Below are 72,089 nucleotides of genomic sequence, written 5' to 3'. Positions count from 1 at the left end.
CTCACTCTAAGTCCAAATCCTAATGAACTAATACAACTCATATCAATATTTTGTTCCAATTTATATACTTAGACGCAGTACTACACCAATCCAAAATCCAATACTTCAACTTTGTACTACACCAATCCAAAATCCAAAAAATCTGTTTCGAAAATAATAATAATAAATTGTCTCGGACCCTTGGATCTGGCTCAAACCGTTCCGTTTGATACAGGCAAGGTTAGATCCGGTTTCAAAACTCAAAATTTTTGTACCCTGCCTGCCCAATCCCATTTTAGTTTAAAACAAGTTTGATCCTATACCTCCAAATTTGGGCCCAGCCCGTGCCCACTCCTAATTTGGATAGTGTGCGAGAGAAATCAAACCATTAGATTTTCTAGTATCATTTATTTTTTCCTTCTGAATTTGTTCCCTTTTCCTATTTGTTCCTAGGACAAAATGATATTAAAACTTGTCTAAACTTTTCCTTTGAAGAAAAATGAATTCATTGATAAACGAGGAGACTACATAATCTAGCAAGAGAAGTAGGGTTAATGTGAACAACCTCCAATAAGCTCATGCTAGAAACATTCAACAATTATTATAAATCCTCTATTAAAGCATCAAAAATGAAATCTATAGGTTCCTCAAGCCAAGTTTTTAAACTTGAAATCATACACGTCGAAATTTTGGAACAATTATGAAACGAAAACTAGTAAGTGACTGAAACCAAATGTAGTGGTCATCATAATAATCAGGGTAATGTTAGGGAAACTAAATTTGTAGATAAAATTTAGTAAAATAAATGATATGGAAGTTAATGATTGGATTATTATTTAAGGGTTGATTAATGTGTTTGTTTCTTATTGGTGACAGATCATTTAATTTTTCAAATTTAGTCTACCTAACATTACTTTAATAATTATTAACGATGCATAGTCATTTTAAACTCCAATAGGCTCGGACACTAGTGGAGCCAAGGTGGGTGCAATGGGATTCATTGACCCCAATAAGTTTGTTGGGCCACTCTTTTTCTTTTGGTGCAAAGAAGAGAAAAAAATGGGAAAAGGCATTGCTTTCGTTTTTTGAAGAATAAAGAAAAAGAAAGGCTGATGACTTTGGTTTTATAATAGGAGAAAAGTCAAAGCCTTTTGTTCTAACAGCATCCAATATATATTAAGGCATTTGTAATACCTTTTCGTTTTAAGCAACAACAAAAGAGAGAAGAGTTGTCTGTCGACAGCTCTAATTTGTGAGCAGATGAGAGAAATAAGAGCCACACCAAAGAGACATTCAGTTCTCCCATTTGAAAAAGAGTGTAGTCGGGTCTATCATTTTGAGAGAGAAACAGACGCAGAGAGTGAGAAAAACATGTGGCACTATTTAGAGAAGCCAGTAGTTGCTGCTTTAATGTTCTCGTTGGATTGCTTCATTTTTTGCTCTCCTTTGAGCAATCACTCATATTGGTGCTAGAGAAATTTGTTATGTATTTTTGTATTCTCTACTTGTTCTTTGTTTGAGTGAGAGCTATGGGTGTATGTGAGATTTGGGATTTTAAGTTTGAAATCTATTTTTTAAATGAAAGTATGATTGATTTTTTAAAACTATTTTTTGACCTCATTGCTGTAAATTTCTGGTTTCACCACTGGGCTCAAATGAACACAAGCCCTAAGGAAGTCAAGGTCCAGAGCATCCGAGTGCCCAGTCTTCAGTCATTACAAACACTTCCCCAAGAAATCCCTAAGAGCACTAAAGGGCAAAGTTACCTCTGACAACTTTTAGGCATAAGAACTCGGGCAAAGTTACCTCTGACAACTTTTAGGCATGAGAACCCAAGAACTAAGGAGTCATGCCTATTCAGATGTCCATTATGAGTAGAATGATAGTTAGATAGGAGACAAAAAGTCTACGACGTGATATAAAGGCTGACAGGTGAGCTATCGGGTATAGACCACCAACTACTAGGTTGAGCACTTATTTTCAAAATTTATAAATTCTAGAAGTGGATATCTTATGGGATGAAGCAATTTTTTATCAAGAATAAATTTGTTTTTCAATTTCAAAATAAATGTACGAACATTGTGTTTTATTAATGAAATAATTTTCTTAAGATATTAATAAAAGAAATTAAATATATTTTAAATTTTTTAAATATTAAATACCTTTACCCAATGACAGATATCGTTGAGTAAAAGAATGTTTTTTATTTTTTTTTATGTAAATTTGATTTTTGCACAAGGAAATATTTTTGTTGGTTTGGATTTTTTCATAGGGCCTCATTGGTCAAATCAGGTTTGCCCGACGAAAGTTTGTCGGCATGGTTGTCGGGTCAAGTATGGTTGGCCTACAAAATCAAAATTTTGTCAAGTAACAGTCTAGCGACAACTTTTATGAGACGTACTTTATTTGACGGTTTTTCGTCGTCCAAAATTTTAGGCGACGAAAGCTCTGTTTTATGCAATGAATAAATTTCGTATGGCAAGAGATTTTTCTTTTGTTGTAGTGAAATACAACTATAGTATTTATTTGACTAGTTTGAAAAAAAAAAAAGTAATAGCCGAATAGGGAATAGTAAATTAACGAAAGAATTAACTATTATCAATTAATTTAAAATGTTAAATAAGTAGTAATACAATTAATCACCATTTTTAGCACATAAAATACACATGTTCACAACTGTCTTATATGTCACCTTAGAGAGAGAACTAAGATGAGACCTTATGATGGATGAGGTTGATCTTGGAGTAATTCATGTATATGTTTCTATGACTCCAAGTAGGCTGATTGCAGCTGAATGTGAGTTGTTTCATGTGGGCACCAAGAGAGCACCTATGCTGAGAAACTCACGTCATTCCCTGCCATAACAACTGGACAAAGATTCGTATGACGTACAATGTTTGTTTTAGACAAAGTGACAAGCTAATGTTTGAAGCATAAGAATACATCATAACATACATGTTGGAGACTATAGCCAGACAACTGTATGTGCTTAAGTCGACCAAAATAGTGGGAGCAATGAATGAACCCCTTCCTCATTACTATGTGAGCCAGTTGTTGATAGCTCATGATGTTCATCGTGGATGCAGTTTCACATAACTTGAAACTTCAAGTTGAAGACGATTTCATATTTTATGTGTGGTTTGTATATTCGTTTTTCTTGCCTTTATCATAGTTTGTAATTGCGAATGAGAATAACATCCACTTTTTGAAAAACAATTATGTTCTATGTTTTACTGATGCTATTCAAAAAACCATATGTTGTTGTTTTTTTTTTTTTTACAAGCAACAATATTTTGTATTTCATTAATCAACCCAAAGCAATACATAGGTGTCAATTGGCTACGATCCTCCAGTGACCAAGAAAATGATTTGAAAGTGAATTTGCTCAAATGAGACAATAATAGCAAACCCTTAAGCAGCTACCACATATACTGGAACTTTCTACAACACCCATACAAACATGTCACAAAAACGATATATATCATAGATGTATAGGTGATTTCAAACAGTCGCCGCCAAATAGCATGGCCACATAAAATCATCGCTGGAGCGAGACCACATAAAGTCATCGTTAGTAGACGAGACCACATAATACAACGCTCAAAGCGAAAGCCCAATACAACCATTGTTACGGCGAGGCCATAACAGTCACTAGGTGAGACAATAGAGCTAGACTAAATTAAACTAAACTAGGCTAAAATAAACTAATCCGAGAAAGGAACCACAAAATGACATATCCGATGGAAGGATAAGACCTTCAGGCAAGGACCACAGTCATGCCACGACACAAAACAGGTTCAACCGCCACCCCTCAAATCTAGCGGAGTAGCAATGAATCGCAGACGGTAGAGGTTCCAAATGCAACCACTAACAAAAAGCCCAGATATAGCCACCGCCAGATTTGGATGCCCAAACCAAAGCAGCACCACCAAGGAGGCATCGCTTTAACCCGAGCGTGGATTTCAGCAAGTCCACAGCACTAAAGCATAGTGACAAAGTGTGGCTTCAACCCACTAGTAGCCTCAATCTAAGCCCAAATCATGTGTTATACCCCAAAACAAGGAAGAGGCCTTGAGCAAGGCATAACCTGGATTTGGGAAGGAGGCGTGAAGCTAAGAGTCAAAACGATGAGAGAGAAGACCCAACTGTATCCGTAAACCCATCCCTACATCCATAGCTCAAATGGCATAACAAAGTGAATCTTGAGAGGACAAGGTCTAGAACTGAAGGTTGGGGGAGAAACACAGGAATGGAGAGTAGGGTGGAGGGCTGAGAAGGCTGGGATGAGAGAAGATGGCGTAAGAAAAGAAGAGGGATGTGGATGGCAAGGCGAGAGAAAATCTGGGATGAGAGGGGGAAATAGAGAGGAAAGAAAGGATGGGAATAAGTGAGGGAGGCCAGGAGGTGAAGGAGATGCTGCCATCGGCCCCCAACCTTAGTCAGAGGTCGGCGGCCATTGAGGAAGCTAGGGTTTGACGCAGGGCGAGAGGGTTTCTAGAGAGTTTTTTAGAGCATGGAGCTTTAATCGGTAGGGAAAAATGTTTGTGGTCTAGAAAAAACTTGGAAGGGGAAATGATGAGTCCATATTATACCATATATTTTACTCTATTCTTAGTTATAGTTTATTGGTTATTTTGGTAGAATTTTAGTATTTTGGATTATATTTCCAATGTAGGACATTTGACTTCCTTTTGAACAAAAAGTGATTAAACGGATGAATTTTGGAGTGATTCTAATTGGAGGATGTTCGTGAATCTTTCAAGATGATTGTATCAAAGTTTCAGATTTTTCTGCCAAGCCGTTTGACAATGGTGAAGAAAAGAAGACCCAGCGCACAACTTTCTCAAATTGACGTTTCTAGGCGTTTTGGGTATTTTGAAGACCCAACGCACAGCTTGTTTTGAGGAAGACTCCTTTTGAGGATTTGTTAGGGATGTCTCAAGCTTTAAAAAGAGATATTTTACGACCAAATCGAAGTTGATTTGGTTGGTCAAAAGATGGATTTTCTCTGCAGTCCGAATTCTAGTTTAAATAGGAAACCTTTTATTTCCTAGTTATCTTATTCTATTATGTTTCCTAGTTTTTAGAAGACATTTTCTAGGTAGGATTTATTTGTAGTAGTATAAAGGGAGCTTCATATATAGAGACCAAAGCTTTCACTATATTTCAAGGAATTCCACTAGTTTTTAAATATGTGAAGGAGAGACAAAAACATAAAAATAACTAAAGCTCAGCCCAAAAACATGAAAACAATGTTTTAAAATATCAGTCATACCCCTAAGACTTGAGGATTATTAATAGAACCAACCCTACAACAAAATTAATATATGTCATAAGCTCAACCCATCATCAAGTATTTTTGCAGAATCAATTTTGAAACTATATGCAGAATCAGTTTGTATCATTTATTACTAAAATCATCTCAACTCATCATTGACCATTTTTGTAGAATAAGTTCAATAAGTTCTCGACCATTTTTACAGAATTAGTTCAACCCCTCCTTGACCATTTTTGGAGAATCTAAACCCGTCTTCCACTATTTTTGCAGAATCATTTCAACCTATCCTCAACCATTTTTGTAGAATTAGTTCAATCCGTGTTCGATCATTTTTGCAGAATCAGTTCAACTCACATTCGACCATATTTGCAGAATCAGTTCAACCTATATTTGACCATTTTTGCATAATCATTTCAACCCGTCCTCGACCATTTTTACAGAATCAGTTCAACATGTGTTCGATCATTTTTGCAAAACCAGTTCAACCCGCATTCGACCATATTTGCAGAATCAGTTCAACCCGTCATTGACCATTTTTGCAGAATCATTTCAACTCATCCTCAACTATTTTTGTAGAATAAGTTCAACCCGTCTTCGACCATTCCTCCAACATCAATTCAACCCATCATCGAACATTTTTGCAAAATCAGTTCAACCTGTATTCGACTATATTTGCAGAATCAGTTCAACCCGTTCTCGACCATTTTTGCAGCATCGGTTCAACCTATATTCGACTATTTTTGCAGAATCAGTTCACCCATCCTTAACCATTTTTGCAGCATCAATTCAACCCGTGTTTGACCATTTTTGTAGAATTAGTTCAACTTGTATTCGAACATATTTGTAGAATCAGTTTAACCCATCCTCAACCATCTTTGCAGAATCATTTCAACCCGTTATCGACTATTTTTGCAGAATCAATTTCAAATAACAGCTTGGTAAAAATTATTGAGTTAACACAGCTGCACCAGGCTAGGTAAATAATAAACAAAGAGAGATCCTTAAGTCCTGCCGACCTGATGATGAAAATCTGATTTCTATTCCAAGCCAAAATACTGCTACCACCACCATACTATGTCATTAGACTTTTAGCTTTCTTCACCCTCCATAATACTTTATGCAGTTGAATGGTATTATGTATGACATTGAGAAATAATGATAATATTCAATAATTTAATAGAAAAGAAGATTTGCGACTGGTTTTGTTATTTAAGTCTCCATGCTTTTCTCATACTAACTAAACTACTAAGGTTATAACAAAACTACATACAAATAATCAGTTTAACCCTTCCTCGACCTTTGTGCAAAATCAGCTTGTATAGTTTTAGTAATCAGTTTGTATATTTTCAACAAAACTACATATGTGCCATCAGTCCAATCCGTTCATTTTTGCAAAATTAGTTTCAAAAACATGTAGAAACAGTTTTGTATAGAAATTCATTGTTCTCCTGGAAGCATGAAGTTCATCGTACCCGAGATGAGAAGGGAAAAAGAGTTCCTGATTGAACATTGCTTTGTCCAAAGTCTGCCTCTTTGCTAACTCGGATTCACAGATTCATCCGGAAGAACACTCAAAACATGTTTCGTTTTTGAATACTAAGATGGCAGGGGCATACATTTGATGCAAAAGATCAAACTAGCTTGGACTTGTGATTGTAGACTTCTGAAACTAACTTGGGGCTGGTTTGGTATTGCTGTGCTTTGAAAAAAAAGTTGCTGTGAGAATAAGCGGCTGTGAAATAAATCAGCAGAGTGTTTGGTAAACTTTTTTGTAAAAGTGCTTTTGAAAAAAAAAACAGTTTGATAGTGGATCTTTTCATTAAAGGAGCACTGTAGCTCCGTGTGCTTTGAAAAAAAGCCAGTTTTCTAAAGCTGCAAATAGCAGCCTCAGCTTTTTCCTTTTATTTCAACTTATTCACACAGCAGCTTCCAAAATAAGCCTTTTTTTTTCAGTTTACCAAACACCTAAAACCCTCACAGCTTTTTTTCATGGGTGCTTTTTTTTTAAGCACCTCACTCCCAAACCACCCCTTGGACCGTTCAGATGGATGCAAGTAAGAGAAAAACGAAAAAAATAAGAGGACAAAATGACATTATCCCCCCACATTCACAACATTCACAACATTCACATTGGGTTTTTAAATTATGAACAGGTTATTGGTGGCTACAGATTACTGAGCTTTGAGTTGTCTCATAGATTGAATAAAAGAGAGGTTAATTTGTTGACTTAGACATCGGACTAGGGATTTCAAGAAGTCTTTTTGTTTTTTTTTTTACTCTTAATTAACAATTCAATATATTGTAAGATATAATAAAATAAAAATAAAATGAGAAACGGGTTGATATACATTTGAGCAAAAATGGCAAACTTTGTATACATATAAGAAAACTAGGTGTGTGGAATTTTGGGAACCCTAGAAGTTACGTTTTAGAATTCCTTACTTCCATTGCAGGCTCGACGGGGATCTGGTGAAGGAGGTAGAAGTGTGAAAAGAGAAAGAGAGAGAAGCGAACACAATGTGTAAAGCCTTTACCACTATAAAGGGTATTTTCGTAACTTAAACTCGAGAGAAAAAGAAAATGAAAACTAATGAAAATGGCTTAAAAACTTTGAGTTTTAATGATAAGGACAAAATAAAGAGTAAAGTGAATAGTACCAGGATTGACTTTTTAGTGTAAAAATGTGGTTTTTCGTTAAAATGAACAGTACCGGGTGCTTTTCGTTAAAGTTCCCAAAAAGAAACCAATGATGTCATCTTCCACATGTATTAATTTTGTCTATCTTTGAAAATTTATAAAAGTGTTTTCTTAATATAAAATTGAGTATTAAAAGTATACTCTATATGCAATTTCTCCAAGTATAAATGGGCTATTTAGCCGTTAGAAAGGAGGATGCACGCACTATTTTGGAGAATTTCAGATTTTTTACCTACAAGGTGTTTTCTATCCATATTCTTAATAATATTCTGTTTTATGGTTGTTCGTAACTAATTTCCGTTTGCTATGGCGATACCTTGAGTCTTAGCATAAATATGTAGTCTTCATTTAATTGCTTATGATGTTATGCATACATACTTTGAATTATTAATTACTGTGTTTAAACTGTCTCTATATATTAATGCTTAGTTACCATTAGGATGTTTAGATAAGTAATCGGATGCAATTCAGTCGGAATGCCACCGGAGGATTGAGTATTGCTTCTTGTGATTGATAGTTGTAAGTTCACCTAGTGCGAATGTCAGGTCTTAGGGGTTGCATGGTTTTTTAAAGGGTTTTCACAAAGCATAATGAGTCAAGCATGTTTATATTTGATCTGAATGCCACAAACGAATTGCATGTTTGATATACGTTCTAGCTTGAATATCACAAGTAGAATATGCATAAGGAAAACCTAACCTTCAAAGTTGCATGTGTAATTCATAAATAATTGGTAAAACTACATAAGATTGCTAAAGTGATGGTGAAACCCTAGTGTCCTTTTATCATTATTTTCTAAGATTGTTACCCTTCAAATTGGTTTCTTTAATTGTTTTAATTTAAAATTTGTTTCTAATATTCTAGGTCATAAAATCAACATTTTCGAAACTTTGTTTTAAATAGTTAATTAAGAGTTAGTTTAAACACAAATTATTCAATCAATCCCTGTGAAAAAGACCTTGCTTGAGCTGCTATACTACGATAACTTTGTTCTCTTGCAAATATTTTTAAGTTTTTTTATCTTTGCTTTTGTAGGTGGTAAAAATTCTATCAGGAAAGAAGAAGATGAATATGAATTTGCTGTTTTTTTTTAATGTTAATATAATTTTTAATTTGATTTATTTTTCTATTTATTTATGATAGCTTTTTATTTTTTAAGTAATTAATAGTAAAGGTAAATTTGTCATTAAGGGGGATAAAACTGGATTAAAACCTCGGGCTCAGGGAGTGTCCATGTAATTTTTCAAATTATATTATATTATATTTATATACTAAAAGAGAAAATGAACTGAAACACTGTTCATAATCACAGTGTTCTACCGAATTTGCCCTCCCATGTTTATTCTAATCTCGGTTTTGCCCTTCCTTCCCACACCGTTTAGTATCTCGACCTACCTTTTCTCTCAGATTTCTCGACCTCTTGATATACACCAAATCTCAGATCTCCAACTCAACCTGCAAGCAGCACAACAATGGCGAAAGCTATGGGAAGAGATAGAGAAAAAGAAGAGATATTTTTTCTTGAATATATTCGTATCTTCATTTCTCCCACAATGAGTTACATATATTGTTTTTCCAACACTACTGCCAGCTGGCCTCACTAATAAAAAATACTTATTTGATAACTAAGCTTGTGATTAAGATAATCACAGCTATAACATTGCCCCTTCCTTCAATTAAACCTTGTCCTCAAGGTTGTAGCTAGAACTTGCAGCTAAAACTTGAAGTCTGAAAATCTTGCAGTGAACTCATCATAATCCTCCCAGGTTGATTCTTCAACATCCTTGTCCTTCCAGTGAATAAGCAATTGCACCCCAGCAGCATTGTTATTCTTATACACCCTCCTCTGTAGCACAGCCAAAGGCTCTTGAACTTGTAACCCATCCTCAATGACCAATGGTAATAATGGCACTGGATTAACATCAGGACCAATATGCTTCTTCAAGCAACTGACATGGAAAACTGGATGTATCTTGGAAGTCTCAGGGAGTTTTAACTTGTAGGCTACCTCTCCAATTTTTTCCAACACTTCAAAATGACCATAGAACTTAGGGTGCAGCTTGTGATAGACATGAGTTGCGAGTGACTGCAGCTGGTAGGGAATGAGCTTTAAATAAACCAAGTCTCCCACCTCAAATGTTCTCTCACTTCTGTGTTTATCTGCTTGCACCTTCATCCTATTTTGTGCAATGACCAAATTAGTTTTAAGCACTTTCAACATTCCGTCTCTAGCAATCAAGCCTTGTTCTACACTCTCCAATTTAGCCGAACCAAGTTCATAAGATGCAATGTGTGGAGGAGGGAAACCATATACAATCTCAAATGGAGTGAACTTGGAGGTAGTGTGAAAGGAGGTGTTATAGCTCCATTCAGCCCAAGGAAGCCATTGGAGCCACTTCTTGGGTTGAAAACTAGTAAAGCACCTCAAATAGGTTTCTAGGCACCTATTGACAACTTCTGTTTGGCCATCACTTTGGGGGTGGTACCCGGAGCTCATGCACAATTTCAACCCTTGCAGTTTAAAAAACTCCTTCCAAAAGGCACTGAGGAAGATAGTAACCCGGTCACTTACAATGGTCTGAGGCATGCCATGTAGCTTAAAGATATTTTCTACAAACTCTTGGGCTACCATGCTAGCAGTGTAAGGATGTCCCAAAGCTATAAAGTGTGCATACTTTGATAGCCTATCCACTACCACCAAGATCACAGATTTCCCCTTGCAAGAGGGTAGGCCACAGATGAAATCCATGCTTATGTCTGTCCATGTTTGTTGAGGTATTGGAAGAGGCTGTAATAATCCAGGTGGTGAGATAGTTTCATACTTGTTTTGTTGACAAGTTCTGCACTTGGCTACCCAAGCTTTGAGATCATTCTTCATTCCTACCCAATTAAAACCCCTTTTTATCCTTTGATAAGTCTTCAACACTCCCTCATGGCCTGCCATAGGAGTGGAGTGATGCTCCTCAAATAATTTCTTTCTCCACACAGAATCCACCCCAAGGACAATTCTTCCTTTGTACTTCAAGAATCCATTGTCAATGTGATACTTAGAGGCAACTACACTCTGTCCAGTACCGTGAGGTTATACTTCAACCTCTTGCTTCTTCACTTTAACCCAAGGATCCAGTTCTAGTTCCCTCCTAAGTTCATCTAGGCACCCAAAATAGGGGTATGTGATAGTTAACACCTCTCCCTTATCCTCCAAAGGTAGCTCCGGGAGGCAATTTGATCCAGGTGCTCTAGAGAGAGCATCTGCCATAATATTCTCTTTACCATGTCGATATTGCACCTCATAATCAAACCCTAACAGCTTGGATACCCATTTTTGTTGAAATGGTGTATTTGCTTTTTGACTCAAGAAATATTTCAACCTGTTGTGGTCAGTTTTGATGATGAAATGGCGCGCTTGGAGATAATTCTGCCATTTTTTAATTGCATATACAATTGCAATAAGTTCCCTCTCATAAGTGGACAAGGCCTGATTTCTGGGACCAAGTGTTTGACTTGCAAAAGCTATAGGTCTGCCCCTTTGTTGCAAAACTGCTCCAATGCCTAAACCAGAAGCATCACACTCAATAACAAATGGTTCTGCAAAGTTGGGTAGGGCTAGGAGTTGGGGTGAAGTCATGGCTTGTTTTAGTTGTTGGAAAGCTTCCTCGGTGGCTTGTGTCCAAAGGAACCCTTCATTACTCGTGAGTTTGTACAAAGGTTGGCAGATTTTGCCATAACCAGGCACAAACTTCCTGTAATAACCGGTTAAACCCAGGAATCCCCTCAACTCTTTCACATTCTTAGGGGTTGGCCATTCTACAATAGCTTTAATTTTGGTAGGGTCTGCAGAAACCCCATCGCTGGACACTATGTGACCCAAATACTCCACTTGTTGCTGCCCAAATGAACATTTCTGTTTCTTGAGGAACAATTGATGCTTGTGTAATAACTCCATTGTTTGTTGCAGGTGAACTAGATGATGTTCCCATGAAGAACTGTAGATTAATATATCATCAAAGAATACCAAGATAAACTTTCTCAAATATGGCTTGAATATGTCATTCATGAGGCTTTGAAATGTTGCAGGGGCATTAGTAAGCCTAAAAGGCATTACTAGAAACTCATAGTGTCCCTCATGAGTTCTAAACGCTGTTTTCTCAATATCATCCTTATGCATCCTAATTTGATGGTACCCGGACCTGAGATCAAGCTTAGAGAAGTACTTTGCCCCATAAAATTCATCAAGTAGATCATCAATCAATGGAATAGGATACTTATCCTTGACTATGATGCTGTTCAATTCTTTATAATCTATGCATAATCTCCATGTTCCTTCCTTTTTCTTCACCAACAACATTGGAAAGGAGAACGGGCTGTGACTAGGCCTTATAAACCCTGACTTAAGAAGCTCTTGGAATGCCTTCTCAATCTCATCTTTCTATGCAGGTCCATAATGGTAGGGTTGAATACTAGGGGGTTTTGAACCAGGGATAAGTGGAATTTTGTGATCATGCGTCCTGTGCGGAGGTAACTGAGTAGGTATTTGAAATAATGTCTCAAATTGCTGCAACACTGCCTGTAACTCCTCCACTTGTTGAGCACCAAGAATTTCAGTACCTTTTGCATTAGACTCCAAAGAATACAATAGTACCCCCAAATTGGACTGAGAAAGCTCTTTGTTAATTTGTTGAAGTGACATTTCTTGCACTGCAAGCTGTGGTGATGTACTGTGAGACAATTTGAACTTGTGCTTGCCCACTTGGAACTCCATTGTAAGCAACTGAAAGTCCCAAAGCACAGGACTCACAGTGGACAGCCACTGCACTCCTAATACCAAGTCACACCCTCCCAATGGAAGTGCAAATAAGTCCGTGTGACAATGATAGCCACCTACTTCCAAGGGTATGCGCCTACAACACCCTTGGCTTTTGATTTTTTCCCCCATCGGCAATCCTAACCTCAAATGGCTTAGTTGCTCGCAAAGACCACCCCACTTTCTTAAGAAACCTAGAATCAATAAAATTGTGTGTACTACTTGAGTCTAGGAGTATTCTCACAGAATGGTTGTTAACAGTGCCTAAAACCTTCATAGTTTGGAAAGGCTGTGTGTGATGCACCCCATAAAATGCACATTCACTCAGTGCCATTCCCTGTAATTCAGCCAGCACTCCCTCTTCTAACTCTTCACAGAGATCATCTTCCTCACTCACATCTAACAGAAGTAGTTGTTTTTTTGCCACATTTATGGCCTGCCACCCACCTTTCAGGGCAAAACCAACATTCCCCTTTATCTTTCTTGCGCTGAACCTCTTCGGGAGTAAGCTTACGATATGGTAACATAGTGGTTTTAGTTTTAGGAGGCAGTATGGGTAGGGGAATGATTTTAGCCGAAGGAAGGGTTCTAGGATTGAGAGCTCTTAGGGCAGAAAACTTAGAGTCAACCTGAATAGCTATCGATATGGCATCATGGACTGTAGCAGGCTGCAACAACTTAACATCATAGATGAATTCCCTTTTTAAACCACCGAGAAAACAACTCTTGAGAAGCACAGGTCCAACATCATGAGCACGATTAGCAAGCCTACGAAATTCAGATACATAATATTTGAGAGTACCTGTTTGGCGCAGTTTGAAAAGTGCCTCAGTACAATCCTCAAATTCAGAGGGCCCAAACTCCTTACAAAGCTTACTGGTAAATTTCGCCCAACTAGGAGTGGTATGAATGCAATTGCGCCATTGGAACCATTGCATCGCTTCATTCTCTAAATAGAAGGAGGCGGTAAGAACCTTCTGATGAGCGGGAGTGTTGTAACAAGCAAAATAGTGCTCGGCCTTATAGATCCAGGTGAGCGGATCATCTCCATCGGAGAAGCGTGGAAAATCCACTCGTTGAGACCATGGAAGTCGCGGGGCACCACCTCCTGGGTCAGGTTGATCATGACGAGGCGGGCGAGGGGTCTCCATAGCAGAGTCGGCAACTATCAGTGCTGGATTTGACGAGCCAGCTCCCCCCACAAAGGACTGCTCACTCCGAAATTGCTCAAAGGAGAAGGCGAGCTTGGCCTCGAACTGAGCGGAGAAAGTAACCGTGAGGTCCTGATTTGCAGCGGCAATGGAGGAGCAAATGAAGTTGGGAAGATCCGCCAACGTTTCCTCGACAGTAGAGAGACGAGCGTCCATGGCTGCTAATCGAGTCGTCGGCGCGTGACGGGGCATACAAGAGGGAATTGAGGACCGAGATGGATGATACCAATTGATATACACCAAATCTCAGATCTCCAACTCAACCTGCAAGCAGCACAACAATGACGAAAGCTATGGGAAGAGATAGAGAAAGAGAAGAGATATTTTTTCTTGAATATATTCGTATCTTCATTTCTCCCACAATGAGTTACATATATTGTTTTTCCAACACTACTGCCAGCTGGCCTCATTAATCAAAAATACTTATTTGATAACTAAGCTTGTGATTAAGATAATCACAGCTATAACACCTCTCTCTCGAAGATTCCGGTAAACCTTTCCGTTTCCTTCATGTTCAGATTTCTCGAGTTCTTTAATATACAATCTCTCTCCATCTGCTTCCTCTTCTCCTCCTCCGCCTGAGCTACCCTCTTCTCCAAAACCCCATTTCTCCATTTTCCTTCCTACCATCAGCGCCGCCTATTCAAAATCCCCACCATGTCCCTCCACCACCACCACCACCAGCACCGCTTCCCCACCCCACAATCCCTCTCCGAGTGGCTCAAGCCTCATAAGAACTAGCTTTGAAAAACAACTTTAAGCTTGGATGATGTGTTCTCATAACCTCCTGCTCTGTAAAAGATCTGTGTAGGTTTTAAAAAGGTTTAGCTTCTTTTTCATGTTTCTAATTTCGTTAGAAATCAAATTTAGCTTCTTTTTCGTGTTTCTAACTTCGCATTACGCCTCAAGTTTTGTGCTTGGTTTTCAACGTCTGGTTCTGCATCAAAATTGAGATTATTTTGTTTGTAAGAATCGGGTGAGAGTGGTAATGGATTGTAGTGAAATTTGAGAGAGTTGGAGTGGATTATAGTGAGATATTTTGGGTTTTGAAGTTAAAAGTTGTGTTCTTTTTGCAGCCACAGACAAAAACTGGTTCGAGCTTCAATCAACTTCTTGGGATTAAAGGAGCTTATCAAGAAACTGTAAGTCATCACTGTTGGTTAAGCTTTAGTACCTTCTCTGTGTGTGTTGGTGTGTTTGCATAAATTTGGTTTTCTTTAGATGATGCTAGAAAGTCCCACACACCAACAATGGTGCCTTAAGTAGAGCTCTATGCACCCTAGCAATCGGATAAAACTATATATATGAATGATGAAGATGTTGTTGGGTCAGGGAAGGAGTGGATGGAAGAATGACTGACCATATAGTGGGCACCAAAGTTCAGTTATACCCAAAAGCATATAGAAGCGATTACTTTCATAAAAGGTTTGTAAATCCAACATTATACTGAGAAATTAGATTAAACTTTTCATTGAAACATGTTATTGCTGGTTGTGTAAATTTTATTTTTCAGGTTTGGATGGAAGGATTATGATGGAGAGTCCCGATCATAATTAATCAATGATGCCACCATCAGGTGCGGCAGCTTTTTTTGAATTTGAGTATATATGTACCTTAAAAAATTAGGGGGAAAAAGTGGGTCTTTCCTTTTTACTACTTCCCTTTGATCTCTGCAAAAGCAGGCTGAAGTTTTGATATTTTATTTATATCCGTGATGATTTTCTGGTGATTTAGTTTGTTACATTCACACTCATTTTTCCTCGGAAGTTGAATCTGCAACCACGATGTCCATGGGAAACAGGGAGTCTGATCGGGAAAGTTTTTGAGTCAATTCAGGGAAATTGAGATCAGTAGAACCACCTTTGAGGTCTATAGTTGCTGCATCTTAAGCTTGATCTGCTATTTCAGTTGTTGGGTATGACTAATTTCTTTCCTTTCTGGAGGATTTTTGACACCCAAAGTTATCTTTCAATTTCCCACATGGCTCTTCTGGTTCCTCGATTCCCTTCACTCCTCATTTCCCCTTTCCTACTCCTCCACTCTCCTCTTTCTTTATTCTTCTTATTTCTTCTCTTTAATTTGTAATATTTTTTTTTCTATAAAGCTTTTGAAAATGTTTTGGCTTAAAATTTTGTTTTGTGTGATTGTACTTGCAGAGCAAGAAGAATGTTACCCCCAATGCTTACCTTTTTTAAAAAAGAAGAGCAATTTGGTTCTGCTTCAAACCTACGAGGAAGTTCCTCTGATCTATTAGGATTTCGAAAAAGGTAATCGGCTAGAAATAGTTTGAGATTTTGGGAGTTAGGTCAAGATTATCTTCATTCTTAGGTTCTTCAAGCATTTAGCTTCTTAGAATATCATTTTTGAAAAAAGCTGGAGTAGTGCATTTTATAGTTTGGCCTAACTTCCTTTTCATTGAAGTGGGATTTTTGAGATGGACTGGTGGATCTCTGAAAAGGAACTTGGTGGAAATTCCTTATAACACTGTTCAGCCTCAGAAGTTGTGAATTATATGCAGGTATGGATGTTGTCTTAGCTAGATCGTTGTTTTAAACAACCAACTCATTTTTTGCTATTACTTTTCAGATTTTACTTATGTAGATACTCTCTCTTCATTTTTCAGATGGTTGACAGATTGGATGATGAAACCATGGCAATAGAACTTGGTCCAGCTGATTTTAAAGAGGCCCTATAAGGTAATATGCTCTGCCTCAATTTTACAGAAATCTTACATTAGTTTTTTCTTGCTCCTTTTTAACTGTTGACATGATTTCAGGATGTTGGAAGAGCCATCTTCCGAGCACATGTTGAGGGTCAACTAAAGGTTAGTAGATTTGTATATTTATTATTTGTGCATTGAATAAGAATCAGATAATGGTTCATGAACACAAATTGATTTTGGCATATATACATAATGAGATAATGTCTAAGCCTGACCTGTTTGTGACGCCTCATCCAGAATTGCCACTAGCGCTTTTGGATGAAATGACGTATGTCTTATAACATCTTATCTTTGCACAGCATGTTGCTATTTTTTAACTCCTAATGGATCTCATTTTTTCAATAATTAGAATTTGGGGAATTTACTTGGACTTATTTTTACTTTAGGCTGGTGAAAGGATTTTTTTGCTCTTTTCAACTCAGATTATCATTACACAAACAAAATGATGCAGCATTGTTCACATATTTCTTCCTGATGTGATGGGTTGGAAGGATTGAGCTGCCAACCACTGATCAGTAGTCAAAGCACTAAAATTTTGAAGTTCATCGGTAAAATAGGATCAACAACTCTTTATATGTATATTGGAGTTGTCAACAACTACTATATATTTTATATAAATACTTTGTGCATGTTTTAGGTTTATAGTTTTTACATATTTATGCACAATGCTTTTACTCCCTTATTCTAACACTTGCTTACATTACTCATAATCCATTTGACATTATTTGGAGCTCATGGTTTTATAGAAAGGATATATATGCTGACTTGAATGCATGCCTATATTATTTCCTCTTCAATTGAAGATAGAAATTCCTCGAATCCTTATGAAAATGAATCCAGAACGAAATCGCGCTAAAGCTAGGGCGTCACCCGTAAGTGGCGCGCTGTGTGGCCTGAGCACAGTGATAAGTGAGCAAGGGTCGCTGTATCTCCATCGGCACCCGGATGCAGTGTTAAATGAGCAAGGGGGCTATAGAAACTTCTTTTCGAACGACTCCACTCAAAGTTGTTTGGGAGCATATGCTCCTATCAACTTTACACGGGACACACAAAAGAAGTACTTTGATCCTATTAGACGGGGAAGGGTGAAGAAGCTAGGACAGAAGGGTAGAGTTCAAGAGAGCAAAATGCGTTTAGGAACGTGGAATATAGGAACCTTGACGGGAAAATCTATGGAAGTAGTAGAAGTTATGGTGAGGAGAAGGATAAATATTATGTGCCTACAAGAAACTAAGTGGGTTGGGTGTAAGGCAAAGGATCTAGAAAACTCAGGGTTTAAACTATGGTATTCGGGCACAAATAGAACGAGAAACGGTGTTGGCATCATCGTGGACAAGACCTTGACACAAGATGTTGTAGATGTCAAGAAGGTAGGAGATAGAATCATGGCAATCAAGATTGTAATAGGACAAGAACTTATCAATGTGATTAGTGCGTACGCACCTCAAGTAGGGTTGGATACGAGTTCGAAGGAGAAATTTTGGGAAGACCTTGGAGACTTCGTGCAAGGAATTGCTCAGACGGAGAAGTTATTTATAGGAGGAGATTTAAATGGACACGTGGGCAGGGAGACAGGCAACTATGGAGGTTTTCATGGTGGCCATGGTTTTGGGGAGAGAAACGAGGATGGGGAAGCTATCTTGGATTTTGCAATGGCATATGATCTCTTCTTAGCCAACACCTTCTTTAAGAAGAGAGAAGAACATGTGATCACCTACAAGAGTGGGTCGTCAAAAACACAAATAGATTTTCTTCTAATGAGGAAAGGGGATCGTATAACTTGTAAGGATTGCAAAGTTATACCAGGAGAGAGCGTGGCTAATCAACATCGCTTGTTGGTGATGGATGTACATATCAAACGAGTGAGAAAAAAGAACAAGACTTGGAAGTGCCCAAGGACTAGATGGTGGAATCTAAAAGAACAAAAACAAGCCATTTTCAAAGAGAAAGTAATCACCCAGTGTGTGTGGGATAGAGAGGGGGAAGCTAACAAAATGTGGGATTCCATGGCTAGTTGTATCCGAAAAGTAGCAAAAGAGGTATTAGGAGAGTCCAAGGGCTTTGCCCCATACCAAAAGGAATCTTGGTGGTGGAATGAGGAGGTACAAACAAAGGTGAAGGCTAAGAAGGAATGTTGTAAAGCCTTATACAAGGATAGGACCGATGAAAATGGTGAAAGGTATAGAAAAGCGAAGCAAGAGGCGAAGAAAGCTGTGAGAGAAGCTAAGTTAGCGGCTTATGACGATATGTATAAGCGACTAGATACCAAAGAAGGAGAGTTGGATATCTATAAACTAGCTAGAGCAAGGGAAAAGAAGACAAGGGACCTAAACCAAGTGAGGTGCATCAAGGATGAGGATGGAAAGGTTCTTGCTACAGAGAACGCGGTTAAAGACAGATGGAAAGGTTATTTTCATAATCTTTTCAATGAAGGACATGAAATGAGTGCTTCTTTAGGGGAGTTGAGTAACTCAGAAGAGTGTAGAAACTACTCTTTTTATCGTAGAATCCGGAAGGAAGAAGTGGTTGTAGCTTTGAAGAAGATGAAGCATAGAAAAGCAGTAGGCCCAGACGATATACCAATCGAAGTGTGGAAAGTTTTGGGAGAGACAGGTATAACATGGCTCACTGACCTTTTCAATAGGATTTTGAAAACGAAGAAGATGCCAAATGAGTGGCGAACGAGCACTTTGGTGCCTATCTACAAGAATAAGGGCGATGTACAAAATTGCATGAACTATAGGGGTATTAAGCTAATGAGTCATACAATGAAGCTCTGGGAGAGAGTCATTGAGCATAGATTGAGGCAAGAGACACAGGTTTCAGACAACCAATTCGGGTTCATGCCAGGGCGCTCAACCATGGAGGCAATCTATCTCTTACGAAGATTGATGGAAAGATATAGAGATGGGAAAAAGGATTTACACATGGTCTTTATAGATTTGGAAAAAGCGTATGATAGGGTCCCAAGAGACATTCTTTGGAGGATTTTAGAGAAGAAAGGAGTACGAGTAGCATATATCCAAGCTATACAGGATATGTATGAAGGAGCAAAGACTGCCGTAAGAACTCATGAAGGACAAACCGAAAGCTTCCCCATAACTGTAGGATTACATCAAGGCTCATCCTTAAGTCCTTACCTTTTTGCGTTGGTAATGGATGAGTTAACAGGACATATTCAAGATGATATTCCTTGGTGTATGCTTTTCGCAGACGATATAGTGTTGATAGATGAAACTCAGGAAGGGGTAAATGCAAAGCTTAACCTTTGGAGAGAAGTGTTGGAATCTAAAGGTCTTCGCCTAAGACGATCAAAGACAGAATATATGGAGTGCAAGTTCAGTGCAAATGGAGGCCAAAACGAGTTAGGGGTGAGGATCAGAGATCAAGAAATACCAAAGAGCGACCGTTTTCGTTACCTAGGATCTATCTTGCAAAAGAACGGAGAATTAGATGGAGATCTCAACCATAGAATACAAGCTGGATGGATGAAGTGGAAGAGTGCATCCGGCGTGTTGTGTGACCGCCGTATGCCACTGAAGCTCAAGGGAAAATTTTATAGGACGGCAATAAGGCCGGCGATGCTGTATGGCACAGAATGTTGGGCGGTGAAGCATCAACACGTACACAAAATGGGTGTAGCGGAGATGAGGATGCTTCGTTGGATGTGTGGGCACACGAGAAAGGATAAGATTAGGAATGAGGATATCCGGGGTAAAGTAGGAGTAGCCGAAATTGAAGGAAAGATGAGAGAAAATCGGTTACGGTGGTTTGGACATGTGCAAAGAAGGCCTACTGACGCTCCGATTAGAAGATGCGACTATGGGACAGAGGTTCAGGGCCGAAGAGGTAGAGGAAGACCTAGGAAAACTTTGGAAGAGACCCTAAGAAAAGACTTAGAGTACTTGGATCTAACGGAGGACATGACACATGACAAAACACAATGGCGTTCTAAGATCCATATAGCCGATCCCACTCCGTGACTTGGATTTTCCAAGTCTCCAACCGAGACGTTTTCCTCACTCGGGAAATTAAGAGAACACTACCTCAACCTATATGCTCCACTCACAAAGCTTCAACATACAAGCTTCAACAAAAGAAAATTCAAAGAACTTAGCGAAGAAGGCTTTGGTGTATTTAACACAATACGTTGAAATGAAGGAAAGCTTATTTATTGATATCCCCGATAAGTTACAAATATGTACATATACTTGAGTCAAAATAAACAAACAAGAGGAAGCCTTCACAAAGGTTGCTTAGGAGAAGTCTCAGCAGTCGGTAGAGCCCCAGAAAGAGAAGGCACCGGAGGGGGATGATTCGGAGCCTCAGTACTGGACAGAACCCTAGAAGGAGGAGGCATTAGAGGTTGATCATTTGGAGCTTCATTAATCGGTACAGCCCCAGAAGACGAAGGCAATAAATGCATTTGGAACAAACCCACAAATCTCTGATGATCAAGTAAAACCTGACCATCAGATTCCTTCATCTGGTCAAGCTTCCTCTTCATGTTTGTAGCATAGTCATGTGCGAGCCGGTGCAACTGTTTATTCTCATGCTTGAGCCCTCTAATCTCCTGTTTGAGACTCATCACTTCAGCCGCCAATGATTCAACTTGGCGGGTTCGAGCAAATAGGCGTTGGGCCATATTAGACACAGAACCTGCACACTAAACACTAAGAGCCAGAGAATCCTTAATAGCCAACTCATCAGACCGTTTGGAAAGTAGTCTGTTATCTTTGGGAGTGAGAAGGTTCCTGGCCACTACCGCAGCGGTCATATCATTCTTCATCACGGAATCCCCAACGGTAAGAGGACCAGTAGGGGAGACGAAGGATGGGCGCCATATGTTGTCTGGAGAAGGCGGGGCTGCCTCTTCAACAAGGTTCAAGTCAAAACGACGGTCGGAGGGGCCAGACATTTTCAAAAGTGTTGAAGAGAGAAGAGGTCGGACAAATCAAGATCTTAGAAGTGCAAGAATGGAGCTTCTACTGGTGGATATTCAAGTGTGCTTTGGAACTTAATGTCTGCCCCTATAAAAATCTGCACTCGATGAAGCTTCAGAAATCGAAGAGGCGCCTGCTCAGAAATCGAAGAGGCGTTTGCTTTCTCAAAAGCTGGGCTGCTCAGAGACCACGAGGGTCGATCTCAGAAATCAAAGAGGCGTTTGCTTTCTCAAAAGCTGGGCTGCTCAAAGACCACGAAGGCCGATCTCAGAAATCGAAGAGGCTTGCTTTCTCAAAAGCTGGGCTGCTCAGAGACCACGAGGGCCGATCTCAGAAATCGAAGAGGCACCTACTTTTCCAGCCCTGTCAGCACCTGTCACACGCACACTCAGCTTTGCGGAAATTATGGGCATTCTGTCGAAGATTTCTGGCGAAGTAGAAAGCACATGAATCGTACTGTTCAATCACCCACTTCCCACACGCAACAGTAGCTCATGGGTACCACATATAACTTTGCCAAAGTTCTCTGACAAAGTTGAGACACGTGAAGCTTGCAGCTCCCACTACATCGCTCTGACCAAGAAGGGTAAAAGATTAGCAAAGAAACAACACTAACAAAGTTTAGACACATAAATTTTGAAGGTCTAGCTACCATATTATTACCCACAAGGGTAAAGGAACAGTACCACTGCTGGATAATTGGAAAGTCCCGGTGTGTCAACCTCTGTGCTTCGTGGCAAGGTAGACTAGCAAACATGCCCAACCTTTACTCACATTCGAGAAAACACTCCCAACAAGATTGCTTGCTCCAAAATCGTAAAGGCACCGCCCTCCGAATCTCGAGAGCCAGACTCCCAACATGATTACTTTCTCAAAAATCGAAGAGAGGGTAAAGGAACAGTACCACGGCTGGATAATCGGAAAGTCCCTGTGTGTCAACCTCTGTGCTTCGTGGCAAGGTAGACTAGCAAACATGCCCAACCTTTACTCACATTCGAGAAAACACTCCCAACAAGATTGCTTGCTCCAAAATCGAAGAGGCACCGCCCTCCGAATCTCGAGAGCCAGACTCCTAACATGATTACTTTCTCAAAAATCGAAGAGAGGGTAAAGGAACAGTACCACTGCTGGATAATTGGAAAGTCCCTGTATGTCAACCTCTGTGCTTCGTGGCAAGGTAGACTAGCAAACATGCCCAACCTTTACTCACATTCGAGAAAACACTCCCAACAAGATTGTTTGCTCCAAAATCGAAGAGGCACCGCCCTCCGAATCTCGAGAGCCAGACTCCCAACATGATTACTTTCTCAAAAATCGAAGACACCGCTCTCCGAATCTCGAGAGCCAGACCCCCAGTAGGATTGCTTTCTCAAAAATCGAAGAGGCATCGTTCTCCGAATCTCAAGAGCCAGACCCCCAGTAGGATTGCTTTCTCAAAAATCGAAGAGGCATCACCGCCCTCCGAATCTCGAGAGCCAGACTCCCAACATGATTACTTTCTCAAAAATCGAAGACACCGCTCTCCGAATCTCGAGAGCCAGACCCCCAGTAGGATTGCTTTCTCAAAAATCGAAGAGGCATCGTTCTCCGAATCTCGAGAGCCAGATCCCCGACAGGATTGCTTGTTCGAAAACCGAAGAGGCACCACTTTCCCAACTTCAAGAGCTGGATCTCCTTGGATAAAGCTTGTCTGTAATCTTCACACGCAACATCAGCTTTCCAGATACCACAGACCACTTTTTCAAAGTGCTCTGACAGAGTTAAAACTTGTGAAGCTGGCAGCTCCCACTACCGTGCTATGACCAAGCAGGGTAAAGGAATAGCATTATTACTTGATGTTAAGGAGACTCCTATATATGTCGACCTCCATCCCCAACGGACAGGCAGACCTGCAAAAATGCTCAACCCTTCCTCTTATCTGAGAGGGCACTCCCAACGAAGCCTTTCGAAATATTCAGCTTTCTTTCCCCCCGATAATACCTCTGTAAACAAGCTATATTAGAGCAAGAATATCTCATATCATCAGGGTTAAAAGCAAGAGTATCCCATATCATGTTTTTTCCCTGTCTTTTCTTTTGGCCTTGTTCTTACCTGCAAGACAAGGAGAAAGAGAGCAATCAGTCAGCACTTGGAATCAAGCTTCCAGCCAGGAACTGACTACCTGGAACCCCTTACCTGATTACTTACCTGGCATTGCTCTCGAGTACTCATCTTCAACACCTTATGCTTTCAGGGAAGATCCCGCATCTGCCTGAGGAACAGATAGGGCAAGTGAGAAGGATACAAGGAAGCATGTGGAGACAAGCGTAACAGCACACGTGCCGATACATCCATTACTCTGTCAAAAGCAAAAGTATCCCATATCAGCAGGGTCGAACGTACTCTAGATTTGATGGACTTGTTTTGACCCTCAAATTCTTCAGTCGGCCTTATCTCTGGAGGAAACCAGAAAACCCTCCAGCCCAGTTCAAGAATAAGCCTGTGGAAAGTTACTTCTTCAAAAGCAAAAGTATCCCATATCATCTCTTCTCATTTTTCTTCTCTTTATCCTTCATGCTGCCTGCAAGATAGGGAGAATGTGAACAATCAGCCGGAGCTCTGATTGCTTACCTTGTCTGTCACCTCTTTCAGCAGATCCCCTAGCTCGGCGACTTGGGGGACTCCTACTACATGGTTTGTATCGCGCTTGACCAAGCCTGAAACTACAAGTAAGCTTCAAGTGACATTGATACATTACCTTGTGCATCTCCATCAGTTACAGATACCACCCCTGGATGGAGGAAGAGTACTTCCAGAGAAGATGCCACATCTACCTATGAGATAGATAAGGAAAGTCAAGACGATACCACACTCCAGTACTAAGAAGTTTCGTGGTTACGAGATCATTCTCCCACAATATTTCCTAATGTCATTTGTACTAAATCATTCACTTGTACTCACTAAAGGAGAGCTTGAACCTATGTACTTGTGTAAACCCTTCACAATTAATGAGAACTCCTCTATTCCGTGGACGTAGCCAATCTGGGTGAACCACGTACATCTTGTGTTTGCTTTCCTATCTCTATCCATTTATATACTTATCCACACTAATGACCGGAGCAATCTAGCGAAGATCACAAAAAGTGACCGTTTTCGCTACCTAGGATCTATCTTGCAAGAGAACGGAGAATTAGATGGAGATCTCAACCATAGAATACAAGCTGGATGGATGAAGTGTAAGAGTGCATCCGGCGTGTTGTGTGACCGTCGTAGGCCACTGAAGCTCAAGGGAAAATTTTATAGGACGGCAATAAGGCCAGCGATGTTGTATGGCACAGAATGTTGGGCGGTGAAGCATCAACACGTACACAAAATGGGTGTAGCGGAGATGAGGATGCTTCGTGGGATGTATGGGCACACGAGAAAGGATAAGATTGGGAATGAGGATATCCGAGGTTTGGACATGTGCAAAGAAGGCCTACTGACGCTCCGGTTCGAAAATGTGACTACGGGACAGAGGTTCAGGGCCGAAGGGGTAGAGGAAGACCTAGGAAAACTTTGGAAGAGACCCTAAGAAAAGACTTGATTTTGGATCTAACGGAGGACATGACACAAAACCGAGCGCAATGGCGTTCTAGGATTCATATAGCCGACCCCATTTAGTGGGAAAAGGCTTTGTTGTTGTTGTTGTTGTTGTTGCAAGATACTAGAACACATTTAATGGCATTTAATTTATTGTCTATCAAGGAACTAGAAACTAGAAGACATTGAATACCATTAGAAATTTAAGATGCATTACCTTCTTTTTGTATAATATTTCGAAGTTCTTTTTGAGTCGGTGAAAATTTTATTTTGTGGACAATTTTTGGATGAAATATGATTAAGTACAATGCTTTCCGAGTTATTTTGTTTCGAGTCAGAGTAATCAGATTTTTCATGTGGTAGAAAGGAATTAGAATTTTGCATGAATAGAATCATTTGTTTTCACATTCCAAATTGAATGTAATGTGTTTTATATATTGTTGTATTAGTTGCATTAGTTGCAAGGAAATAAAATGTATATGCATATTATTATGAATTTAATATATTTTCACTTATTTAAAACTAGAGATTAATTGTAAATATAATACCTACAATATTTAACATAGCTTTTTTTGCAATGTCATTTTCCAATGCTTAACTGCTTTTGTTTATGCATTTGATTGAAGTGTTATTTCATTTTTTTAATGCTTTTAATTGATTCATGTTTATGTTTGAATCAGGAAAAAAACGTTGCTAATGATGTACCTGTGATGATGCAACGTTGATATGCTTTTGTTTCAACATTACTGGGATATTTTGAAAAAGGATATAATGAAGATAATGGAGGAGTTCTTCGAGAACGGGATAATAAATGCAGTGACGAACGAGACTTTCATTTGCCTGATCCCGAAGAAATCAGATTCTTTGAAAGTGACAGACTATAGGCCCATAAGTTTAGTAACTGGATTGTATAAAATTATAGCAAAAACACTGGCTTCAAGATTGAAGGAGGTTTTGGATACCACTGTCTCTCCGAATCAGGGGGCGTTTGTTAAGGATAGACAAATTTTGGATGCTGTCCTCATTGCAAATGAAGTGGTAGAAGAGGTGAGGCAGAAAAAAGAGAAGGGATTGGTGCTTAAGATCAACTTTGAAAAAGCGTATGATCATGTGGAATGGAGATTTCTGGAAGAAGTACTTCAAAGAAAAGGTTTTGGCAATAGATGGAGGAAATGGATGCAAGGATGTTTAAGCTCTGCAAATTTCTCCGTTTTGATCAATGGAAGGCCAAGGGGAAAATTTCAAGCTTCAAGAGGATTGAGACAAGGCGATCCACTTTCCCCTTTTCTTTTCACCTTAGTAGTCGATGTTTTGAGCAGGTTAATGGAGAAGGCACAAGAAACTGATCTCATCAAAGGCTTGTGTATCGGCCAAGAAAAGGTGGAGATATCTCATCTTCAATTTGCCGACGATACCATTTTCTTCTTGACGGAAGACGAGGAAGTTTGGAACAACCTAATCCAAGTGCTTAATTTATTCTGTTCGGTCTCAGGATTGAAAATCAACAAAGCTAAGTGCTTTTTGGCTGGGATAAATTCAGAGAGTGAGAAACTAAACAGGTTGGCAGTTTCTTGGGGGTGCGAGGTAGGGTGCTGGCCGATAAAGTATTTGGGGCTTCCCCTTGGAGGAAGGCCAAGAGCAATAAGGTTTTGGGATCCAGTGGTAGAAACAATGGAAAGAAGACTTCAAAGTTGGAAGAAGGCTTTCCTATCCAGAGGGGGTAAACTAACTCTAATTCAATCAGTCCTGGGAAGCATGCCGATTTACTATATGTCCTTGTTCAAAATTCCATGCGGGGTAAGAGGACGTCTAGAAAAATTAATGAAGGGGTTTCTATGGGAAGGCATGGAGGAAGGTAAGAAAACACATTTGGCCAAGTGGGAGTTAGTTACTAAAAACAAGGAGGAAGGAGGTCTAGGGGTGGGGAACTTGAGGTATCAGAATGAAGCATTATTGGCTAAGTGGTTGTGGAGATTCCCAAGGGAGTCACAGTCTCTGTGGCACAAGGTGATAAGAAGTAAGTATGGGCTACAAGCTAATGGATGGGATGCACTTCCTCAAAGGAGGGATTCAAGTCGATGCCCATGGAAAGACATTTCGAGTGGTTCTCATCAATTTCTTAGAAGTTGCACGTTTGAGGTGGGCAACGGAGAGAGGGTGAGGTTTTGGGAGGATGGGTGGTTAACAGGGGGACCGATGAAAGAGCAATTCCCCAGACTATTCCTACTTTCGAGGAAGCACAATCAAAACATCTCGAGCTTCGTGGAAGTTTCATCAAATCCTTTGAGTTGGAACTTTGATTTAGGAGAAACTTGAATGAGATGGAGATAGTAGAGGTGGCCACATTATTACAGAAACTGGAAGAGGTTCGTTTGTCTCCATTAAAGATGGATAACAGAAGGTGGAATCTGGAAGCTTCAGGTTTGTTCTCATGCAAATCTTATCGGTCACTACTGACAAACAATGGGAGTGTGCACTATTTTCCACCCTACCCTCAGATTTGGAAATCAAAAGTTCCTCCGAAGGTTAAAATACTTGTATGGCTTGTGGCCAATGGGAAGCTCAACACATGCGACAGAATTCAAAGGAGAAACCCGCTTATGTGCTTATCACCACATTGGTGTAGCCTGTGCAAAGCCGAGGAGGAGAGTGTAGATCACATCTTTCTTCATTGCTCCTACTCGATTCAACTGTGGTGGAAATTGTTTCAGGAGGTTAAAGCGAGATGGGTCATTCCTAAAGGGTGTTTCGAGCTACTAAGCACAAATTTTAAGGCACTTGGTAAAAGGAAAAAATCCAAAGTTTTGTGGGGTTGCCTGGTATCGGCAATTTTCTGGAATATATGGCGGGAACGCAACAAGAGGATTTTTTAAGACTATACTGGAGTGGGGGCAGAAGAACTTTGGGGGAGAGTAAAATATTGGGCAGCTTTTTGGGCTTCGGTCACTAAAGAGTTTAATAATGTTTCTCTATCTCAAATACTTTGGGATTTGTTAGCAGCAGTTAGGTGAGCTAGGTCTAGAAATGGCTGCTGTAGCCAAATCCTAATGGGTTTTTCCCTGTTATACAGTTAGTGGATTTCTTATCCACTTCTGTGTTGTTCTCTTTTCTTTAATAAAATTGTTTCTTCTCAAAAAAAAAAAATATGCTTTTGTGTCAATTTGGCTTCAGTTATTTGGTAAGAGAACTTACTTTAACCCCCCGGTTTAATTCATTTTGTGTTATCAGTTTTCTTAAGTGGAAGCAATAAGTATGTTTTATACAACATATTTTGAATAATTTTACTTTCTAAAGATTGATGCGATAATTTATAAACTGAATTTAAATTTAAGAAACACATGAATGAATTTAGCACAGAAAACAAAAAATGAGAACTATTTTAAATTTTTTATGTGTTCTAGGGTTTAGTAAGAAAAGTTGTACCATGGGTTGTGGTTCGAGGTTTACGTTTATGATGTGAATAGAAATATGAATGAAATGCACATACATTATTTTTAATATTTTAAGAGATGTAGTTTATTGTCTGGAGAAAATAACAGCATCATTCCTACGTGTTAAGTTTATTTATTTTTTCAATTATTCTGGAGAAAATCTGAGGCCAAGTTCTTTGCTCTTATCAGTTTCTACTGCTGATCGGCTGTCATCAAACTATGTAATGAACTCTTCTCCTTCAAATCTTCTGATTGTGTAATGTTCATGGTCTGTTTGGTCTATTCCATTTCCAGTTGGATTCTTGCTGTTGGTTCTATGTTTGAAGTTGGAAAAACTCATATGTAGCTTTTACAGTTTGATTAACAGTTCTTAATGAGAATTGGCAAATTCTTTTACTAAACATTTTTTCACTCATATTTCTAACGTTGGAGGTTCATTCTAATTTGAGATGGAAATTAATGTTATCAAGAGTTTAAAATGTGATGCAAGACAGAAACTATTATGATTTTGTAGAGAAAATAAGCTTTTAAATGAAACTAAGCTGTAAAAACAAAGTCAAGGTTAGGTTAAAGGGTTTAAGGGAGTAAAATTTGGATTATGAAGGGTTAGAGAGGTATGGGTGGAATTGGTTGAAGGATTTGATGGAAGCTAACTCTTAATTATGATGCTGTTAAAAAAAAGTCAAGGATAAGTTGAAGGATTTGAAAGAAACTAAAATGGAATTAATTGGAACCGAACTATTCACTAGAAATCAATATATTTTTAGGTGTATTCAGAATACAAAATAGTATGATAAGTGGTATATGTGGTTTATATTTTCTATACTTTTTCTTACACTCTCTTATGCATTGGTCTAATTACTTTCTTGAATTCGATATGTTTTTTTGTAGAAACTTGGTTGCAAGGCAAGTTAGAAACGCACAAAAGTTTGATCGCGTCCTATAGAATTGCCAGAGAAGGTCATCTCCATTTCGTGCAAAATCAGAGTTTTGCACACGAAAACACTAGGCAAACACGCTTTATCCTTATTTTGTTCATGGTATAATTCTATTGTCTATAAATTTATTTCAATTTTTTTCCCGTGCCCTAGGATGCGTCCTTAATGACCAACATAGCAGAAGACAACTTTTAGTGTTGCATTTTTTATCTTTTAATATTTAAATTTGTTTCATTCATGATGATGTTGTGTATAATTTGCATTGGCATTGGTAACTCTGTTTTTGACTCCAACATTGTTTATGAAGATTGAAATTGCATAATCTTTTATATGGTTTTCAATCCCGCAGCAACGTGCGGGTACAAATTCTAGTCTAAATCTAAAGAGGTTTTATAAAAATACGATAAATTTCAGAAGGGGTCAGTGTAATTAACTATTTTCTTGAACAAAGACTGAATGCTTATGGTAATTTGAATTACTATTGTAATTTTTTTGTATGAAAAAATCCTACACAGATCAGATTTGCATCCTAAAGAGCCTTTGTAATTAGAAAATCAAAATTTCCCGCAACAAGTATAATTCTGTTTGGAAATTTCAACAAAATACGGATAAAGATTGAATATGGCAGAACATGCTCCAACCATGAGTCCTGGGCACGCACAATTATTGGTATCCTTTGTGGAGTGGAGACTTTTTGACAAAACGAGTGTGGGGTTGCATGCAGATTTCCATAGCCAACTTGCCTAATCCACGTTTCAAACCAACCAAGCAGACATTTGTGGACGAAATTCCAACCATTCAACTAAATTCAATACAAAAGTTGACAGCTACATTAACTCTGAGATCAACAATTACTTGAATAATACAACATTTCTAACAGAATATAGCCTAAAATACACTTTGAACCCGCAACTCGATCGCCCGATTCTGATGGTTCGGTAGAAACGCGAGTAAGATCATCCTCGCCACTTATTCGTCGTTATCAAAACAGTTTGTTACCCAGTTGAGTAGTGCATTGTGAAGATTTGGGCTTTTAATTGTCATTCAAACTACTCGGAACTGGAATTCGACCTCATTGTGTACTCTGCCACGAGCTGAGCGAAAGACGATGATTTGTTTTCCAGCAATCTTGCAGGGGAGTCATATTCCTCAATAAGCCCTGCAACACAATAAAAAATACATTCAAGTAAAACACTATGAGGATCATTTGGAAAGTAGAATGGATTCATATGGCAATACTAACCATGACTTAGAAGCAGAACCATGTCACTGTCAAGAACAGAAGTTATACGATGCGCAATAGTAATAACTGTGCAGTCAGTAAAGTGTTCTCGAAGGGTCTGCTGGATCAGATTATCCGTAGCTGTATCAACTGATGCAGTAGCTTCATCAAGCACCAAAACCTTACTTTTCTTCAGGAGCACACGGCCAAGGCAGACCAGCTGTCTCTGACCCATACTCCAGTTCTCTCCATTCTCGCTAACTGCAGCAATTGTCGAACATAAGCACAAATAATTTCCATGACATAGAATGGAATTGAGAGCATCTATATAGCCTCTATGTTAGAACAAACCTGTGGAATCCAGCTTTCCTTCCTTTTTCCTAACTTCATCTCCGAGTTGGCACTTATCGAGGGCCTAAAACAAATAAAAGACATTTAAACCAATTGACGCCAATTTGGAACTGAAAAATCAGATAATGATGAACATTTAGTGGGAACAGAATTGTAATCAACCAACCTCCCAAATTTGTTCATCCGTGTACTCTTCAAGCGGGTCCAGATTGCTTCTTACGGTCCCTTCAAACATGGTTGGGTCCTGAGGGATAATGCTCAACCTAGACCGCAGATCATGCAGTCCAATTGAAGAGATATCAATACTATCTATCAAAATCTGGCCAGCAGAAGGATCCACAATTCGGAAAAGGGTCTGTATGAGAGTTGATTTGCCACTGCCAGTTCTCCCCACAATCCCAGTTTTCATTCCTCCAGGAAAGGTACATGTGAGACCTCGCAACACAAGTGGCATGTGTGGTGCATACCGGACCTATATAAGCATGAAATAAAATCATAAACGTAACTGATCCTCCATTGTATGAAAGTAATAAACCAGAACAAAAAGTACCTGAAGATCACGTATATCAACTTCTCCACGTAATGGCCAAGAACGATCCGGCTTATTGGATTCTATTACAAGAGGAGGCTCACTGGGAATATTAGTGTATTGTATTAATCTCTCCACCGATATTATTCTGTTCTCCACATTGCAAAGGTTCCATATACACCAAGCTTGTAACATGTTTAGATTAAGTCCATATGTGACAGCCAAGCCCGCAATGCCTTTAGAGTAAAATATCCAAAACAAATAAGATCATGCTTAACAAACAGTTCAAAAAGAATAATCAGTAACACACAAGTTGAATATCACTTGCCTGGATCAATCACCCCTGCTGGAATAGAGATCAAGAAAATCAAAGAAAACCCAAATGTGATAGATGACAACATATCCAAGCGAAAACATAGCCATTCCATTGCAGCCGCAGTATGGAACTTAGGGCGACCAAAACTATCATTCAATTTCATATTTATATCCCTGAATCTTGATTCTTGGTCGAAGCTTCTAATTGTTGTCGACCCTGAAATTGTTTCGGCAAAATGTTGTATCACTGGAGCTTTGCATACCCCAACCAACCGTGCTAGTTCTCTTGCTGAAGGAATGTAGTATTGCTGCATCAATATAAATTCGTGAGCATCCTATTTAACATGATTCTTATATATTTCTGGCTGTAACAGGAGCTAATTTATCCGTCAATAAGGAAGCCAAGTTGAGGTGAGTAAGGCATGAATAAAGAGCATCAATAGAGCATGAAAAGTGAAGAATTAAAACATGAAGATTTTCCATATTTGAATTCATGTGATAAGTTAACGTATCAATAGAATGTATAAAATAGGAGCATTCCGAAAAGGTGAGAAGAATTACCTGATACCAGATACAGATTGCAACCACAGGGATAAAAATGATGAAAACCTGCCATGCAACCTGTGACATCACTGCAATAATTCCCAAAAGCTGGATCATTGAGTTCGCTAGGCCCCCAAGTTGACTTGGCATGTTCATGTCCACTACATTTTGGTCAGTAGAAGCCTGCAAGAAATCATTTAGCAACATTGATGCGGTTACTGATTTTAGTACTGTAGCAGAGGAAGTGGAAGGTTTTAACGCAGAGAGGGAAACTACATAAAACTCATATAATTCTTTTTGAACCACCCAATCAGGTATGGCATTAGAAATATATGTTGCTTACTCTGTTTAGGATTCGTCCACTTGGAGTCGCATCAAAGAAAGACATTGGAGCACGGAAAATGCAATAGTGCATTTTACTAAAGAGTATAGTTGCTGTCTTGTACCCGGCTGTTGCAAGAAACATGGCTCTGAAGAGAACACAAACAGAACTTCCAATAGCCAAAGCAACGTACACAATTATCAGTGTAGAGCTTGTAACAGTAGGTTGCGCATCCTCAGACACGGGAGTTGCCCAAGCCATCCAGTAATTGCTTCCAATTTGAAAGATCTGAAAGAGAATTTGTCCAAGCAATATAAAAGGCACAAGAGCTCCTCCGTATGCTGTGGTGATATACTTCCAGTAGACTGCAAACCCAACTCTACCTTTCTCTCTCTCTTCTTCTTGAACAATCTGCCCTTTTGACCCACCTAAATCATCTGTTTTACCATTCTGAACATCACTGCTTTCTTCTTTTTGGACAACCCCATTAGTACTAGCCAAATTTGCATCTTTGTTGCTCACACTTATTTGTTCAGCAGGCCCTTCCTCTACCGAGTTAAGCGAGGACAAAGATTCTTCATGTGCTCCCACAAGTTCCTTAAAATCAGTTCCGGAACTAAGAATATCATTGAACTTTCCAGCTTGAGTAATCCTTCCGTCCTTCATGACCTGATGACAAGGAGTAACTTTGAGCAGACAGATACCAAGTAGATAATAACACGTATTACAAACTGAATTTCAAGAAAAGCTCTGTGGATACTTTACCAATATAAGGTCAGCAGCCGGCAAGAACTCCACTTGATGAGTGACATAAATTACTGTTTTCGAACTCAACAAGCCCAGTAAACATTCCTGTTGTGCAATTGTCAATTAAATAAATTAATGGTCAAATCATACATCAGTTCAGGCCAAGCAAAAGAATACTATGGATGCATTGTCACTAATACTAAGATGCAAAGAGTTTTGAAGATTCAGTTTATTACGTATATGCAATCACGTTGGATTAGAGAAATGAAATACCTTAAAAAGATGGGATCCTGTATGAGCATCAACGGCGCTAAAAGGATCATCAAACAGATAAATATCAGCATCTTGGTACAGAGCTCGTGCAATTTGTATTCTTTGCTTCTGCCCGCCACTTAAATTGATTCCCCTCTCCCCTATAACCGTCTGATCACCGAATGATAGAATTTCCAGGTCCTTCTTTAACGAACATGCTTCAAGAACCCTCTCGTAACTTTCTCTGTCCATCTCTTTACCAAACAATATGTTTTGTTCTATCTTTCCACTCTGTATCCACGGGGACTGAGAAACATAGGCCTTTGTCCCACACAACTTAAGAGTCCCAGATATCTTTGGAACTTCTCCTAGAATGCAAGAAAGTAAGCTCGACTTGCCCGAGCCAACAGTACCACAAACAGCAACCCTCATACCATGGCTCACGTTGAAATTTATATCCTTCAATGTTGGATTAGGGGAAGATAAATCCCAAGAGAAATTCCCATCAATTATCTCAATTGCTGTATTGGAACTACCTCTTGGGACGTTCTCTATAACATCTGGCTGCAAGTCATCAAGACAAAGGAATGATGCAATTCTATCAAGAGACACCTTAGTTTGTGCTATCATAGAAATTGTGTCTGGAAGATTGAAGATAGGCTCTTGAAGAATCCTGAACGTTGCAAGTGCAGATAAGATCTTCCCGGATTCGAGTGGGATTCCTAAAAGCATGCAAACAACAAAAGTGACGACAGACACAAATGTTGGGGCACCCCAGAAGGCAAATGTGGTCATGGCCGAAGTATAAACAAACTTTCGCAACCACCCTTCCTCCGACTTCCGGAGTTCATTAATTTTAGCCAAAAATTTCATCTCCCATGCTTGAAGCTTGAGAATTCTCATGTTCCTCAAGATCTCAGATGTTGCCTTCATCCTTTTATCTTTTGACTTCATTAACTTGTCCTGAAACTTCTGCTGCAAGGACCCCAAAGGAACATTTGCCAACATAACAATTATCGTTGCAATCAATGTTGCAATAGCTGCAAGACCAAGATTTATGTACAAAATCACTAGGGCCAAGCCAACTTGTACAAGGACCATCCATGGATCGTGCATGTACCAAGTGAAGTCACCGATCCTCTCAGCATCGACAGTCATAAAATTGATAATCTCACCGCTAGTGTGGCCCTGCTTGGAGTTGGATGACAAGGTCAAACCCTTGTTATAGATCGCTGTAACAAGTACCGCTCGGATTCTTACTCCTACCTGTTGCGTCTTAAAGAACCAGTGCCTTTGAGTGAGGCACTCCACGAGCTTTGCAATCAAAAATGCAGAAACCAAAACATAGCCTTCATTTTTGAACTGCCGTCGCCCGTAGAGGTATTGGACAAATGTGTCGATCAGATATGGACCGACATATGACGCCATTGTATAAAAAATCCCAAATGAAGCCGTCAAGAGAATCTCTTTCCAGGCTGATAAGATTAATGCCTTCACCAGATGAAGTGTGGTAACTCTGCCGTTCCCACCACACCCGGCCTCGAGCTTACTTTTAAAAAGAGGATAGGACCCAAATACACTGTCAACCTTATCTAGTTCAGGAACATCCTCAAGGTCTAATGCCTTCTTATTCCCAACCGCAATTAAAGGACCCATCCAAGCAAAGGTAAGGATGCTGAAAATTCCAGCATTCGAATAAGGGTTAACATTTGTTCCCCCTTTTGACTTATTTGACTCTCCATCATTACCTACACTAGTACTACGATTACCGTTCAAAAGGGGTTCCTCCAGAACAGCATATCTGCCCTCTTTCTTCCCCAAAAACCCCACATATATGAAAAACAAACCCGAAACAACACAGACAGCATCGAAAACCAAAGATTTAACAGGCAACGAAAGATGGTCCTTGAAAAGAACAATGTCTATGACGAGGCAATAGCAAGAAATAGAGAAATAGAAACCCCACCAAACTCTCAAAAAATTTGGGAACTTATTGGATTCAGCAGAATTGGAGAATTGGGTATGCAGGTAAACACAAACTGCACCCCAAGAGAGTGTTCTAACAGCTAAATCCAAGAGGGTCACTACTTTTTCATCAGACCAACCATTTTTGTACCAACAAAAGTAGTTCAATAAACAAAAAACAAGACTAAACCCAGAAACACAGAAACTACAAATTAAAGCCGGCTTGTAGTACGAGTTTCGACTATTAGAAAACCTCTGTTTCGGAGCTTCTCCTCCTCCTCCATCACCCCCCTTGAATATCATCCACAACCAAGAGAAGAACAACACACATAACAACACTAGGTGTAATGAACCGGAAAACCCACGTATAAAAACTTGTTTGAGAAGAAAATCAGTACCTGGATGCATCAGAAATGATGAGTAGTTTGAGAAGAAGGTTGAGAGAGTACCGTGGTTTGATGAATAAAAAAACTCCATGATTTCTGGAGCTTTTTTCTGGGGAGGTTCTGATATTCTGGTTTGGTTATTGAAGGAAGATTTTGTGGGTTGTTTTGTATATCTATATATATATATATATATATATATATATATATATATATATATATATGGGGGGAGAGAGAGAGAGAGAGAGGGGGAGGAGAGTCAAATGTCAATGTGGAATTTCCTGGGGCCGACACTAACGTGGTGCCCAAGACACACGTGAAGGATATAACTATGGGAAGTGACTCCACACATCCTATTTTACTTTTCACATACCTTTTTAATTTTCGGCTGTCGGATCGAATGAATTGAAGAAGATCAAAGGACAGAAATTATCAAGGGGTGTGTGAGAAGTAAAATGGGGTGTGTAAATAGCACACTCCTATAACTATATACACGGCAGTAAAGTGACCCAAACTAGTGTTGTGTTGGTTCCAGGAAAAGACCAACAATTAGAAGTTGATCAATTTACTCAAAAACTAAAAAAATTAGAAGTTGATCCCAAATTTTATTTGAAAAGAAAATTAATTTGTATACATTTTTTTTTTGTTTCGAGTCAAGTTTTATTTGTTCGTTAGAGCATATTCAAAAGAAATGTCAAAACGTTTAAATTGGAAGTAACAGTAATACAGACAAACAACAATGTTTTTCAATTAAGAAGCCAAATCTGATGTGATATGATATGGATTGCCAGCTCTCATTCTTGCTGCCAAAATTGGCAGCAGCTTCGCATCCTACTTTTTCATTTTTTCTTGTCAAAACTACTTTCTCATCTTTCAGCTATGCTCTCTTTCAAATTTAAATTTTATGTTTAAAAGTTGATATCTTCTTTACAAATACTATTAGAGGTTTGGGTTTAGTCAAATTGATTAAAGCAGTGTGCTCCACTCTTTGCATACAAGTTTAAATCCTCATATCTGTAGTTCATATGAATTTAGAGTAGTTCCGTATTATTTGTTAAAAACAAATTTCTGTATATGATATTTATTTCTATGTGAACATCTCTTCATACCAATAATTTGTCCGTTCCGTTTACTAAATTGTTATGGTAAGTTGTGTATTAAATTGTTATTGTTAAGTTGATTATTTTTGCCAAAACTTTCAGTTGGTTGAGTAATGGCTTTTAACTCAAGTGGTTAGTATCATTGGTCTTGTATTAATGGATTTTCTGTGTCGAGATTTCTAACCGTTCTTATAAACCTCTTCATTGTTTATAACAATCGTCAACATTTCAAAAGTCGATATTTTGATTAAACGTTTAAAATCAATTAATTTCGTCTTCCACATCTCACTACAAGCACATAAATAGTTTGATTGGTAATCCTAATTGTTTACCTTTGCACTTGTGTTAATTCAAATCTTGAGTTCGGATCAGGGACAAGGTCAAAGTGGTTTGATTGGTTATCCTAATTGTTTGGGAGGGATTAGTTATACCGTAAAAACACACATAATGAGATTATGATGGGATTAGCTCTTATCTAATCACTTCTAACCCAAATTTATTGCTTATTCTATTTACCAAACGAGGTCTTAGAATTTTGTGGTTTGTTTTCACAGTAAGAAAGTTGACGAATTTGGATCTTCGACAAGCACCATCCCGGCCCCTACTGGATTAAAGACTCTTTAAAAAATCACAACAAAATGCGCTTATTTCGAAACACATATTTTGACTAAAGTATTGGATTAAGCATGTCAATTTTGGGAATTTAATGTTTTCTTAAATTCCGATGCTTTTTAAGTGGTACGAAATACTTCAAAACATAAAGATGATCCTACTTTCAAAATTTAGAGGATTGTTGCCAAAAAGGTGAAAAAAAATCAAACTGCAGATTTTAATTCCGTTAAGATCAAAAGTGCTGAAAATAATTTGAGAGAGAACAAGAGAATTCTATTAGAGAAATTCTTAGTATTTTACAATGTGAGCCATAGCCGACTTTATATAGTGGTGGGGCTATCCTGGAAAATTACACAAATACCCCTATTTCAGTAGTAAGAATTAGTTGCCTAATCAATTAAGGAATAAATGACCTAACAATTACAGCAGTTAATTAAGAAATGAATGACCTATTCATTTGAGATATCAATAGCCTATTCATTACCAATTAGTGGACGGACATAAACGTCTTGCAACAAATATCATCTTATTATGTTGGACTTATACAACAACTTAGCCTAAATACTCCTACTTCTTAATGTAAAATATCATTGGATCAAATACAAAAATATCTACAGTTGAATCAATAAAGGGATGTCCACCTTCATTTTATGTCTAAGTCGACGATAGAATACAAATTATTCATGACCGGAACTCATTCCTTGCGATTCTATTAAAGCGACAGAAAAAGTATATTTCATGACATATATCTTCTACTTTTAACAGACACAATATATAATATTAACATCTTTTTTTTTTTCAAACATACTTTGAAGTAGAAAAAAAAAAAGAATTATTTACAGATGAAATATTTAGCTTGGCTTTCTTCGAAAGAGCACCACAAGTTAATATCTTGGTTGACAAGCCACGCCAACCATAAACTTCAACACCTTGTGACTAATTTTTATACCAGTCAATGACCCAGTCAATGACTTATCCCAAGTTCAGATTCATCTTTGGCATCATGCAAGTAGTCACGTTTCATTCAACAGTCCGAGAAAAAGAGGAGAGCATATAGACAAAAAAAAAAAACTGAAAAGAGAGCATTACTTTAGCTTGGTCTGCAGAAATGATACTCTCTTCCAATCGATATAAAGTTTGCGTCACTCGTTACGTAGATGCTTGTCATGTATTTAAAATGCAAAATCACTCATTCAATAAACGATTTGCTTATTCATAAAATCATGAGATGTATAGTAATTTCTTAAATGGAAAAATTAGTATCTGTCCTTAATTATTAATGTTCATTGACTGAAACTTTGTTAGTATTTAGATTTTGATCCAAGTTTCTAGCATTAATGTAATAATAATTTTACATATCTGTTACATAATTTTTTAAAATAAAAATTAATAATAGATTTAGAATTTTAATACTCACACCTTTATTAAACTCCTAACTAATTTTCAATTCAAAACATTCCAAAAATAAATAAATAAATTAGAATAAGTTTGTACCCATTAGCTTTTTAAAAAAAAGATGTTTTTGTTGCAGTCCTATTGGAATAGGAATGTGATTGTGTAAATCCTAGTAGATATGAAAATGTATCTTATATTCCTATTAGGAATAGATTACCTATTAAATGTTGTAATCCTAAAGGGAAATATTTTTACCTATCTTACTACTATAAATAGAGGCACAATGGGGTGGAATAACACACATCCACAATTACACATATATCTCTTCTTCTCTCTATGTGCCGCACCCCTTCTCTCTCTATGGCCTCCATAATTATTCAGTAAATTATGCCTACAACACGTTATCAGCACGCTCTTGACGTTGCGCTAAAAAGAGTTTATTCTACAATCAGGGGAGTATTACATTCTAATCATTCTTATTATGATTAATTTATTGTTTTGAATTGATCTACATGCTATTGATTAAATTTAAATTTTCTATGTTGAACGTGATACAACGCATTGGAGATGCAATTCCGGCTTTCCGAGATGGATCTTCTACAAATTCAAAGGCTTTTATTGTTGTCATCCGATTAGGTACGCTTAAAATAAAGTAAGATATTTGAAACAACCATGAAGCATGAAAACATTCCCCATGATGCATGAACCCCTCTATGTTTATATTTTCCTTCTGATATATATATATATATATATATATATATATATATATTGTATATGTTCATATATTTGTTTCATGCATTACATAATTTTTGCTATGTGGAATTTGTGAGTCAAAGCATCGAAAGAAATTAGAAGCAATTAGGGTTTTCCTAAACCCTATGGGATTTTGAAAAAAAAAAAGGGAACTTGGACATTGACTGGCACCCCCTCTGCGGCACAACCTTGGCAGCAGCCCTATGGGCTCTTGCTGCACCTAAATGGATCCCCAGGCCTTCGGCCTGCTTGAGTAGAATGGGCCTGCAGTCCTAGTTCTTTCTCTGTGGAAAGCCTGCAACTATCCTAGACCCAGACCAAACCCATGGCAAGCTTTGCTTGCTGGGTTCTTGTCCCGCACACACCCAAGCCCGCAGCCCTGCTCCCTCTAGTGTCAGCCCACTTGATTGGGCCTTGGTTCCTTGCGGCTCGTAACAAAGGAAGCCAACCCATGTGGCTGGGCTCCTATTCGAACCTTCACACCAGGCCACAATGCTGGACTTTGTCCTCCTGTGTATCACCCAAAAGGCTAGCTTCTGCTGGGCCTAATTTCGTGCACCCCCTGAGTCCAAATCGAAACTCAGCTGCGGCTGGGGTTTCTATCCCCCACCCGTGTGACTTGAAGTCCACCCCGTGACCCCTATTGGGCCGTGTCTTATGCTTAAGACACCCACCCATGCCCAAATATTTTTGGGGCATATTTTTCAATCCAAATGCTATTATTTTAGCATTCTAAAATAATTTAACCCATATGTTAATATTATTTTGCTTCTACAATCGACCTAGTATGGCCCGATTTATTAAATTAATTAAAAGTGACTTGCAGTTCATTAATCTGATAATGAATCCAAAATTATTGACCTGAAGATCACTTTTGGACATTAACTATTCAATAATTTATTTCTATTCTTTGAACGTTGACTCACTTTCGTAGTTCCGAAGCACTCACACTTGAGTTTCTGAAGCAACTCAATCCACTACACTAAGTTTGTATATTGCATTCTGTGTTTCTCACTGGAACCTCTCCTTTATGAACTAAACGTTCATAAACTAAATTGAACCTGCAGTTTCAAATTTAGTGCCTTTGAAACCCGAAGATTTCATAAAACAATACACCCATGTAAACCCGACGTTTTTTTTCATGAAAACCATGTCTTAGAACTTGAATGTTCTAACTTTGATGCTTATGGATGATTCATTCCCATAGCACCATTCCCTCCAAATTCAGTGGATTGTCGAACCGTCACAAGTTCGATTTTCCTGATTTGGACGTTTTCTAATAGAAACCACTTTATGTGGGGTACAAGACTTGAATCTCCACTTGACTATCAAGAAGTTGAGAAACCATTTACGCCAACAATGGCATGGAAGAGCTGAATCAGCCTCCGCCATGATCTTCATTCGAAGACTTATGCTCAAAGCATTACAAATGGACATACCTCCCGATCGAGGATTCCATGGCTCTTTGGCTCGCTCCTATGGACTGTCTAATCATGAAAGACATTGCCTAAAGCACATCATGATTACGTTCATGAATGAGTACAATTCTGAAGTTTATAATCCAATCAAATATTGACTAGAGAATACTTTTCTCGTCCTTCCTTGTTTCTAACTCGCCCCTGAAGCAGCAGTGTAGATAGCGGAAGTTTACCAGATTCTTGGATCTGATTACTACCACAAATGTGAGAGTAAGGTATGGACCCAGTTCGGCTGGAGTCTACCGAATAGCTCGACCCAGTTCGGTCAAAGCCTAACCGAATGGTGATGCACTGCTTCAACAGGGATACATCAAATGGCATACTCTTTCACAATCAAATTTCAAGTTTGTTTTTACAACATATGGTAGAATCAGGGCCTGCCAAGATGTGGCATCATGCCCGAAGCATGATCTTTGGTACCTAAGACCTTAAACTTCAAGAATAAGGGATAATATTCCCGAACCTCAACCCTGTAGAATCTACTTTCGTCTTGATGGAATAGATCATTGGTTATGCACCTATTCGTGCCTCTACCAATGTTGTTAAGGAGTACCATTCTAGTAGTCAATATGTGTGATTAATTTTGCTCCACCAAACATCGTTGGAAAAGCATAATTTTGACATGTATAGCCTTGTTGGCTGAATCCCTTAGTAAATTTACTTTGTGAACATTTTTCCATGTTCTTGGATTCAAGTTTGGTGTATGTTTTACTTATGGATAATCTTATTGATATTGTCCTCGAATATGAGTTAATTGAATCATGTTTCTTAATACATGTGATCGATTCAATTAAACACGTGATTAGGTAGGAATGTGGGAAAGTTAGTTGTCTGGATGAATGCGTACTACGCACACTAACTTTAACACCTAAATCACATCTCTAACAACGACTTCAGGTCTATCCAACCTGCTTAAGAGCATTCGGCACGCTCCTCGTTGTATGAATGGTACTGAATACCATTTAAGGGACCTTAAATTCTCCCTGATGTTGAGTTTTTAAGGATATTCGAGATGACAATGATCATAAATGAACCACTGAAGAAAATAGAGTGAAATATCTTTGCACCACCTCCAAAAATGAGCCTGAAGCTTTGATTTGGGGCCAATGGGTTGTCTCCCAACTGGAAACATGCTACATGTGGCCGGCATGGAGTTGGGTGATTGAGCAGTTTACTTGTTTTGGCATGACCATTTGGGACACTTAGGTCGAACAATGATGCTACAACGCATCTCCTTACCCGAAGTAAGGATCTTGTGCCTATAAGCACACTTTGCCAAGCATGCTCATTAAGGAAATTGATTTTCTACATCATTCCTCGTAAAGATACGACACGACTCTCTTTTCACAGTGGATTCAAGGGAATATATGTGGACTAATCCAACCAAAATGCGGACCCTATAAATACTTATGGTTTTGGTTGATGAATCGACAAACTGGTCACATGTTTGTCCACAAACATTACTACTAAACCTCCTGGTTGATTAAGGGTTCACCACTCTACTTATCCCTTAAGGTCCGAGAGATTGGATAATGCCGGAGAGTTTATATCGACGATTTTTGATAAAGTATTGCATGTCGTTTTGGGTTTATAATTGAACATTGAATTCCCATGTTCACCCCAAATAGCCCGCCTAGTGATCATAAAGAGCAATGTACATGATCGCCCGGATTTTGGTAAATGTACCAAGTTTTCAGTTTCTGGATAGGGCTATGCAATCCTTGTACGCAGTAATGTTGGCCTGCCTTGAGGCCCATTACCACCCAACCTATATGACGTTACAGTTGGTTACTGGGTACGAACCTGACAATTTTTCGTACTTACGTATTTGGGTGTGCATTCCATGTGCTAAGTTGCATTGCCGCAACGTACCACCATGGGTCCTCAAAGAAGGATGTGTATCTTTTGTCGATCATAATTCTCCTTCACACTAGCTCTCATTGAGCCCTTGTATGTGATCTCTTTACCGCTCATTTGCAGGTTGTCACTTTAATAAGACAATCTTCCCGCTGTTAGGGGGATAAGAATGTCAACGTTCCTGGAGAATGGCGCGAATTTGCGTGGACGTTGCCCACTATGTCTCATCTCGATCCCCGTACTGCACAAGTGTGATAAGAAAGTGCGATGAATTCTAGATTTCAGAATGTTGCTCCAGACGCATTACTCTAATCTAGCTAAAGTGACGAGATCATATACCAGCTGCAAACATGCCTGCAAGGATAGACGTACTTAACGGACGTCGAGTCAACATCCCTAGAGGGTGTGCTGTCCCTGTTGGACGGTCTGATACATCGGCGGATAGCCAATCAATATGTCTTGGCCTGGAGCACGATAGATCATTCGGTTCCTAGGATTCACTTCCCTAGAAGAGGAAGATACGGCACAACAATGAATCTAAACTTGATCACTGTCTCAAATCATTTCCATCTCATGAGATTAATCCGAATTACTTCCAAGACTTGAAGTTCTTGGTCCAGTATACTAGTTTGGATGAGCTAAATGGAATTGAAATGAGATTATCATCGATGATGTTTTCACTTATATGGTAGCTACCGACATAAATGAAAAGCGACGACATCGAACCAGGTCAAGTTACAATCAAGGTTAAGTTACGATATCATCAAAACTTGAAGTTCTTGTTCTGTTGATTAAGTGACAACATAGAATTGATTGGACAGCTGAAGTTACAATCCAGGTCAAATTCCTTACCAAAGTATGTATTGGACATGTCGTTCCTACACTGCCCAAGGTAACCCTATTGTGTTCCAAGTGGGAAGGGAAGCTTTATGAGATGAATGAAATAGTGTGATATGATGCACGCCTTACGACGCAAGGTTTCTCTCAAAACATTCTGTGATTGATAGTAGCATTATGAAGTGTGGTTAGTGTTTTCTCCATGGGGATATAGATACGGAGATTTACATGTAAGTTCTCGAAGAATTACATGGATTGTTTCAAATAGTTCCAAAACCACGGAACACCCTCTTAACTCGTTTTGAGGTGTTCACTTATGGATTGAAAAATCTGACGGATGTGGTATACCTGTCTATGTGATTATTTGATCAGTCAGGGATATGAATTATGCCCTTGCGTGTTAAACTATGAAGTTTTATTCAAAATTGCTAGAGTTACAGTTTATGTCGTTAACACGAATCTCACTAAGACTCCGGAAGAGCTTGAGAAAACTGTCTCGCACCTGAAGATGGAATTTGAGATGAAGGATATTGGGAAAACTCATTTATGCCTTGACTTGAAGTTATTGTTCTGACGGTATTTTGGTCTACCAGTTGAACTACACCTTGAATGTGTTACCTTTGAGTATACCTATGATCGTCCATACGTTATAAGCAAGGTATTAAATATCGATGATATCGGAAATATCGGTAGTCTGAAAACACGGAAATATCGATGGAAATATCGGGATATTATCGATATCGATAAAAATAATATGGAAACCACGGGAATTGTAAGAAAAACTTGAAATTTTTTATTGAAACTTTGCATGATGTTTATTTAGTCAATTATCTATTAGTTTATCACAAAAAATTGGAAGGAAATGCATTGCATGATCGATTTAACATTATCAAGTTGATTATATAGCGAGCTGGCAAACATTGTGAGAATAGAAAATATGTAGTAATTAATGAGAGAAGTTTAAACACACCATAATCATTTATATATAATGAATATCACAAACTCACAGTGGCACACAGTTTCATTATGAAAGCACTATTATTTTTGTCCATGGTCTGAAATTGTAAAAAGTGATTGTAAAAGTTGTCAGGTGAGTCAGATGACCCAACCACATACACACATAGACACGCCACCACACACGCACACAGACATCACACGCACACAGTCTCTCTCTCTCTCTCGATCCTTCTCTCTTTTTTGAGCTTATTTCTCCCCCTTCTCCATTCTCCCAAACACACACACAGATCTCCCACACACACACACACAGAGACCCAAGGTCTCTCGATCCTTCTCCCACATCGCCTTTTGCTCCTCCCTCGTCGGCGCCATTTCTCTCTTTTCTCTTGCACCAAGGGTCTGAGACCCACATACACACACGCACACCATCGCACCTGCTTCAGGAAGACACCCATCATCATCAGCAACCTCGTCTTTCTCCCTCTCCTTCTCGTCTCTGCAACTCGGCAAATGCAAGAACTCCGGCGAGTTTCTTGAATTTCTCCGGTTAGGTAAGCTTCGGGTTTGCCTCTTTCTGTTCTAGATTGAAGCTTATATGTGAAATTTAAGTTCAAAATCGTGTTTTTGCAAGGTTTTTGGGACGCAATCGGCTCGGGAATAGGCACACCCATCTCCGGCGAGGCCGTGGGTGTCGACGAACTTTCCGAACACCTCCGGCCGTTTCACGGCAAACGGAATTTATAAAAACATTCATCTTGTCTTCTATTTCATTTTGATACCTAGATTGGAGTCTAGGGTGCTCTTTTACAGTCAACCGAAGCTGTAGAAGCTCCGGTGTTCTTCTCTGATTAGCACAGTTCCAAAATATCGCGGTAGTTTCAGAAATATCACGATATTTTGACGAAAACCCGTTGGATACCTATTAAATATCGGTAACGTGAAAAACCAATAATATCGACGAAATATCACCGATATTATCAGCATTTGAGACACTGGTTATAAGCAAATGAGACCATTGAAGAGGTTATGGAATTCGAAATTCTATATCTAAGTTCAACTTTGCACTTCGTTGTACTTAGCTCATTGTATTTAGGCAGGGCATCTCCTTCGCTGTTGATCTTGGTAAAGATGCAGCACCGTGCCTACACGCAACCACTGAATTGGTATTAAAGACGTACCCTAAAGGTACTACATAGGCAAATCCCAACGCATCTCAAGCGGATCCAACCCCCCTGATCCTCAGAAAGATGCTTGCCTTGTTTGTTATGTTGATGTTGGTTGCTTATCAAACCTGCACAAGGCAAAATCCCTAGATGGTTATGTCTTTACCGTTAGGGATATCACAATATCTTAGAGGTTCACAATATGACCTTCGTTGCGAAATCTTTGAATCGTTCCAAAACTCACCTCACTTCACTACGCCACAAGTGAGACATGGTTAGGATTTCTTGTTGAGCATATTTGAAGTACTTGTAGTGTTTTCATCCATCGTTGAGTCCCAACGACGATCCATGAAGATTATGCCGCTTGTATCAACCCGACCAAGCCATGATACATCAACGAAGTCAACACCAAGACATATTGTGTCCACATCTACATCAGCAAAGCATCAGGAGATTGAAGTCATGCAAGCCGATCCCAGACAACCTGGCCGACCTCTACACGACGTCACTGCCGAAGTCAACCTTCTAGAAGCTTGTCCGAAGAATTGGTATGTGATGTGAAAATTATGTTGACACACAAATTAAACCCTATTTGTGACAATTGTAGTAATGATGTAAGTAGGGATCGTTCTAACCGGGGATTAACTAGGGGTGCTAATCTAATATAAATTGATTTTAAAACACAAAAACTAAACTTAAAGACTCTAACAAGACTACTATGACTCAAAACAGATTTGAAACACTCAAAACTGCCTAAAACAATCAAATCGACTCAAACAGAAACTAGAACTTGATTTGGACGAATTTGAAAGTGTTTATGACTCCAAATACTTAAAAACACAAAATAGAACAGACTTTAATGACTAAGACTCAACAAAATATGGGGGGATTGTGTTTGGACGAAAATAAACTAAATGGGCAGATTGTAAGACAAAATTATGATGAATCAATGGATGATGGAATAGCTAAGGGGTTCTTCTCCACACATGAAATATATGCAACCTAAATCAATTTCCAGTTATCAATTTAATAAGTTATGAACCTCGACACTCCAAGTTAATTAGGTCCGCTTAAATTAACCTTCAGATTTCCTTACAATCATTGAATTGGATGAATATGCATCGCAAACAAATTATTCCTAACAAGTTCTCTATATGAACAACATGATAAAAATACAAGTTAGAATCATTACGTTCTTTGGAAATCATAAGCATCGACAAGGCATTCGTAACTATGAAAAGCATGATACTCTTGCCAGGAATCTACTTAACACGATCGTGACTAGCGACCTTCACTACTTGCGAATATAAATTCATAACGATTAAGTGAAACAAACTCATATCCTAGCACCAGATTCAAGCATGCAAATTAAGCGTGCACTCTCAATCAACATACAAGAATAAGTTCTAAATCAAATGGTTAAGCAAATTGTATTCACGACTTATGCAACGATAACTTAAAGTAATCAAATTATTTCACATATATAATCATGGTTTTGAATCCACCCTTAGCCAAAACGAATTTAGCCAATCATACTTAAAGCAAAACAAAGATTACATGAATTAAACATTGAAATATAAGATAGAAAACACCTAAAATCGTTCAACAACTCAGAATGAAGAGCCAAACAATTGTAGTGAATCTGTCCCCTTTCCTTGCTTGCGGTAGATTAGGTGGTGGTGCTTCCTGGATTGTTTTGATGATGTAGAATGGAATTTGGGGGGTGTAGAGGCACGGCAAGGGGTGTAGGATGAGTGTGGATGAGTGTTTGATGGTTGGAAGATGGTGGAAAGCTCGGCAAAGATGATGGATGGGTGCGGCAGATTGTAGACTAGGGTTTCTGGAATGTAGAATGAATATGGCAGATCGTAATTCGGCCAAGAGATTATAATGTGTATATATAGGCATCCAAAACCCTAGGGCAATCAGATTAGGGCCTCCAAAACCCAAATCCATCAGAAATTAGGTTAAAACAACCAGATTTTTAATGGGAAAAAGGCCTAGGGTGCGGCTGGTTTGCTAGGGTTAGAGATGGGCCTTCTAGAATGCCTTGCAAGCCAAGGAAATCAGGTATTCTAGAAGGCTAGGTGCGGCAAAGGGTGAAGATCCACAAGGAATTAGGGTTTAGGTCCACTTAGTTGTAGAAAGGGATGTGTATAACCCAAATCCACAAGGAAATGGCCTAACAAGTCCGAATTCAAGAGAGATTGGGCTAGGAAGGTGCGGCTCCAATCTAAGAGGGTAAGGATAGGTCATCTAAAAGCCCAAAGCCACGAATAGAAACTCTCGAAAATGGAAACCTCCAAGAATAGAAACTTCCAACTTTAGAAACTTTGGTTTCCAATTCCGAATTATTTGTTCTTCACTTTCATTTCTTCATTTCTTAAGCTCATTTGACCTTCAAACTCGTCCATTCCTTGTGCTCCATAAGCATACACAACATTCCAGCTCAATTTTGCTCTAAAATGCTCCATTTCGCACTTCTTTGCATACTTTGTCTCTAAAACTTGAAACTGCACGAAAATGACTTTAAACACTTAAAATAACTAAAGAAAAACAACATAAATGCACAAGAACAAGCCAACTAAGTCGCATAAATATGCTCCTATCAGTATGCCTAACTATTCATATGCAATGCTTGTAGTTCTTATTTGGAAGTTATGTCAAACTCAGGGGGAGTATCCAGAAGTATACTCACTTGATTTTAATGTACTCTTTTTCCTTACGATTAGGAGCATTTTTCCCACTGGGTTTTTGCTACCTAACTAGGTTTTAAGGAGGCACCCATCATGGGCTGATCATACCCTTGTGAGCTATTCTACTTGCGTCCAAAAGACGTATAGTTTTGACTTAATGCAATTTCTCATATTTCTCCTTAGACTATGGGTTTTTCCCCACCTTGGGTTTTACCATAACCAGGTTTTGTGAGTTTTACTTTTTATGCATTCTTCCGTTGATTTGAAACTTGCATTCACTCATTATGCCAACGACTTCATCAACTATACTTGCTTCATCACTAAAGACCTGATGCGTCATTTACTTGAGTATTTACACACTCAAAGGGGAGTGTTGCAGTCCTATTGGAATAGGAATGTGATTGTGTAAATCCTATTAGTTATGGGAATGTATCTTATATTCCTATTAGGAGTAGATTACCTATTAAATGTTGTAATCCTAAAGGGAAAGGTTTTTACCTATCCTACTACTATAAATAAAGGCACAATAGGGTGAAATAACACACACCCACAATTACACATATATCTCTTCTTCTCTCTATATGCCGCACCCCTTCTCTCTCTATGACCTCCATAATTGCTCAGCAAATTATGCCTACAACAGTTTTCAAATTTTTAATCGTATATGTACCTATTCATGTAATTTTTTTTCAAATTTTTAATCTTAAAATGTACTCATTATTAAATATACCAATTTGTTATATATAAAATGTACCCTTATATATATATATATATATATAAACAACTATAAATTTCAGTTTTTAATTTAAAAAATATAGTAACATACATAGAAATAAATTATCACATTAATTTCAAGGACTTCGATCAAAAATTGAAAACCAATAAGATCTCTGTAAAAGAATATTCATAGTTAAGGACCGCATCCCAAGTCTTCCTTAGTTTTCAATTTTTGATCTAGGTCCCTTAACTTTCTCCACATCAACTTTTTTGCATTTAAAACATGACATATCTGACACACCTCGACCCTAGAATCAAGGCGTGTTGGCCGTCACGTGAGCGTGACGTAGCCAAAAGCGCGACACGGAAGCAAGATAATAGAAATATGAAGGAATTTAAACCAACCACTAGCAGTAATAACCTACTAGCATAAAACAGTGAGTTATAAAGTAAAACACACGAATTCAGAGCGTAGGTGTCAAGTGCAGTCAAGTAGGACTATAATTAAAAGTACAACACCCGCAGGTGAGTCCTACATGCAAAACATCTGTCAGAATGCCGAAAAAGGACCTCGTGAGCCACCAACTGCTAACTAGAACATGGAGAGGCGCAAAACAAAATTGAGTGGGTCAAGTAAAACCAAAGATTTTCCAAAACATTTCATTTAAAACACTTCTAACCCCTCTCCGTAAAACCTGTATACTTTCCCATAAAACTAGAATATAAACAAATATACATATATCATCAAACTCAGCTCACAATCTTTCAACGCTTTTCAGAAAGAATATGCCATGCCATGCCAAAATATCTTATGAATGCATCGATATAAATCAGGTGAAATAATAAATCAACCTGAGACCCTACAGTGGTCCTGTACGGCTGATTCTATAGCTCAATATCCCACTCAGCCGGAGTCACCACAGTGACCTATACGGCCCAACTCTGCACGTCACTCGGAACTACGTAAGGTAGTCTGTACGATGAAAGGTGTAAGAATACGCTCTAGTGCTTCTCTCATCAATCATCGGCGCGCATAACTAAGGTCACCCACTAGTCGGAATCACATCTAGCGATCTATACGACTAGCATGTCGGAACCCTCACATGGTTTGTACGACATTCACCTACTTGGATCCAAGGCGAGCGTGCGGTGTGGTGAATAATATAAGCACTAACACCTAGGGTGCAGGTTATGAGCTTTCAATGCAATTCACATAAATAAATCGTATGAATAATGTAAAAACTCACCTGTGCGTCCACAGCGTCAATTCATATATATATATGCATCAATTATCAATTCAAATATCTCATCGATTGCATGCATGGCATTTTAAAACATATTTTCATATAAATGCATTTTCTGGGAAAAACAGTAGTATATAGGTAATACGAAAACAAAACTGCCCACTCACTGGTAAGTCGATGGGTCGTAACCCCCGTGACGTCCCTGGATGCGCTCGTCCTCGGGATAGGTGTCACCTATATGCGAAACAACTATAAAAACGTTAATTAAAACACATAACCAATAATTCGAAATAACTTCTCATACGGTGCTCAATTTGGGTATATGAATATACCACATTGACTTACTCGACGTCACGGACGTCGACAATTTTTTAGAAAAAATTTTGGGCCTACCACTAAACCGTGGGTGGCACGGGCCTACGCGCCCCCCACGCGCCCTTCTTTTTCCCCGCGTCGCCGGACTGAGTTTTCCGGTGACCGGAAAACTGGGAAATTTTTAAAACACTTGTTCTCCTTCGTTTCTTCACCATTTTCTCCGAATTTTGTATCAATTTGAAGCCCTCAACATGTAGAATCACGATGGACTAGTTTCAAGGTCTAAAATTCACTAGATTTTACCTGGAGAAGCACGATAATCCGGCAATTTTGAGAAACTCCGTTCTCGGTCCTCCGACGTCCAAATGTTACCAACGAAATACCCCGAAGCTCGTGAGGATGTCCTTAAGCTCACTGTGAGCTTGAAATTCACTGAAATGTAAGATTTCACGTGTGCATGAACAGTGCACATTTTCGGGGTTAGGGTTTCACGACGATTCCGAGGGTTTCACTTCCTAAAACTAGTACTATTCAACTCAGAACATCAAAAGGATGAAGAATCATACCTTATTTGCTTCGATCCGCGAAGTTTTGAAGGTTTTTGGCGTTGGTCCGTACGTTTCGAGGGTGAGAGAGAGTGAGAGAGTCGTGAGGGAGGAGAGAGAGAGGCACGGGGAAGAGAATGAGAGCAGGGAGTGTGTGTGTGTGATTGTGTGGTCCAACACAATCCTCACCATCAATTTTCATCCTAGCTCCCTAACCACACAAACAATCCAACACACCAATTTTATATCCAACTTAAATAATATTTGCAATAGTTTAGGAAAATATGAAATATTCAAAACATATCACACAAACACCTTAGTAATGTCAAGGGTATTTTCGTCCTTTTACGTCCTTAATAAGAATGTCTCGGGATGGGCTGTGACAATCTCCCCTCCTTATAGAATTTCGTCCTCGAAATTCATACAACCAACAATTCACTTAATATCCATAAAATAACCTTGGGTACATTTCTCTCATTCGATCCTCTGTCTCCCAGGTAGCTTCTTCTGCCGAATGGTTCCTCCACAATACCTTCACCAAGCTCACCGTCTTATTCCTTAGAACCTTTTCTTTCCAATCCAAGATAGTCACTGGTTCCTCATCATACGTCAAATCCGGATTAATCTCTAGCGGTTGAGGAAGGATCACATGTGAAGGATCAGAAATATAATGTCGAAGCATAGAGACATGAAACAAATTATGAACCTTAGATAACTCCGGAGGCAACTCCAAACTGTAAGCAACTTCACCAATCCTCTCAGTGATCTCATAGGGTCCTATGTACCTAGGACTTAGCTTGCCTCTCTTTCCAAACCGTACCACACCTCTCCAAGGTGACAATTTCAAAAATACCCAATCACCCACATCATACACTCGATCAGTAGCATGTCTATCTGCTAAACTGGAAAGAGAATGAGAGCAGGGAGTGTGTGTGTGTGATTGTGTGGTCCAACACAATCCTCACCCTCAATTTTCATCCTAGCTCCCTAACCACACAAACAATCCAACATACCAATTTTATATCCAACTTAAATAATATTTGCAATAGTTTAGGAAAATATGAAATATTCAAAACATATCACACACACACCTTAGTAACGTGAAGGGTACTTTCGTCTTTTTACGTCCTTAATAAGAAAGTCTCGGGACGGGTTGTGACAATGTCACCATTTTGCTTAAATATTTTTATTTTTTTGTTAACCTAAACAACCCATCAAATATATTGTTGTATTGACTCATTTATGCTTATTAATTTTTGAATTTTGATACTATAAATTGAGATCTCATCTCCTCCTACAATTTAGGCAAAATAAATTATAATTAAGTTAAAATCAGAAAGTCCATTTGAAATCAATGTCTCTCTTTTGTGCAAATTAAAGTCAAACTCTTCTTTCCCCTGTCATCTTTTTTCTCCATGACCAGTTGCCTCACCTATGCTTGTAAGCTCTCATCCGAAACGATCACCTCTCTCTCTCCCTCCAGTACACACAGACGTAGATTTTGTAGTCTGTTTTTTATTCTTTTTGTGGGCAAATCAGTTTCATATGGGTACATGCCCTTGATTTTATTTGACAAAAAAGGAAAAGTTTCTTTTCATTTCTCAATGGGTTCAATTTTTTTTTTATTAATATTTTTTTTTCAGGAGTACATAATGGGTACAATGTTTTCCAGGAGTATGTAATGACACAAATTCTTTTTTGGTGGTTGAATGGGTACTTGCAACAAATACATTTATTTAATTTAAAAAATAAAAAAGCTGACATGGAAATCTATTAATACTAATATGCTAAGGTGTACAAAGTGAAAGGATTTTGATCAAAAATTAAAAACTAATAAGATTTAAATTAAAGAATATTAGTGGTCAGAGACCCGCATCCAAAATCTCTATTTCTTATGTTCATAGAAACTATAATCAGGTGCTCAAGCTTGCTGAATATGATTGATAACCAAAATTCTGGTCCAATATATTTAGAGTTTTAGCAACTCTTTTAATTTACTATAATTTTAATCAAAAGTTCACATGAAAGTACTAATATACTTTATTGACTCATATACCCTAACGTAACCACATTTATCTTACAGTGCACACGCTTATACCTCCATTTTTTTTTCCCTCTCATGTATCATCAACTGCATCTTTCCTTTTCATCTCCCCAACTCTAATCATCTGAGGTATCAACACCATTCACCATCTCATTCATGGTACAAATTTATTAAGCTAGGTTGATTGTTTCTGTACATGGACTTTCTCGAGATAAAGTCCCAATCTAACAAGTCATATAGGCTATCTCGAGATCAAGCTTACGTGGATCCACAACGGCCTTTGCTTTTAGTTTGATTGTATTATACCACATTGCTATTACCAATACCAATGATAAATAAAGCTAAACAGATCTTTATAGTTTACTCATTAGGATGATTGGTTTGTAGACTCTAGTTGTTTAGGATCTATTTGGTACTTCATTTGAATCCAACTTTTTAAATTTAAAAATAATTTTTAAGTTTTAGATCTTAAAAACTTGTTTGGTAGGATTATTTTAAAAAACTGAACTCAAGACTAACTCAAAAATATAGTATATTCTCTAACAACATAAAAAGTGAGTTTTTAAACTTAAACTCACTCATTTCTTTTCTCTCCCTCCTCCCCTATCACTCCAAATCTATCTCTTTCTCTTTTCGTATTTCTCTCTCCTATTTTTTTTTAACTTTTTCGTCTCTTTTCTAATCCGTTCTCTTCATTTCCTCGGTTATTCTTTCACTCATCTTCTTCTCTATCTCCTCCGATCATCTCTCTTCTTTCTCTTTCCTTCAATAATCTCTTATCTTCTTTCCTCCTCTCTTCTCTTTCTCCCTCTCATGCGACCCTTTCTTTTTTGATCTTTTTGTCTAGTTTAAGTCATAAGATTTAAATTTTAAATCGCAAACCAATTAAGTTTTTGAGTCTTAAATAAAATTGTTTTCAAGAAATGTTCTTAAAAAATGTTTTGAGAAATGATAAAAAAAAAATTCAAATAGAATATCAAGGCTTTTAGTATTTCAAAATTTTCATCCCCAGGTACACCAATGAATATTCTACCTAGAGGCCGCTCCCCCAAACCAGGTTTAGGAAGTAATGTATTGCTAGTTGCTACTGAGAACAAGATAATGCTATAGCTCTTATAAAAATTTGTTTAGTTTTCTCCTTTTTGTGTGGAAGCCTGTTCATAATTCATATATAAAAGGTGGCAAATATTATGTATAATTACCCTCCTGTGATAGTAGCAGTCTCTTGACAAAGATACTCCTTGAGTATTGAGCCCAACTGTCCAAGTGCGTGTAGGCCTTGGAAATGGTTATCAGAGTCGTCTGAGAGAACAGAGAATAAGCTCTATGCATGCACGTAACAAGAAAAGAAACGATAAGCTGCCACAACTTTTTCTTGCATGATAGAGCTCCATCATCCATAGGATGCCAATTGACTCACCATTGAGTCATGCATTGAAAAGGATGCATGTCGTCAAGAAGTTATGAATAGGATAGCAACATTAACATGTAAGTTTACCCAAGAACAAGAAAAAATTCAGATGAGGGAAATCATACAAAAAAAATTATGGATAGAAATAATTAGTTCAAATTTAATTTCTCATTTACGTATGTGTGAGATCATAGTTTTTTTAGGTTGTAGTAAGGTAGATCGAAATATTATTACTTTAGAAGTTCGGTCATGGACACAACAGCTTCCATCACAAAGTTACATAGACGGATTAGCGATGCCACCATCATCCTGTTCTAGAGCAGTGGGTGAAGTTCGACCACTTCATTGAGATTGGTTATGCTTGTTTTGCAAGATATGGAAACCTGATCCAGTAGAAATCAACCAGGTTTCCTATACTTGGAGTTCCTACAATCTAGGGATTGGTGTAGGATCCAAGTAATTCAACTCCTAAGAGGATGCAATATCTTCTGTTAGACATCCTCCGGTGTAAATACACCATTCTAGGGTTCATCTCGCGTAAAACAATTGTCACGTGCTTATTCTCTTATCCACTGCTTGAGTATTATAATATTGCTTACTAATTTGATCGTCGGAAAGTCTTTGGCCAGCACCCCCTCCCCTTGGTCCTTGGCTGCTTACGATTGTTTATTATTTTACAAGTACACAAGTTTGTGCATCTCCATCCTTCACAACAGTGTGCAAATTTGGTTTTAACAATTGGTGCTTTCATTTAGAATGAACTAATATTCATTCCGACCAAATCACTCTACCACAGCCATGCCCACAAAAGAAATCACTCTTAATCCAAATTTCAAGTACTTCTGCGCGGACTCTGGCCCTGACTATGTGAGACCCAATAATTTATCAAAAAGGTCCTTGTTTGAAGATATTAGGAATTAATATGAGCTTGTAGCATTTTTGAAATACAGTTCGGTGTTCATATAATTTAAAATCAGCTGGACCAATGAATTGATGACACATGGCAACAACTGAGTGGCTAAGTTTGCCACGTAGGATTAGCCAACATGCTAGCACAAAGACATTTGTCATGGTTGTAGGAAAGGGATCCTTCCTGGCACTACTACAATATACCTTATCAGTGGCGAAGCAAAAACCGACAAGAAACCCAATTTCTGTCGAAAATTTAGCAAAAATCCGACATAAAACAATGTAATGTTGGATTGGAATAGTGACACTAATGTTGGCGTCACGAAAGGGTTTCAGTGTCGGTTTGTACGCTTAATCCGCCAGTACGTAGAGTCGGTTAAAAGCGACACTGACACTGACGTCGGTTTAAAGCGACGCAAACTTCAACATTACGTCGGTTTAAAGCGACACTTATTACCAATTTAATTATAAAATATCCAAACTACCATCGGTTTTGACAGACATTACATAACATATGGATACATAAAATAATTATTATGATGTCGTTCATAAGCGACACCAAATATATTAATAATAATAAAAAATCATTTCCGTTTTTAATTAATAATAATTGAAAATTATTATATGAAAATAAATCCCACCATATGTCAATGAAAAAACAAACAATTTTAAGCAAACTTCATATTAAAAATAAAATTTCTACCAACTATATATTAAATTTAAAATTAACTACAATTCCTAAAAATGTACAACTCATACATTCTTCCCGAACTCTTGCAAAAGATTTTGAACCGGTTGTGTGGTTCATAGTTTTCAACTGCCGATTATGCTTATTTTTTTCGGCAATCTCCTGAAAAATAAAAGAATTCATTAGACAAATTTCAAGGTATAACAAAATAAATCATGAAACGTTTTTTGTAATCTTTAACCTCGAAATATTTCTTTATGTTTTTTCTTTATTCCAGTATGCCACCATCGAAATATTTCTGTAATCTTTAACCTCTGCCGCTACATGTTTCGAAAACGCACTAGAATTACAAACATTTTCCAGACGAATCAAACGAACAAGGCTGATCTTTCCAATTCGGAATTGAGGGTCCATATCTCTGTTGAGTTGATCCTTATAATACAGAAAAAAACAATTAAAAACCAAGAAACAAAAATAAATTTTCAATTTAAGCATAAAACTAGTTAGAATACAAAACAGAAACTAAAATTAATAATCATAATAATTTAAAAATGAACCACCTTCGAGCTCTTCCTCTTCGAAGTGGAGTTCCTCAGAATGTTGATCATCAAAATGGTGATCCATAGCAAATGGGGAAGGAGAAGAGGAAAACCTAAAAAGGAGGAAGAAAGGGACGCATAGATGAAATGGGAAAGCATAAGAAGAAAGTCTGAAATTGGGGGAGAAATGAAAGCACGGATGAAATGGGAAAGAGAAGGGTTTAAATATGGGTACTTAGTTTGCATCGGTTTAAACCGACGGCAACTTCTAACACACTTTTTTAAATTCACATAGCGTCGCTAGAATGAAACTAGCGACGCTTAAAATCGACGCAAACTTCTGACACACTTTTTGAAATTCACATAACGTCGCTTTAATGAAACTCGCGTCGGTTAAAACTGACGCCAACTTCTGACACACTTTTTGAAATTCACATAGCGTCGCTTTAATGAAACTCGCGTCGCTTTAATGAAACTAGGGTCTGTTTAAAACTGACACTAAGTTTCTCCATCTATGTCCTCATGCAAAACAAGCGGGAAATTTCCCGCCTAATATTTCAAATACTATAATTATATATATATATATATATATATTAATTTTATAATTTTATAACCCTAAAAAATACTATAATAATGATATATATTAATTTAACAATTTTATACCCCTAAAAACTATAATAATTATATATATATTAAATTAAATTTTCAAAATTGGTGACCATTGGATCGGCTTAAATATACATACCATTCAATTTCTTAAGTGTTATACGTACAAAATAAATAAATTTAAATCTACTTAATATATATATACACACACCATTGAACTTGATGGGATACGAATTCTACGAAACTAATTTCAACGATCCAACAGTCAAACTTGTTTGTATATGCTTTGAGATCGCATCAGCAAAAAATCGTAAAAAACAAACATTCAGAGATCAATTAACGAGACAAAACATTTCAACGGTTATAAAACAAAAAATCACGATTCAACGGTTATTTTAACTCCGATTTTGATGATTTTTTATAGCTACACTCCTTAACCCTATATGAATACAATAAATGAGCTCGATCTTCAATTTAAAATATATTACACTATTGGATACCACAAATTCTTATGTTATACTTAATGAAAGTATAAATAAACTCTAAGTGTTAGTGAATCTATTATTTTCATGGGATACGCATTCTACAAAACTAATTACAACGATCCAACCGTCAAACTTGTTTATATATGCATCAAGATCGCATACGCCAAAAATTGAAAAAAAAAAACATTCAGAGATCATCTAAGGAGACAAAACTTTTTGACGGTTATAAACGAAAAATCACGATTTAACGGTTATTTTAACTCCGATTTTGATGATTTTTTACAGCTACACTCCTTTATCCTATATGAATACAATGAATGAGCTCGATCTTCAATTTAAAATATTTACACTAGTGGATACTTAATGACAGTATAAATAAAAGTGTTAGTGAATCTATCATTTTCATGGGATACGCATTCTACGAAACTAATTTCAACGATCCAATTGTCAAACTTGTTTATATATGCTTCGAGATCGCATACGCCAAAAATTGCAAAAAACAAACATTCAAAGATCATGTAAGGAGACAAAACTTTTTGACGGTTATAAATGAAAAATCACGATTTAACGGTTATTTTAACTCCGATTTTGATGATTTTTTACAGCTACACTCCTTGATCCTATAGGAATACAATGAATAAGCTCGATCTTCAATTTAAAACATTTACACTAGTAGATACCACATGTCACACCCCGATCCCAACATACGTCTAGGATCAACACGTGACGACACCAATATCTGTATATCTAACATACCCCGCCTCCAGGATATGTACAATGTACAACTCGAGAATCGAATCGCATAGTAGTTTTTTGTATACTTTATGGCTGCATCTAACCTCCTCGTTAGACTGCCTATGTACCCTCATTAAGGATCAAGCTATTCGTAGTTCGTCATTTCACTACAATCGAATATCTGAATTAAATCGCTATGTCTCAACAATAAATCACAATGCATAACATGCAACATTACAAGGGACAAACGACGGAGCACAATCATATTCACTAGTCATAAAGTTCAACGAGTCTAATCATAATTACCATAACCAACATCATTCCATAATCACATCCATCAATAATGCCAACCATCACATCATCAATAACACATACAACACGTCAAAATGCGGGCTAGAGCGCCACAGCTTGGCCAAAGACCACATCTCTGAAAAAGGGAATTTTGGACCACCCAAAGGAACCAAGGCACCAAAGGGAATTTCGGACCATCACTTAATGAAATCTAATCAAGATACGATTCCGGACCATCACTCAACGGAATCCAATTAGGATATGATTCCGGACCATCACTCAACAGAATCGCGAAGTAGAAGGGATTCCGTACCATCACTCAACGGAATCCAATCACAACTCAGTTCCGGACTACTCAACAAAATTGAACGGAAGTCCATGAAGCATAACAACGACTCGAAAGAATAAGACATGATTCAAGTAACTCAATCCACAAAGACTCAATGAAACGAAACAATATAAAGCAACAAATCCCCATCACAATGGGTTATCGGTCCATTACTAGACCTCACATCTCCCAAGCAATTCAATATGCATTTCAATCACATGTCACAACCATTTCCAATACACAAGTCAAATCACATTTCACTACATCATACCAATCACTATGCTTCCAACATTATATCTCAATCCATAGCTTGTAACATATCAAGGAATCACAAAGCACAATATAAATATTTAATCACGTTAATCAATCAGTGAGATAGCATATCATTTCACGAATTTAATTAAAGAACTCTACATAATTCCCTTCTTGGGTTATGGATAATAACATGGTAATTCTAATTTGTATTCATAAGATCCATTGTGGTAATTGACACACCCCGACCAAGGTCAAGGTATGCTGGCCGTCACGTGAGGGTGACGTAGCCATGTGCATAGTGGGGAAGCGATAAAGATAGCAACTATGCGAATAATTAAAAACCAGATTACTAGAGTGCACTATTAAACGACAGTGATAGGAGTTAGTTACAACAGTGAACACTCCTAATTAGAGCATAAAGTCTAGGTGCAGTAGGACGAGTACTAGTTACACAGTACCAGGAAAGTCCTACTATTATTCAAATAGGTCAAAACTGCTGACGATCTCGAGCCACCGACAACAAGCTTACTTAAAACCTGGAGGGCGCAAAACAGAAAACGTGAGTGGGTAAAAACAAATGTTTTACAAATTCATTTCATTTATCAATATATTAACCCCTCGCTGTAAAACGTGAGTGGGCAAAAAAAAATGTTTTACAAATTAATTTCATTTATTAATATATTAACCCCTCGCTGTAAAACATGTATAATTTTCCCAAAATCAAGATATAAGCATATATATATATGAAATCATATCAATTCAGTTCATGCTTCACATAATCATATTCATAGGTATATATGCCATGCCAAGATATAATAGAGTAAACAATTCAGGTAAGAATAATTTCATAGAAATGTGATATGTTAGCCGGAACTCCTGTGGTAGTCTGTACGGCTGAATTCATAGCTCAAACTCAATCTAGCCGAAGTCACTACTATGACCTATACGGCAATATACTGCACGTAAGTCCGAACCACTGAAAAGGGTCTGTACGACAAGATTGGGTGAAATATAATTATGCTCAATTCTATTTTCTCATAATAGTCGAGCGATAAATCGCTAGTCACCTACGAGTTGGAACCATAATAAGGTCTGTACGATAAGACTGTGCACTTAAGTTGGATCCAATATGAGCATATAGTGCGGGAGGTGACGTAAATAAATAGGTCTGTACTTCATATCTCTGGCTAATTCACGATCACTCTAGGTGCAGCTTTATGAGCTCAACATTACTTAATCACATATCACATATCACATCATCGGTGATTCACACAACCAAACATAACTTACCTGAACTCACCTGTGCCTCCACCGCACCAAATTTCTATATATATACAACCATGCAATGCATATTCAAAATATAGAAGCATTTGACATATTATTTCAAAGCATACTTTCCTAAAAAATGCATTTCTGGGAAATATATCAAGTATATAAATATATACTGAAAACAAAAGCCCACTCACTGATATGTCGAAGGGTCGTAGCCCCCGAGTCGCCCGTGAATACGCTCGTCCTCAAGATAATTCTCACCTATATGCGAATTAACTATAAAAAAGTTATTTTAAAGCACATAAACAAAACTAGCTAATAACTTCTCATACATTACTCAAAATGGGTATATGAATGTACCACAGTGATCTACACAACCTCAAGATCATCCCCATATTTTTAGAATTATTTTTGGACCTCCCATGCGTCGCCACGCGCCGGCAAGGGTAAGGCAAAACGCGCCTCCACGCGTGGCCCAAACCTGACGGATTCCCTAACCACTGTTAGGGAATATTCCATTAAACCTAACAGATTCCGTTACATTTGACTAACGGCGTTAGCATATTCCGTCCAAACTGACGGAATATGCCGTCATCTTTTCCAGCGAGTCGCCGGTCGCCGGAAAACTGGGTAAAACTTTAAAACTCTTGTTCTCACTCATTTCTTCACCAAAACTTATGAAATTTAAACCAAAATGAAGCTAAGGACAAGTAGAAACATGATATAACAATTTGGGTCCTTGAAATTCACGAGAACACATCGGAAATTACCTCGACTTTCCGACCAAATTTAAAACATGTTGATCTCCACTTTCCGACGTCCAAAATCCTCAAACGAACTATCCCTAGCCTCCTAGGGACCTCACAAAGCTTCCTATAAGCTTCAAATTCCATAAAAACAAGCCATAAGTTTTTGCATGAACAATACCTCATTTGGGGTTAGGATTTTCATGTGAAAACGAAGTTGTCCTTACCTGAAAATGGTATGGATGTGTTTGTCTGAGCTTCACGAACAAAATGGTGCCATTTTCCACTTCGATCCTTCACGTTTGCAAAGGTTTTGGTGTTGTCCGTACACAATGCCGAGAGAAAGAGTGAAACTGTGAGAGAGAAGAGAGAGAGCACGGGGGAGTGAGAGAGAGAAAGGTATGGATGTGTGTGGTCCAAACATGCACACCAATCACAATTCTTTAATCTTTTAATTCTAATTGGGTCCAATTAGTTAGGAATAGAACCAAATGACCCAATTTCTTAATCCAAAATACCAACACACATCCAACGCTTAAGTGTAAATCCGTCTTTTCACAACCACGATAATTAATCCTCGGGACGGGTTGTGACAGTAATTCCCATTCACACGAATATAGGATTCTAAGATAACCTTATGGAAATGAGCAAGAGCAAGGATTCTTGACTACTTAACAGAATCAAAATATCAAACGGTTTCTCATAATTTACCCAGACCTGTCGCATGTGAAATAAGTGCCTACATCATGGAAATGGTGCTATTAAACCAACACACAACTTACCTCCTACCTCCACACTTATGGTTTACAACATGAGCACATACACCATCCATTTCTGTATTTCCCATCTAGGTTCCAAAGCATTGTTTCGAATTATAACTACAAGCATCCATCACCTCGATCAACTCCGATTTTCAAGTATATGCAATTACTAAATGCATCACTTCTGACTCTAGTCTTACTTAGATTACTTGGAACTACTAATTCACACTATGAGATCCAAGTACTATTTTGGTTAACTTGAATTAACATGATCAAAATAAATGTAACATTTGAATGAAAACACTTAGAGAAAATAAGTGAAGATACTACTTACAAATATAGATGTACCTGTATATAAAAGTCTGGGGAGTTGGTTCATATATATATATATATCCAAGGATATAAGTAAGTTCCTTTGAATATGCATACATAGATATATGTATACGGTAGATAAGGAAACAAATTCATCCCTTCATTAATTTATACATACATATAAGGATTCGTTCAAATTCAGACATAAGCAGAAAGGTCTGATAATGCTAAACCAATGAGATGGAATCAATATGCTCATCAACAATGGCTATTCACTATCATCACAAGGATAAAATCTGGACCACGTCTGACTAAATGTATACTAACAACTCCAGCAAAATTGTACCAAATATGAAGAGAAACAATTTCACATTATGGGATAATATAATTGTCGATTCCCCATCATCAACATTACATTAATGCATTCCCTAACTTTAAAGCAACAAATGCAACATGATAAATGGGTAATTTTCAAATAAGAATATACATACATAATGTTAACCATCAGCATTTCATACATCGGATGTCACACACTGGTAAAATCGATTTTTTCTAAAAATTCTCAAATTTTACAGGAATAAAGATCTCAACAAGTAGAGTAAGCTTTATACCTGTGGCCAAATCCAATTTGGCCGGGAAGGCCCTCAGATTGGCTCGCACCCATCGAAAACCCTAAGGTGGGTGTTCTTCAATTCGGCTTCCTTGGTGTTCCAACGTCCTTACAACTTATTGGGTCATGTTCTTGGGTCCAAGAGAAGTTGATCAAGGATGATGGTGAATGGTGATACTCACCGGAACGACGAATCGTCGTCGAGAACCCCTAGGTTCTCCGGTGGAGTTCTACCCGAATTTGGCCTTAAAAACCCTTCAATTTGAGCAAATAAGGTAGATGAGAGGTTGTGGAATAAGTTGCAGGTGGTTAATGGGTGCAAAACGCTTGAAAAATGAAAGGATTTTGGCCTGAAATTGGCCAGGTCGAAAAATGGGGGGGGGGGGAACCTTTCCCTCTTTTTTTCCTTTCTTCTCTCGCCACTCCCGTGGCTTTCTTTTTTTTCTTTTTTTATTTTTTTTAAAGCAACACAACTTCAAACGTCCGTAATTATACCGTTATAATCCGGACTTGCAAACGGCTTTTGCCTATGCGTTCGTGGGTTCGAGATCTATTTAAAAACACTAGTTAAAACTTCAAAAAGTCAACAAAAGATAAAGATTGACTTTGAAAATTCAAACCCGATAACTATTCGATTTAATTCCCAAAATTTACGGAATTAAAATTAAGTAATAAAAATAACGTAAACGTGAAATACGAACTTAAATTACTAGATACATAATGAATAGTGAAATTCCAGGGACGTGATTTCACACCACAAATTCTTATGTTATACTTAATGAAAGTATAAATAAACACTAAGTGTTAGTGAATCTATCATTTTTATGGGATACGCATTTTATGAAACTAATTTCAACGATCCAACCATCAAACTTGTTTATATATGCTTCGAGATCGCATACGCCAATAATCTAAAAAAACAAGCATTCAAAGATCAAGTAATGAGACAAAACTTTTCGACGGTTATAAACAAAAAATCACAATTTAATTGCTATTTTAACTCCGATTTTGATGATTTTTTACAACTACACTCCTTGACCCTAAATGAATACAATGAATGAATTCGATCTTCGATTTAAAATATTTACACTAATGGATACCACAAAATCTTATGCTATACTTAATGAAAGTATAAATAAACTTTAAAGTGTTAGTGAATTTATCGTTTTCATGGGATATGCATTCTAAGAAACTAATTTCAACGATCCAACCGTCAAACTTGTTTATATATGCTTCGAGATCGTATACGCCAAAAATCTCAAAAAAAAAACATTCAGAGATCAAGTAGTGTGACAAAACTTTTCGACGGTTATAAACGAAAAATCACGATTTAATGGCTATTTTAACTCCGATTTTGATGATTTTTTACAGTTACACTCATTGATCCTATATGAATACAATGAACTAATTTGATCGTCAATTTAAAATATTTACAGAAATGGATACCACAAAATCTTATGTTATACTTAATGAAAGTGTAAATAAACTCTAAGTGTTAGTGAATCTATCGTTTTGATGGGATACACATCCTTCGAAACTAATTTCAACGATCGAACCGTCAAACTTGTTTATATATGCTTCGAGATCGCATACTCCAAAAATTGCAAAAAACAAACATTCAGAGATCAAGTAACGGGACAAAACTTTTCGACGGTTATCAAGGAAAAATCACGATTTAAAGGTGATTTTAACTCCGATTTTGATGATTTTTTACAGCTACACCCTTGACCCTATATGAATACAATGAATGAGCTCGATCTTCAATTTAAAATATATTACACTATCGGATATCACAAATTCTTATGTTATACTTAATGAAAGTATAAATAAACTCCAAGTGTTAGTGAATCTATCATTTTCATGCGACGCTAGTATTTAAAATTATTAAAATATATGTCGGTTATAAGTGACATTAAATGTTTACGTCGGTTTAAAAGCGACGTAGACATTTTATGACGCTTATAACCGACAGTAAATCCGACGTCATCTTCAGTTAATGTCGCAACTGTCTTATCCACCACTATATTATATTAAACCAACGCCACCTACTGACACTATAAGGCCCTTTTGTAGTAGTGTGGATCATTTCCATCAAATCCACCAATTCGGGCCATTGAAATTTGATCCAACGATTACAAACAGGGGGGCCCTTTTAAAAGTTATAATAACTTTAGCCATTGGATTAAATTTTAAAGATTCGAATTGGTAGATTTGGTGGAAAGGATCCAAGAGGATCCCTTTCCATGTTAGTAGTATACTAGGTGGAAAGTGATTAGATAAGGTAGCCAAATTGCTACACAAATATAAGTAGGAGGTGGCCTTTCTTTACACGTGCTGGATACTTATAAGTTTGAAATTTGAATGGCCAATCCTAATACTACATAGCCATCCGTCAATTCCAGAAGTGTACCACCTGTTTTATTTATCCCATTCCGGATAGTTGTCAAGTTAATCTTTTTCCTGTATCTATATTTTACTCTATTTATATTTTGTTTGTAAGTTTAGTAGCCGACTTTTCTCCACCATACATAGGGTGCATTTCCTTGTTTTTCAAAGGGAAGTGCGGTGGCTGTGCAATTCAGGAAGCCAAGCAAAAATATGTGTGTGTGTATTTATGTCTATGTTTTTTTTATATATTTATATATAGTGAGAGATTTTAGAAAATATAAGAGCGGAAGAAATACATGGTACTTAGGAGCGATGAAGGAGCTTGTTCAAGTATGTGGAGTTTTGCTATTAAGGTAGTGACATGCATCTTTAGTTTAACTTTAGAATCTGGGTAGGAAAAATACAACAAACTTTTACGGAAATTGATTTATTAAATTTCGTGAAGTGCTATAATATTCTCGATTGTTTGGTTGATTAATGTGGTTGGATACTAATTGGCAAATTGCTTCAGTTGAGTGTTTACTTGTTATTGGTTATGTAATTATTGTTGGAATGCAATTCATTTAGAATATATTGTGATACATGTGAAAGATGAAATGACCTTATTTGTGCATCACTCATGTTGTAAGATGTGGTTGGACTTTAGTGATGAGATTGGAATTTTGAGAATGAGAGTAGTTGGAAAAGATCTTTTGTGTAGTTCAAATCTATTCATTATGAAATCAGTTCCAGGCGAGCCATGTGTGAACATTAGAATATTTTGTATCAGCACAATAAATTGTCGATGTGTGTGATTTGGGCTAGATATCAATGAATGAGATAAGATGACTAGAAAAAAGGGGTTCATAAACTTGTGATATCTTATGGGGTTAATGGTATAATAGAATATTCGAACCACCATTGCAGTGGTAAAATGCAGGGTATGGGACGTGCAGGTATGCGTGTTTTATTATATAAATTAACAGGTGTAGCCGAAGAGGTTGCATTGCATTCATGCATTGTTATCAGTAATGATTGGATATTTGATTATGGATGATGCCATGACACTTAAGTTAATATTGTCAATTTACTATGGTAAGGTTATGTCCCTACTGAGTTATTGAAGCTCGTCTCTCTATTGTTATGCAGGCTTACGAACTAGACATTCAAGAGGGTAGGTAGGATGAGGTCGGATTGGATGTGAGAATAATGTGTATTCATCTATTTACTGTAGAATTGTAAAAAGTTCTTGATTTGTTTAAGAATCATGAGTTATTTTATAAGAGGGAATTTATTTTCTACCATTTCAATTCCCTTTTAATTATTCATTTTAACTCACGTTCCTGATTTGGGTTAGTTTTTATTACCGACCGCGGGTGTGACAGACTACAACATCACTACCAAAACATTATGCCCCTTTAGAGCAAGTCTACCCCTAAAGACTTTGCGCCAGCACTCAGCCCATTTATCCACTTAAGTGAACAGTAATAAACCCCAGTGAACAGTAATAGGCCAAAGCATATCCACCCCTAACAAAAAATAGCCTAGTCAATTTTATTAAAATATTATTATTTTTATTATAAAATAATAAAAAATAATAATTTGACAGTACATCAAAGCACTCAAACCCACCACCACCTTCATCGTGAGCTCTCTCTCTCTCCCTTTCCTTCCCTCTCTCTCCAAAAATGCTCCTCAGACCAGAGCACGCCAACCCCACACCCCTCATCTCCACCCTCTATCAAATCCTCACCTCATCTTCACTCTCTGCTTCCTCTCCACTGCCCACAGCCCTCCGCGGTCCGACCCGCCCCAAACTGGTCGACATTGGCGCCTGGGCTCGCCAGCTCCAAACCCGTCGCCTATCGACCTACACCCTGACCTTCAGCTGCATCGCTGATTTGATGTCATCGTCCTTAACAGCTTCCAAGACCAGCTCGTCCTCAACAGTGTCGTCCAGCCGTCTTCCTCGCCGAAGATAGAGTTCGTCGTCACCAATTTCAGATCATGACGTTAGCCTAACGTCATATAGGCTGGTCCCAAGGTCTGTCAATTTTGGGCTAGCCTGGAGACCAGCTTGGGCTGGATGCCAGGCAATCCCGTGGGCTAGAGTGGGTTGATAGGGTCTCAGTCTGGTTTTATGACTGGGTTCTGGGCTATTCCACCTCCGGTGGACTTGCTCTTAAGGAGGTAAGACATTCCTGAGTGTGGTCATTCACGTGGCAGACGTGCTTAGGTTTTCAGAGCCCTTGGGCACTTGAGGCATAATGGGAGGTGATCCCAAGCTCTAGTGAGTTAGCTTGAGCTGGCTTTGAAGTTAATGGGCCGGTGTCGCATGCCTTGCCGTATAATTAGGTTGGCTCCATAGCAGACCTTATTTTTATGAGGTTATGTAGTTATGGCCTAAATATTAGGTAATGCGTGGTTGGTAGTTATGATTGATATTTTTTAGGGTCTGCTATCCACATACCCTTTTAATTTTCAACCATCTGATCGGATGGATTAAAGAAAATCAAATGACATAAATTAATAAGGGGTGTGTGAGAAGTAAAAAGGGATGTGTGGATAACACAACCCTTTTTTTTTTTTTTGGGGTAAGGATTAGTCAGTTTTGACTACTAGGGTTTAGAGAAAAGATCATGTCGCTGTTTGTACCGTTAGGCTTTAATGAAGGTTGGTTCTCTCCTTTGAGAAAAAAGTTGTAATTAGATAACTGCTTATAGAAAAGATAGAAGATGCTACTGGGCGTGTTAACTATATAGACATGGCCACTTGGGCTGCAAGATTTATCATAAAGGACTTTTAGGACGTGTTTTCCAAATTAGAGTTCATCTCAGCAACTGGCCTTCTACTTGAGGATATAGTACATCCGATATACAACAGGCTCTTGCGGGCCCCTTTGGACATAAGCTAGCTAGTTTCAAAGGAGAAAGAGCCCTCAATTTGGAGAGAGACTTTCATATCTGTTATTGACAATTAATTTGACACCAATTTATTCCATTTCTGGTTTTCCTCATATGAACAAAACAAATGTAAAACAGTAGAAAAGATAGCCCCCACAATATTACAGCATACAAGTGGGAAATGAGACATTACAAACACAATATGTATGGTCATTTCTGAAGGCGGTAGGAAGGAATAAGGAGTAGATGGGTAGCCCTCGGAATTGTTAAACCAAACTCCTCAGTCATATCCAACTCATTTGGCAACATGTTATTTTGAAGCTCCCAATCAAAACATGGCACAAGTTGTGCCAACACTAACTGGACCACATTAAGGCCTAACTGAATTCCAGGGCAACGTCTTCTACCAGAGCCAAATGGGATAAGCTGGAAGTGATTTCCTCTAACATCAATGTTATTACCCGCAAATCTCTCTGGTATGAACTTCTCTGCATCCGTCCAAGCACTTGGGTCTCTCCCGATTGCCCAAGCGTTTATGATAATGCGTGACTTTTTAGGTATATGGTAGCCATGGACGGTGCAATCTTCCCTGGCTGCATGAGGAACCAACAATGGTACCACTGGATGTAGCCTCAATGTTTCCTTTACTACCATGTCCAAGTACTCTAATTTGTCCAAGTCTGATTCCTCCACCATTCTTTTGAGGCCTACAACATTTTCTAGTTCTTTTTGGACTTTTTTCATTACCTGTGGATTCCTCATGAGTTCGGAGAACGCCCACTCAATCGATGTTGATGATGTGTCCATTGAGGCCGCAAGCATGTCCTGCCAATAGTACAATCGAAAAACAAGTCACAAAATCAGGCCATAAATACAAATTTAAATGGCATCTGTTATGCTATCAAACTGTCAATCTAAACAACACACCAGTAGGCAAATTCACAGCCTTAATAAACCAATAACATGTTAAATTTCAGACAAGATACAATTCTGTTTTAATTTGATGCCAAGCAAGAGTAAGAATACAAATAAGGTAAAATGAAGGATTAGTTCAATGTAATACTTGGTCGCCATATGTTATGGTATAGGTTTTATGCATACTTACCAATAATATAGCTTTGATATCGGAGCGTTCGATTCGGTAGTCAGATTCTTCAGAGAACATGAACGCCACCATGGCATCAACAAAGTCCTTCGGTCTTTCTTCATCCTTGGATTGAAGATGCTCACCAATTACCTTCTCAAAAAATTTATCAAATGCCTTGTTAACAACCTTCATCCTCTTAGTGAAACCTTGGAGGTCAAGTTGTGCAATCCAAGGAATATAATCTCCCAAGTTAAGGGCTGCTGCTAATTGGATACCCTCTCTAATCACAGACTTGAAACCCCTCTCGTCAAACTCTTCATCCTTGTACTTCTTCCCAATCACCATCCGGCAGCTCATGTCAACACTAAGAGTTGAGACCATGTCACTGAGATCGATAGCAACATGTCGATTATTGGCAGACTCTTTAATAGACTGAATTAAGAGAGCAACCTCTTCTTTCCTCATAGACTTGAAAAAGTTGATTTTGTGGTTGCTTAGTAATTCAAGTGTGCACATCTTTCGGATGTCACGCCAATATGAGCCATACTCAGCAAAGCTCACGTTTCTTTGCCCAAAGGATATGTGTTTTGCACCCTCATGAGGTGGCCTACTTGCAAAACCAAGGTCATGTGTTTTGAGGAACAACTCAGCCGCTTGTGGGGATGAGACAACAATGGTAGTCATAAGACCTAACCGCAGGTACATGATATCGCCGTATTTTTAGGTTAGCCGATGAAGATCTTTGTTTGGGAACTGCCCCAACGAGTAGAGGCTGCCGAAAATAGGAAACCCTCTTGGACCAGGAGGTAACATCTTCTTGTTATTGCTTTTCCATATCCATGCTCGCAGGATGTGAACAACTGTAAGCAACGCAATTGTTGCCCAAATCCAAACCACCATTGTGTTTGCTACCTAAGTGTTTAAGATAAGAGCTCTCTGGACTCTGTTTTACTTTAGAAAGAAGAAAAGAAGGTCCTTGTTTCATTGTGTTTAATGGATGTTGATACTTGGCTTAAATAGATTTGGAAGAGTGGAAGGTTCAACAGATAGACTTGAATATTACCGTATGAGTTTTCGACATGAATGCTATAGTTGGAAATTCAACTAGCAGGAGTCCTAAACATTCTTTTTAGCTTCTTACACGTTTCTATTTAATTTTGTTCTATTTTTTCATTTGATTTATTTGACGGTCATAAATAGAACATGGTGTGCAAAAAGCTAAAAAGGGTATGAATCACATCCCTGAGGATCTTCATAGGTCTTCCTCTACCCAGTTTGCCCTGAACCTTAGTTTCATAGTCGCATCTTCTAACCGAAGTATTTGTAGCTCTTCAGTTCAATTGTCCAAACCATATTAATTGATTTTCTTTCACCTCATCTTTAATTGCGGCTACTTTTACTTTACATCGAATATCCTCATTTAAATTTTTTTTCTCTCTTGTGCGTCTACACATCCAACAACATAGAAACACAAGGTATATAAACAAAATTTTGAAAAAGAAAAAAAAATAAATGTTTTCTAATTTACCTTTGAATAATAATTGCATTCCACTTATGAAATAATCTATACATCCACCTTTACAAATAATGTATTTTTACACATACAAATTTCAAATTAGTCCACGAATGGATATCTCCAACATTACTCCAACTCGATCAGTTTGACGTTGCATAAACTGGACACATCATGTATGCAGTTATCGGTGCACAAGTAGGAAAACAGACACATCACACATGCATCCATCACGCAAGCAGATCGTGGTGCGCAGGTATGACTTTCTTCGTCCATTCGAGTTCTGTTGTATGTCGTGGTGCGCAAGTAGGACTTTCTTCGTTCGTTCGAGTTCAGTTATTCTCTCTTTCCTGTTTTTTTTCCTT

General features: G+C 38.1%; 1 protein-coding gene, 1 long non-coding RNA gene and 1 pseudogene across 16 annotated transcripts; 1 reads left to right on the top strand and 2 right to left on the bottom strand.

The window, feature by feature from the left end:
- The first annotated feature begins 14,449 nt into the window (after positions 1-14,449).
- Positions 14,450-25,936, top strand: LOC126614233 (uncharacterized). Of its 15 annotated transcripts, none has more exons than XR_007620328.1 (11): positions 14,450-14,791; positions 15,046-15,111; positions 15,191-15,394; positions 15,483-15,545; positions 15,771-15,884; positions 16,126-16,236; positions 16,391-16,487; positions 16,593-16,665; positions 16,746-16,793; positions 17,114-17,239; positions 25,876-25,930. It is a non-coding gene; the product is annotated as an uncharacterized LOC126614233 (long non-coding RNA). The 15 variants fall into 15 exon arrangements; XR_007620327.1 differs by having other exon boundaries at positions 15,737-15,884; XR_007620324.1 differs by having other exon boundaries at positions 15,191-15,545.
- A 4,403-nt stretch (positions 25,937-30,339) lies between these two features.
- Positions 30,340-36,357, bottom strand: LOC126614227 (ABC transporter C family member 3-like). The gene is made up of 10 exons (XM_050281818.1): positions 33,867-36,357; positions 33,612-33,698; positions 32,868-33,515; positions 32,543-32,707; positions 31,995-32,289; positions 31,688-31,902; positions 31,304-31,609; positions 31,138-31,201; positions 30,808-31,047; positions 30,340-30,723 (listed from the first exon to the last, which is right to left on the bottom strand). The coding sequence occupies exons 1-10, from the start codon at positions 36,285-36,287 to the stop codon at positions 30,614-30,616; spliced, it is 4,551 nt and encodes a 1,516-aa protein (XP_050137775.1). The 5' UTR covers positions 36,288-36,357; the 3' UTR covers positions 30,340-30,613.
- Positions 36,358-69,334: 32,977 nt separating this feature from the next.
- Positions 69,335-71,111, bottom strand: LOC126614230 (cytochrome P450 71AU50-like; annotated as a pseudogene).
- Positions 71,112-72,089: the final 978 nt, after the last annotated feature.

The sequence above is a fragment of the Malus sylvestris genome, chromosome 3, assembly GCF_916048215.2.
Source record: "Malus sylvestris chromosome 3, drMalSylv7.2, whole genome shotgun sequence".
NCBI classification, from domain to species: domain Eukaryota; kingdom Viridiplantae; phylum Streptophyta; class Magnoliopsida; order Rosales; family Rosaceae; genus Malus; species Malus sylvestris.
Note: the sequence above shows the minus strand (reverse complement) of the source record. Positions and strands in the feature narration are given on the sequence as shown.

What these genes read in the sequence shown, in the direction of transcription:
- LOC126614227 (XM_050281818.1), bottom strand. Translation starts at nt 36,287, where the DNA reads ATGGAGTTTTTTTATTCATCAAACCACGGTACTCTCTCAACCTTCTTC. An exon ending in CAGGATCCCATCTTTTTAAG is followed by an intron (nt 33,699 to 33,866) that starts GTATTTCATTTC and finishes ATTGCACAACAG; the next exon opens with GAATGTTTACTGGGCTTGTT. An exon ending in GTGGACGAATCCTAAACAGA is followed by an intron (nt 32,708 to 32,867) that starts GTAAGCAACATA and finishes GATTTCTTGCAG; the next exon opens with GCTTCTACTGACCAAAATGT.